Source organism: Pan troglodytes, chromosome 12 (genome assembly GCF_028858775.2).
Source record: "Pan troglodytes isolate AG18354 chromosome 12, NHGRI_mPanTro3-v2.0_pri, whole genome shotgun sequence".
Classification (NCBI taxonomy): domain Eukaryota; kingdom Metazoa; phylum Chordata; class Mammalia; order Primates; family Hominidae; genus Pan; species Pan troglodytes.
The window spans coordinates 37690388-37749292 of record NC_072410.2 but is presented as its reverse complement, the minus strand read 5'-3'; the positions used below and the strand labels follow the sequence as shown (position 1 = coordinate 37749292).

The following is a 58905-nucleotide window of genomic DNA, read 5'->3' as shown; positions in this document are numbered from 1 at the left end:
CTGAATACTGTAGGTAATTATAACAGAATAATAACTGTATGTAAACATAGAAAAGATACAATAAAAATGTATGATCTTATGAGACTGCCGTGGCTATGCAGTCTATTGTTGATTTAAGTGTTGTGCATGACTATACCTAGCGTGACAACTACTCAGTCATAGAACAGGTTTGCAACTTAGTTTCACTGAAAATTTTTTTGTGGTGCTCACTTTTTTTTCCCTCATAAAATTGCTTGTTTCTTCCTGATTGTTGTAGGTCTTGAGGATATTAAACCTTTTTAATTATAGGATTTTTTTTCCATTTTCATTTGGCTTATACGTAGTGTCTTGGTTCCCCAAAAGATACTCGTTTTTATTATAGACATATCCTCTGCCTTTCCTTTTTGCTTTCTGGATTTCATCATATCTAAAAAGGCAATTACCATGCCCATGATTCTTTTGTTTGCTTTTAAGACCGAAAAGGTGAAAAAGCAATTGAGGACTTGAAGAAGGCATATATTTCTTACCCCTCACTCCCCATGGTCTCCTCTTAGGAGGAAGGCATCATATTAGGAAATGGATCACAGAGTAAGACACAGATCTCAGGAAGGGAGGAGACCTTTCTGAAGGAGGCAAGGAGCATGAGGTACCTTGTAAAATTGTTGAGTGGTGTCTGTTCAGTTATTGTGCCTCATCTATAAGGGTTGAAAGGCCTTGGGGTTGAGGGAGCACTTAACAGTGCCTTGCATACTAATTTGATATTGACTTACAGCAAAAAATACATTTTCTTTTTTTTTTTTTGAGATGGAATCTCACTTTGTCACCCAGGCTGGAGTGCAGCGGTGCAATCCTGGCTCACTGCAACGTCCGCCTCCTGGATTCAAGCGTTCTCATGCCTCGGCCTCCCGAGTAGCTGGGATTACAGGTGTGCATCACCACACCCAGCTATTGTTTTTTGTATTTTTAGTAGAGACAGGGTTTCTCCATGTTGGCCAGGCTGGTCTTGAACTCCTGACCTCAAGTGATCTGCCCGCCTCGGACTCCCAAAGTGCTGGGATTACAGGCGTAAGCCCCCGCGCCCAGCCAAAAAGTACATTTTACTTATTTATTTATTTATTTTTGAGACGGAGTTTCGCTCTTGTTGCCCAAGCTGGAGTGCAGTGGTGTGATTTTGGCTCACTGCAACCTCTGCCTCCCAGGTTCAAGCACTTCTCCTGCCTCAGCCTCCCAAGTAGCTGGGATTACAGGTGCACGCCACCACGCCCGGCTGATTTTTTTTGTATTTTTAGTAGAAACAGGGTTTCACCATGTTAGCCAGGCTGGTCTCAAACTCCTGACCTCAGGTGATCCGCCTGCTTTGGCCTCCCAAAGTGCTGGGATTATAGGCATGAGCCACCATGGCCAGCCTATAATACATATTTATAGCACCCAGAAAACACATACATAATGGAAACAAACACTTTATAAAATAATACCTGATTTGCAGTATAGTCTGATAATTTCTAGTTCTTTTCTGTTTTTAAGAAGTTCTGGTTAAGATCCACTAAATTAGTAATTCTCAACCCTGTCAGAGCCAACGCCTTATTTATTTATTTATTTACTTACTTACTTATTTGAGACAGAGTCTCGCTCTGTCACCCAGGCTGGAGTGCAGTGATACATGATCCCGGCTCACTGCAACCTCTGCCTCTTGGGTTCAAGCTGTTTTCCTGCCTCAGCCTCCCAAGTAGCTGGGATTACAGGCGTGTACCACCCCGCCCAGTTAATTTTTTTTTTTTGTATTTTTAGTAGAGACAGGTTTTCACCATGTTGGCCAGGCTGGTCTTGAACTCCTGACCTCGAAGTGATCCACCCAACTCGGACTCCCAAAATGCTGGGATTACAGCTGTGACCCACTGTGCCGGGCCTCTTATCTATCTATCTATCTGTCTGTCTATCTATCTATCTACCTATCTGTCCACCCACCCACCCACCCATCCATCCATCCACCCACCCACCCATCCATCCACCCATCCATCCATCCATCCATCCATCCATCCATCCATCCATCCATCCAAGACGTAGTCTTGCTCTGTCACCCAGGCTGGAGTAATCCCAAAGTGCTGGGATTACAGGCATGAGCCACTGCACCTGGCCTCTTATTTATTTATTTATATATCTGAGACAGAGTCTTGCTCTGTCGCCCAGGCTGGAGTGCAGTGGCGTGATCTCTGCTCACTGCCACCTCAGCCTCCCGGGTTGAAGCAATTCTTCTGCCTCAGCCTCCCAAGTAGCTGGGATTACAGGTGCCCGCCAACACACCCGGCTAATTTTTGTATTTTTTTAGTAGAGACATGGTTTCACCATGTTGGCCAGGCTGGTCTTGAACTCCTGAATTCGTGATCTGCCTGCCTCGGCCTCTCAAAGTGTTGGGATTACAGGCGTGAGCCACCACACCCGGCCTCATTTATTTTTTATAACAAATAATTTAATGCCTATTGATTATCCTGAAATAAGGTTAATAGGTGAGTCTTTAACTACATTAGAATCTGACGTTACAGTGAAATAACTGAGTACCTATACCTACTTACAATAAATAAGTTGGACTTAAAAGAAATAACATCAGAAGAACTTTCATTTTCCTATACTATTTATAGATATGGGTAGATACCAGAATGAAAACTGTTAGAATGAGTAAAAGCAGAATTATTTGCATATAAGAGAAAGGGGGAAATAATTTTGTTTGATGTAGGGATAACATCAGACAAATTACATACTTTCCACATGGAAAAATAAAAATAGTATCACATAGTCACTAGTGAGTTTGACCTAATTATAGTGTCAAAATAATTCCCAGTTAGAGGCCCTGACGGGAGACAAGGAAGTGAGGAAATCTCACAGAAAACCTGGTGGCATTTACATTCAGCCCCTAGTACTTAAATGTCCCCTGGAGAAAATACTCCTTAATAGGCAATGAGTAATAAAGGATAGATTAGAAAAAGAAACAGGAATAGATGTGTGGTAGACTTCAGGGGACATTAAAAAAAAAAAATAGCAACCTCAAAATAAATAAGTTCAATATTTAATTTTTACAACATAGATTTCTACCTATTGTGTCACAAAAAATTAAATATAACTAAGACGATATTGATTTTTTTTGAGATGGAGTCACCCAGGCTGGAGTGCAGTGGCACAGTCTCGGCTCACTGCAAGCTCCGCTTCCCAGGTTCACGCCATTCTCCTGCCTCAGCCTCCCGAGTAGCTGGGACTACAGGTGCCCGCTACCACGCCCAGCTAATGTCTTTGTGTTTTTAGTAGAGATGGGGTTTCACCGTGTTAGCCAGGATGGTCTCGATCTCCTGACCTCGTGATCCGCCCATCTCAACCTCCCAAAGTGCTGGGATTACAGCCGTAAGCCACTGCGCCCGGCTATGAAATATATTGTTTAATGTCAATAAAATCTAGCAAGAACCCTGTGTTTCATAAGCCGCTTGTAATTTGATAATGTTTGGAAATAAATCTCTTCAGTCTCTATTTCATATTTGGAAGTTATAGCTCCGAAAGCAGTCTGATCAGGTACAGTGTACTGGAAAGTCAGCTACAAACAGCTTTGTCATCCAATTTTCTGAAATGTTAAACAGTCTTTGGTAAAGTCCTAAATGAAGCAAAACAATATTAATTTGTGCAATAGTGACATACTAGAAAGTAAGTGTTTACTAAAACTGTGAATAATATTCTGTGTTAAGGTAAAAAATTGAATTAGGTATTATGCTTAGATAATTTTACTTTTTTTTTTTTTTTTTAAGAGTCAGGGTCTTGCTTTGTTGCCCAGGCTGGAGTGTAGTGGCACGATCATAGCTCACTGCAGCTTTGCACTCCTGGGCTCAAGCAATCCTCCCACCTCAGCATCCTGAGTAGGTAGGGCTACAGATAAGTGCCGCCATGCCCAGCTAAAGTTTTGGGTTTGTTTTGTTTTGTTTTGTGGGTTTTCTTTTTTTTTCTTTTTTTGTAGGGATGGGGACTCACTATTGCCCAGCCTGGTCTTAAACTCCTGGTCTCAAGTGATCTTCCTGCTCCACTTCCCAAAGTGCTGGAATTACAGGTGTGAGCCACTACTCCCAGCCTTACATAATTTTATTTTAATTAATTAATTAATTAATTAATTTTTTCATTTTTTTGAGACAGGGTCTCTGTCTGTCACCCAGGCTGGAGTGCAGTGGCGTGATCTTGGCTCACTGAAACCTCTGCCTCCCAGGTTCAAGTGATTGTTCCACCTCAGCCTCCTGAGTAGCTGTGACTACAGGCGTATACCACCATGCCCAGCTAATTTTTGCATTTTTTGGTAGAGACAGGGTCTCACCATGTTGGCCAGGCTGGTCTCGAACTCCTGACCTCAAGTGAGCTGCCTGCCCTAGCCTCCCAAAGTGCTGGGATTACAGGTGTGAGTGACTGCACCCGGCCCCCAGCCTTACATAATTTTAAAGTTTTGGGTTTTTAGTTTCCTTCTTGAATGTCTGGTAGGAGGTTTAGAAAATCCTGCTGGGATGCTGAACAATTCTTTATTGCATTTTCTGTGCATTGCAAAATGCCTAGCATCTTTGGCACTTTTCCTCAATAAATGCCAGTAGAGCCCCTAATCATTGTGATGACCAAAAAATAGCCCCCATACAGTTCCAGAATGTCCTGTGTGGGTGATAGTGACTAAATTTATTTTACTGAGTTACAACCTGTAGTTTGAAAAACACACGATCACATGTTGCCTAGCAACATAGATACATTCTGAGATCCATTGTTAGACAATTTCATAATCGTGTGAATATCATAGTGTACTAACACAAACCCCTACTGTACACCTAGGCTATATGGATAGCTTGTTGTTTATCTAAGCTAGAAACCTGCATAATATGTTGCTGTACTCAATACTGTAGGCAGTTATAACACAATGATATTTGTGGTTCTAAACATACCTAAACATAAAAAAGGTATCAGTAAAAATAAACTTGTGGGACCACCATCATATATGCAGTCCTTCATTGACCTAACCATGGTAGGCTTTGGCATCCTCCTCAAAACAGGTAGAAGAATTGATTATATTAATAACATTATTGCAAATACAAAATTGTTACTTTCCTAGTATTGATGGATCTACTTCAGTTAGCTTTGTTCTTTACATTCTGGTTTTCAGTCTCCAGTATAAATATTAATGGCACTACTAAATTCATTTAACCTCCAGTTTAGATGGTACCAGTGTCCTGTGAAATATGCAGAAACCCTTTCAAAAGCATTTCAGTTTGTCTTTTAATCTTTGACCATAACGCATGCATTGACAGAGCATTCACTGTACCATCAGAGAATCATCCTTTGAACCACCTGCCTCCTTGTTAGCTTACTTTTTAAAAATAAACTATTATTTTGGGATAATTTTTGATTTACAGAAAAGTTGCAAAGGTAGTATAGAGACTTCCCATATATTCCTTACCTGGTTTTTCCTAATGTTAATAGTTTGCATTACATTGGTACATTTGGCAAAACTAAGAAACCAACACTGGTACATTATTACTAATAAAGCTCCTGACTTTATTGGGGTCTTAACTGTGTTTTTTTTTTCACTAATATCCCTTTTCTGTGTGGGATCCAGGATACCAGGTTGCATTTAGTGTCTCCTGGTTTTGACCTTAGTAGCTACAGAGAACTGAGTGTACTGCCTCTTTGTGATAGCTCTGTATGGAGCTGTGGCATCCCCTCAGTGTTGCCTGTTCCCAGCTCTTTTGCTAAACAGCCCATTTTGTCCTTTAGTAATTTCTCTTGGTGTAGTTTCTAGATACTTTGCCATTCTGTCTATATACTATATATACTAACTATATAACTATATATACTACTGTACTTGTTTCCCATTTTAAAACAAGACACACAGAACTGAATGTAGTTCTTCACATATGGTCTGGCAGAGTAAAATGTTGTAGATATATCACAGTTATGAATCTTGTATGGTTATTAATGCAATCTAAGCTTGCTTGTTTATTTGCTGGCATTTTTAGCAACTGCATCTCATCTTGGGCTAATATTGACGCTAAGGTTTTGCTTAGTTAATTAATCCAGGATTTCTTATCACATGAATTGTTTTATCCAAAGGCAAAACTTTGTACGAAGTCCTTTTAAAATTCATCTTGTTGGCCGGGCGTGGTGGCTCACGCCTGTAATCCCAGCACTTTGGGAGGCCAAGGTGGGCAGATCACGAGGTCAGGAGATCGAGACCATCCTGGCTAACACGGTGAAACCCCATCTCTACTAAAAAAAAGAAAAAAAAAATTAGCCAGGCGTGGTGGCAGGCACCTGTAGTCCTAGCTACTCGGGAGGCTGAGGCAGGAGAATGGTGCAAACCCCGGAGGCATAGCTTGCAGTGAGCCGAGATCGTGCCACTGCACTCCAGCCTGGGCGACAGAGTGAGACTCCGTCTCAAAAAAAAAAAAAATCTTGTTTTACATACCCGTTTGCCTCGCTTCAATCTCTGTTCTGTCATCTAGTATTTTAACTGTTTGTTTTATGCACAAGCTTATAAATGTTTGCTGTCATTTTATTTTTTTTATTTTTAATTTTTTGTTTGTTTGTTTTAAATAGAAACCGGGTCTCCCGATGTTACCCAGGTGGATCTCAAACTCCTGGGCTCTAGGAATCCTCCTGCCTAGGATTACAGGCATGAGCTACCACACCTGGCCTACTGTCATTTTCTAAGTCACTAATAAAAACATATATAAAATAGGGTCAAGTACAGGACCTTACAGGCCCAAGATAACTGGGCAAATGAAAGAAGATATAGCAAGCATGTAATTGTGTGAGGAAGCTAAAAAGGGTTGGCATAGTAAGGCCCTGATTCTGCCTTACAGTAGTCACCCTTTATCTGAGGGGGACATTTTTCCAAGACCACCCAGTGGATGCCTGAACCTGTGGATAGTACTGAACCCTATGTATCCTGTTATTCATCTGATAACCAGCTGCTAAGTGACTAGTGGGCAGGTATACAGCACAGATACGCCAAGCAAAGGATGATTCACCTCCGAGTGGGACAGTGCACGATGTCATCACACTATTCAAAACAGTAGGTAGTTTAAAACTTATGAATTGTTTGTCTCTGGAATTTTCCATTTAATATTTTCAGACCACTGTTGACCACGGATAACTGAAACCTCAGAAAGCAAAACTTTGGGGTGGGGCGTGGTGACTCACACCTGTAATCCCAGCACTTTGGGAGGCCGAGGCGGGCAGATCACGATGTCAGGAGATTGAGACTATCCTGGCTAACATGGTGAAAACCTGTCTCTACTAAAAGTACAAAAAATTAGCCAGGCATGGTGGCGGGCACCTTGTAGTCCCAGCTACTCCAGAGGCTGAGGCAGGAGAATGGCGTGAACCCAGGAGGCGGAGTTTGCAGTGAGCCGAGATCGCGCCACTGCACTCCAGCCTGGGCGACAGAGCAAGACTCCATCTCAAAAAAAAAGAAAAAAAAGAAAGAAAAACTTTGGGTTGGGAGGACTGCAGTATATTCTGACCTGTGGGTGGTGCCTAAGCTAGAACTCTTGCAGAGTGTGAGAACAACTGAATTTTTTGGAGGGGGGCAGGTGGGCACAGGGTCTGTCTTAACTGAGAATGAAGCCAGTTGTGATTCATAGGATTGTTCGCTTACCTTTTATATTACCAGTCATGCCTCAGTCTTCTATCTTGAGATTTTCATGAGTCTTGCTTGAACTAGGCCTTTTTATGAATGACACTGAAAATTTTGGAGGACTGTAGGCCTATTTATTTATTTATTTATTTTGAGATGGAGTTTCACTCTTGTCGCCCAGGCTGGAGTGCAATGGCACAATTTCAGCTCACTGCAACCTCCGCCTCCCGGGTTCAAGTGATTCTCCTGCCTCAGCCTCTCAAGTAGCTGGGATTCAGCTCACTCCAACCTCCGCCTCCCAGGTTCAAGCGATTCTTCTGCCTCAGCCTCCCAAGTAGCTGGGATTACGGGCACCTGCCACCGTGCCCAGCTAATTTCTGTATTTTTAGTAGAGACAGGGTTTCACCACGTTGGCCAGGCTGGTCTTGAACTCCTGACCTCACGAGATCCACCCGCCTCAGCCTCCCAAAGTGCTGGGATTACAGGCATGAGCCGCCGTGCCTGCCCTAAATTTTTATTTTTAATTGACACATCATAATTATACGTATTTCTAGGGTACGTACATGGTGATATTTTGCTTTTTTATTTTTTATTTTATTTTTTTTTTTTTGAGACGGAGTCTCACACTGTCTCCCAGGCTGGAGTGCAGTGGCGCGATCTCAGCTCACTGCAAGCTCCGCCTATTGGGTTCATGCCATTCTCCTCCCTCAGCCTCCCAAGTAGCTGGGACTACAGGCGCCCACCACTACGCCCAACTAATTTTTTGTATTTTTAATAGAGACAGGGTTTCACCGTGTTAGCCAGGATGGTCTCGAACACCTGACCTCAGATGATCCACCTGCCTCAGCCTCCCAAAGTGCTGGGATTACAGGCATGAGCCACTGTGCCTGGCCTTTTTTAATTTTTAATTGACATGTGATAATTATACATATTTCTAGGGTACATGGTGATACTTTGCTTTTTTATTTTTTTATTTTTATTTTTTAATAAAGTAGAGATGAGGTCTCACTATGTTTCCCAGGATGTTCTCAAACCCTGGCCTTAAATGGTCTTCCCATCTTGGCCTCACAAAATGCTGGGATTATAGGCATAAGCCACCACACCCAGCCCATAGTGATATTTCAGTAAATACATATAGTGTGTAATGACCAGATCTGGGTAATTAGCATATCTATCACCTCAAACATTTATCACTCATTTGTGTTAAGAGCATTCAAAATCCTCTCTTCTAGCTATTTGAAAATATACAATAAATTATTGTTAACTAAGCATACTTCTTTTATTTACCAAGCATGTATTTGAATGACATACTTCCTCTTCAATAATGCCTGGTCACATATCAGTTCCTATTTTTCTATTTTTTTTTCCCCTCCTACTGGTCTTTTTCTTAATATTTAAGAGCCCATTGTTATATTTGTTACCGATATTTCTCCCTACTTGTTGTCATTTGAGTTTGTTTATGGAACCTTTTGCCAATATTAAAGTGTTATACTTATTTATGATCAAATTTACAGTGTGCTCCACCCTCCCCTATTTATAGTTTTGCTTTCCTTATATTGCTTAGAAAGGCCTTACCCACTAAATATTCTCATTTTCTTTTTTTTTTTTTTTTTTTTTTTGAGATGGAGTCTCGCACTCTCACCCAGGCTAGAGTGCAGTGGCGCCATCTTGGCTCACTGCAAGCTCTGCCTCCCAGGTTCACGCCATTCTCCTGCCTCAGCCTCCCGAGTAGCTGGGACTACAGGCGCCCGCCACCATGCCCGGCTAAGTTTTTGTATTTTTAGTAGAGACGGGGTTTCACCGTATTAGCCAGGATGGTCTCGATCTTCTGACCTTGTGATCCGCCGCCTCGGTCTCCCAAAGTGCTGGGATTACAGGCGTGAGCCACCGCGCCCGGCCCTCATTTTCTTTTAAGAAGTTTATGTCTTTTTAAAAAAATCTAAATAATATTTGCCATTTTAAAGACATATGGCCAGCCAGTTCTTTTCTTTGAGAATGGAATTTTTATGTATGTGTGTGAAATGTGTCATAACATTTAGAAGAGTGTACAAAAGTATGTATCTAGTAAAAAGAGAATAAAACAAACGTCCACACATCCACTACTCATATTAAGAAATAGAACATCTCGGCCAGGCGTGGTGCGCATGCCTGTAATCCCAGCACTTAGGGAGGCCAAGGCAGGTGGATCATCTGAGGTCGGGAGTTTGAGACCAGGCTGACCAACATGGAGAAACCCCATCTCCACTAAAAATACAAAATTAGCCAGGCACATGCCTGTAATCCCAGCCACTCAGGAAGGCTGAGGCAGGAGAATCGCTTGGACCCGGGAGCCAGAGGTTGCAGTGAGTCGAGATCGCACCACTGCACTCCACCCTGGGCAACAAGAGCGAAACTCAGTCTCAAAAAAAAAAAAAAAAAAAAAAAAAGAAATAGAACATCTCATCCACATGTCCATATCCACTAACTGTATCTTTGTTTTGATAATCCTCTTCCCTTTCTCTGCAGGTTTACTCCCAGTATATCCATTTGTATCTGAGCCACATATTGTTAGTTATGAAACATGGAATAGCAAGCCCAGGTCTCACCATGTGAGGAAAGAGCAGTTTGCACTATTAGGTGGAAGCCCTTAGAAGAGAAGCTGAACAGAGTCTGCCTTCGGCTTCCCCGAGTTTCCAAGAGTCTGGAGAAATCATTGGGCAAGGTCACAAATGCACCTTGGAAACTCAGGACCCAACATATATGGAGCGTTTAGCAGGGTTATTGTATGGACCAGCTTGGATTTCCAGCACAGGGATAGTCAGAGGACTGCCCTTCACTTGGCCCACCTCCAGCTCCCAGGAACAGGTCAGAGGGGGACGCTCTCATGGGGTGAAATGAGATCAGCTGAACCTTTTTCCTTAAGGGGAGATCAGGAACTTCCATATCACTTGGGCAAGACCAGCCAAGTCCAGATAAGATACGGGGACTGGGCCCCAGGTACCACTGTGTCCTCAGGTTACAAAGAAAATGTATGATATTGTATGATTTTATGTATGTATGTGTAATTAATTCTTGTTATAGGTGCTAATTGTGTTTTTCTTGTTGTTGTTGTTGTTTTTGAGACAGAGTCTCGTCGCCCAGGCTGGAGTGCAATGGCGTGATCTCACTGCAACCTCCACCTCCTGGGTTCAAGCGATTCTCCTGCCTCAGCCTCCCAAGTAGCTGGGATTACAGGCACTGCCACCACGCCTGGCTAATTTTTTTGTATTTTGAGTAGAGACGGGGTTTCACCATGTTGACCAGGCTGGCTTTGAACTCCTGACCCAAGTGATCCACCCATCTTGACCTCCCAAAGTGCTGGGATTACAGGCGTGAGCCACTGTGCCCAGCCGCTAGTTGTGTTCTATAAAATTTACATGAACACCAAGTTAGCAATTACTGAACCTCTGTTCCTAGAGGAAATTCAGGGTGAGGTTCCTCTGAGCCTCTGGTTATAACATTTTTATCGATGGATCAGTACATAACCTTGTTTTATGTGTATTTCTGCTAAAATATATCACATATTATATATGATAGATATTATATATCATATTATGTGATATATATGATATATATCATATATATGAGATATATGTTATATGATATAGATCTCATATATCATATATCTTATATATATTTAGCAGCATTTCAGCACTACACTTGGGAACCATTTAAATAGCGAAACTACCAAGAAACAGCACAAAAAGGTGAAAACATGCGACTAAATAGACCATGAAAACGACACTTGTTTACAAAATGAGAGCTGAAACAAGGAGGCAGAGCATTGCTTTGTTGGACCTGAGCTGGAAACATGCGTATCAAGCCACTCAACTTTCATGCTGCTCTGTGCCTGTTTCAGTCGCTCACTGGAAAGACTGAAAGCACTGCAAGTATTGACATGTACTTTTTTTTTTTTTTTTTTTTTTTTGGAGACAGGGTCTTGCTTTGTCTACCAGGCTGGAGTGCAGTGGCTCAATCTCACCTCACTGCAACCTCTGCCTCCTGGGCTCAGGCAGTCCTCCCCCGCTCAGTCTCTCAAATAGCTGGCAATTTTTTTGTAGATAGGAGGTCTTACTATATCGCCCTGGTTGGTCTCAAACTCTTGGGCTCTAGCAGTCTTCCCACCTTGGCCTCCCAAAGTACTGAGATTATAAGTGTGAGCCACCATGCCCAGCCTTGATGTGTACTTTTGTATGTATATGTTATGGTTTGGCTCTGTATCCCCACCCAAATCCCATCTCAAATTGTAATCCTCATATGTCAGTGGGAGGTGATTGAATCATGGGGGCAGACTTCCCCCTTGCTGTTCTTGAGATAGTAAGTTCTCATGAGATCTGGTTGTTTGAAAGTGTGTGGCACTTCCCCTTTCGTGCTGTCTGTCTCCTGCTCCACCATTGTGAAGTAGATGTCTGCTTCCCCTTCACCTTCTGCCATGATTGTAAGTTTCCTGAGGCCTCCCAGTCATGCGTCCTGTTAAACCTGCAGAACTGTGAGTCAGTCAAACCTCTCTTCTTCATAAATTACCCAGTCTCAGGTAGTTCTTTATACTAGTGTGAAAATGGACTAATACAGGAAATTGGTGCCAAGAAAGTGGGGCATTGCTGTACAGATGCCCTTTCAGTGAGGTCGTGCTGTACAGGGGCTCTTTCAGCCTGGCAATTCCTATTCTCTGTTCTGGAAAGTTTTCTTGAATTACTCTGTTGGTTATTTCCTCCCTTCCATTTTTCTTACTTTGAGGATATTGACGCTTCTAGAGTAGGGTTCCAGTTTTCTTCCATGTTCTGATTTCTGTCTCTTTCTCTCTTCCCCCCTCTTCTTTCTTTTTTCTGTTTCTGGAAATGATATACTTACTTAATCCCTCTGTTTTCAATAAAATATGCACTTTATTCCGTTTTCAACGATGCCTTGAGTTCCTAGGGGTCAGAGACCCTCTTTAATGAATAAACTTCTACTTTCCACTTGAAGTGCAGCATAATGTTGAAGAAGCAACTTAGAAATTTAACTGCTTCTTAAAGACCTTTTATCCATCTTCTATCCTTCAGCAGTTCTTCACCCTAACTAGGGTTCCAGCAGTGTTGCTGCCAGTCCCAGACATTTTGTTGAATTTGCTTTGTAAATTGGATTCTTAGCTTTCCCCTTTGCCCATACTGGGATTCAGTTCTTTCCAGTCTCCTAATTCAGTTACCTAATTCTGCTTTTCAGCATCCAAAATTGTGTTCCTGTTGTTTCTTTTTATTCTCTTTATCCTTTTGAAATTGTCTTTTATTTCAATTTCATTACAAAATTTTAAGAGTTTCAGAAAGCAACAAAATGAGATCTTACCTTAAGACTGTTCTTGGCCGGGCGTGGTGGCTCACCCCTGTAATCCCAGCACTTTGGGAGGCTGAGGTGGGATCACTTTAGGCCAGGAGTTCAAGACCAGCCTGGGCAACGTAGTGAAACCCTGTCTCTGCTAAAAACACAAAAATTAGCTGGGTGTAGTGGTGCACACCTGTAACCCTAGCTACTTGGGTGGCTGAGGCATGAGAATTGCTTGAACCAGGGCATCAGAGGCTGCAGTTAGCCTAGATTGCCTCACTGTACTCCAGCCTGGGTGACCAAATTGAGACTGTCTTCAATAAAAAAGACTGTTCTAGACCTTATTTTCACAAAATTATGGCTCAGTCTCTCAAATGCCATTGTCCGGTGCACCACTGTCCAGTGCAGTAGCCACCAGCCACATGAGCACTTGAAATGTGGCCAGTGCAATTGAGGAACTGAATTTTTAGTTTAATTTTAGCAGATTACATTTAGTGACATGTGCCTAGTGGCTACCATATTGGACAGCATACTTCTAGTACCAGTGAAGTAAGGAGCTGGAATATAATTTCTAGTCAGTCTCTACCACAAGGAAGATTTTTTTTCTGCTTCCTTTTTCTGATTTATTTATTCCTTTATATCAGTATGGAGTCGTGGATTCCTGTGTTATTCAGTGAGTTATAATCTATTACTTTTTTTTTTTTTTTTTTTTTTGAGACGGAATCTCACTGTGTCATCAAGCTGGAGTGCAGTGGCATAATCTCAGCTCACTGCAACCTCCACCTCCCGGGTTCAAGCAATTCTTCTTCCTCAGCCTCCCGAGTAGCTGGGACTATAGGCCCACGCCACCACGCCCAGCCAATTTTTATATTTTTAGTAGAGGTGGGGTTTCACCATGTTGGCCATGATGGTCTCGATCTCTTGACCTTGTGATGTGCCTGCCTCACTTCCCAAAGTGCTTGGATTACAGGCGTGAGCCACCGTGCCCGGCCAGTCTATTACTTTTATTATTTATCTTGATGCTCAAATTGTCCCAGGTTTGGCTGGTGAAACCCCTTTAAGGTTTCTTCTGTGTACTTTTGATATGTCCCCATCATTCTTCATTAGTCATTTCTAGATGATTCATTTTAGAACTGGGTATATTACAGGCTCATGTATTTGCCCTGCCCAACCCATAGAATCCTTCATTTCTGTGAGGAGCCCTGGTTCCTCTTAGTGGAGGATGCTGTTTAGACTTACTTGGTGCTTGCTTGGTGTACTTATTGTATCACTGCTTCTAGGCCCTGTCACCTGACAAGGCATTTTAATTGCTAATGGCTATTATTGGACAGTACAGATGTAAAACCATCATTGCAAAAAAGGAAAAACTTGAGTTACTAGAATTTAGGGGTTCAAAGGCCCACCTGCACATCTCCACACAGTTGGTATTTGGCCTTCTGAGCAGGATGCAACTAGCTGGTGATGAGAGTGCCCGAAGACGCTAGTATTGGAGCTCTGGATGGAAGAAGACCTGCTGCCAGAAAGATGCTGACCTCTTCCCATTTTTTTCTGTCCCTCTGAAGCCTCCCATTGGCAGAGTGTAAACCAGAAGCAAGCTGCTAAGGGATTCTGAATAAATGAGTTGGCAGATCCTAGACCATGGTTTCTCAGCCTTGGCATCGTAGACATTTTGGGCCAGGGGGCTGTCCTGTGTTTTGTAGGATGTTTAGTAACATTCTTAGCCTCCATGAAATTGATGCCATTAGCCCTCCCTGTCCCGCTAATAGTTAGAACTGAGAGTGTCTCCATACATTGCTAAGTGACCCCTAGGGGGCAACATGGCCACTGGTTGAGACCCATTTCCTAGACCCAGCAGAGGGGGCTTGGAGCTGAGAAACAGTAGTAATAACTAACCATCGACCAACTTTACTTCAAGTGTTCTTGAAATGTAGAGGAAGGGCAAAGGGATTATGTTTATGGGCCTGTGATGGTCCTGTAATGTAGAGAGATGATGCTTTTTCTTTTTCTTTTTCATTGACAAGGAAAGCAAAGATCAGGTAAGCAATCTCTATAGCCAGGCAAGAGTCAACTCCTGATAAAGTTGATATTTGTTTACATGCTCTTAAAGTGTGTTGTTGAATTTTCTGGGTTGGAGTTATTGCCATACTATTTTTTCATGAGTGAACTGTTTTTTGTGTGTTGCATTTCAGTCATTCTTGATGCATTGTTAATGAATATTAAAGCCAGTGTTTAAAAACTTTTAAATTTTGTATAATTATACTGTATTTGTATACCTTGGTTTGAGATTCACATCAAACTGTGTAAGCACTATCCATTTTCCTCATTTTATGTTTATGCTTAGTCCCTTCCTTCTTTCTTTTCCGTATTACCGTATATCACTCTCAGTGACACAAAGACATCCTTTCTCAGAGAAAGTCTCCCAAAGATCAGTTCATCCTAACCAACTGTTTACTGTACCTTTCAGCTTGCATGTCTTATCACTTCAAACCAAACATGTCTAAAATCAGACTCACATGCCTCCTAAACCAGACATAAACCACACCTCTTTTCCCCCAGTGCTAGAGTATTCTCTATACTTTGTATTAATTATTCCTACTCCTATACAGAGCTTTATGTTTGTTGTAGGTCCCTTTATTTTAAAATCCGTGAAGAAACTGGAGCAGACATAAAGAAATGTAATTTAACAGTTGACGGTAGGATTTTGGAGGACTTGCTAACATTTTAAATTGGTTAGCCTACAAAACAGGGGAAAGTGACTTAGTTCATGTTCGTGGTGAGTTTTTGAGACTGGATTTAGGATAACTGCTCTATATGTGGAGAACATTAGAAAAAGGGACCTGAAGTTATATTTCAGTGTCTTAGAGAGGATTTCAGGAACTGCTTGGTATGAAGAGTTGTGTCAGGGTGAGTCTGTTGTACTTCCCCAGCTAGAACAAGTCATCTTTCATCATTTTCATATGTTTGGCTTTGTTTCTGTAGGTCTCTATCCCTTAGTCTTCATACTGTTTTAAATGCTTATTTACTTATCCTTATTCCCCATTTAGGCTCTAAGCACTAAGTGGGTACTGCAAGTGCTCAAAAATTTTGGTTGCTAGAAATAGTAGTGTTAAGTCAATGAGAAATGGTCTTAAAATATAGACCCAGGGCAGATCTTTTCCCACCTCAGTACAGTGAGCTGTCATGTGCCTTACTTGACTGGGAATCTATCACAAATACATGTGCAGACATTTCTAGTTTAGATAACATTAAAAAAACATTTAGCGAACAGTATGTATTCTGCTCCCTCCTTATACATCTTGTGGTACATTAAGGATTTCCAGTTTTCCTTTCCCTCAAACAGTTGCAGAAAGTCAGTATAAGAGTGTTTAGACCGGGTGCAGTGGCTCATGCTTGTAATCCCAGCACTTTGGGAGGCTGAGGTGGGCAGATCACGAGGCCGGTAGTTCCAGACCAGCCTGGCCAGCATGGTGAAACCCCGTCTCTACTAAAAGTACAAAAATTAGCCAGGCATGGTGGCACGCGCTTGTAATCCCAGCTACTCGGGAGGCTGAGGTAGGAGAATCACTTGACCGTGGGAGGCAGAAGTGTCAGTGAGCCGAGATCGCACCACTGTACTCCAGCCTGGGCGACAGAGCGAGACTCTGTCTCAAAAAAAAAAAAAAAAAAGAATGTTTAAACAGTAGACCAAAAAATCCCAGGCAGGGGTGGGGGAGGGGAGACATTAAATGTGTTTCCCCCCTTTCATTGTTTGAAATGACATTATTCTCTTAACATGTAGTGTGTCTTTTTCAGGCCAGAGGTCACCTGTTGCTGTGCATATATTATTAGCCAAGTATATGATGGGAAGGCTTTCTAAACAGCTCTTAGACCCTGTTTTCAGTGCTCAGTGGTACACAGTCTTTGCATTGCCTGTAAGTTGTGCCTGTAATTTTCAAAAAGTTGAGAAAACACTACTCTAGAGTAATAACTTAAAATAGTGACTTTAAGTAGAGTTTTGTTTGGTGATAAACCTCTGAAAATAAATATCTGTAAGCACCTGCTTCAAGAGTAATTCCTCAGTCTCAGGATTTCATTCCAGAGAAGTTGTGTAATTAGTAGAATCTTCTTAAAAAATAAGAAGTCAAGGGAAAAACAATAAACAAGGTGTTAAATATATATCTCCATATCATAATAAATAAAGTTCTGAAGGCATCTACTTCTGGGGAAAAAAGGATTATTATCAAAAGATATGCTTCAGTAGGCAACCCTTTATCTTAATCACTGGTTTGCCATGTAATGGCTCTTTGCCTTTGGAGCAAATTACTTAGTGCCTGTGTGCCTCAGTTTATCCATCTGTAAAATAATCAACAGTTCAGTGACTAGGTCTTTAGCAGATTAAAAATCATTACCTTCCCTTAAAAGGGCTTTTCTTTTTTTGGTCAAGTTGGAGCCTAAACCAAGCTCTCTCTGCCTTGCTGCCACAGACCTGTCTGCAGAATTTTCAAAACAGAGCAGTTTCTATCTAGTGTGCATTGTTTAAAGCAACTAAACTGAATTGCACATGTATATGGAAATACTGGCGCACACGTGCGTGCGTGCGTGTGTGTGTGTGTGTGTTTTTAAATAGAGATGAGGTCTTGCTATGTTGCCCAGGCTGGTCTCAAACTCCTGGGCTCAAGCAGTCCTCCTGCCTCAGCCTCCCAAAGTGTTTCCCTCAGCCTCCCAAAGCCACTTGTTTCCCACTAACCACCCTATTACATGTTAAAACTTGCAACCTAGTTCTCCTGGGCTATTGTTGCCACCTGGTGGCTTACTCCTAGAGGTATTTGGTACAGCATTTTAATCTACTTTTTTCTCCTGTAGAAAACAAGTACTTGTTCAGGGCCTTCTTTTTCCCCCCTCTACTTTCATTATTCAGTAATTCTTCTGTCAAGAAGTCTTATACCCAGGAGGTGGAGGTTGCAGTGAGCCGAGATCGCGCCACTGCACTCCAGCCTGGGCGACAGAGTGAGACTCCATCTCAAAAAAAAAAAAAGTCTGTTATAGACACACATTAATCCCCCTCTTCCCTTCTCTCTTTTTGAGCTCTTACCTAATTACTTTAGGAAAACGTCCCCTTCTTTTCATTTGTTTAATTCATTCAACAGATATTATTGAATTCCCACATTGTCCCAGGCACTCTTTATCCACCTCCTCTTCCTTCATTTTATGAGTCAGAAAACAGCTCTAATCATGGCTGAGTATAATAGTAGATTGAGTAATATAGAAGCTCCTCTATTTCCAGATAAGAGGCTCTGAAAGGCTGTTCCTAAGCTCACTCATGAGCAAGTCCATTGTTGCTAAGATAAGTTTCTGTTTTCAGAACAGGGATGCATTTCTATGAACAAATAAAAGAGTGTAGATCAGTTCTTTAAAATGAGGCAAACCAATCAGTTATTCCAAAGTGGACCAAGTTCCTCTATACTGAAAACTTTTAGAAATGAATTAAACTTCCCTCTTTCACAAAGTTCATAAAGAACTCTTTAAATACAATATTTCACCCATTTTTCTATTCACTTTGTTGGGCAGATTTGAACCAGCTTTAAATCATCTGTAGCCACAAAAGAAGTTTTATCACACTTTCCACCTACCTCATGACTTTGTGAAGATTGACAAAGTAATATATGTAAGTCATTAGGTACATAATTAAAAGTGAAGGAACTTGCTATTAAAGCACTAGAGGGACCTCTGTGTGGCAAGAATTTTTATTCACTGCTGTGTCCTCAGCAAATATTTTTGTTCACTGCTTATCTTGGCATATAATAAATAATAAATAATGAAAGGATGGGTGGATGCTCCTTGTTGTTACATATCCAGGACTCACAGAATTCCACCTGGAAAAAAAAAAGTAGAAAAGCCGATTTCCAGTACAGAAAGGGTTGTTTTAAATGTTTTAAATGCTGAATGAATGTATCAGTTTCAAGTAAGACTACTGCGTGAAGACTACACATATTGCAAAACCTACTTACTAAGCTTCCCGGTTCTCTTTCTTCTGGATCTTGCTCCTGGATCATGCTCTCCCCCTATTTCATTTCTCTTTCTCTGCTGTGGAATCTCTTTAGCCATTGGTTTTCTCTTGAAGAGTATGTTTGTACGGGTCTCGATACCCCATTTCTCTCTCCTCTTGAGTCTGTCCCTTAAACACAGGGCATAGGTTTTTTAAAATATGCGTATATAGAGTTATATGTATATTTAATAGATCTTTTTATTCTCTTCCTATTTCTAAAAATAACTAAGGAAAGCTCTCTAAAAAAAAAAAAACAGACAAACCCTAGAGTTTCTTTTTATTTTGGCAAGGGATGATTTATATTTCCTCTGTGATTCTTAAGTAGAAGGTGAAACAGCTCTCCACTCCTGATCTAGGCTCCCAGTTTATGAAGCATTATAAACTTTGTCTTAGATTTCCTTTCTCCAGCAGTTTCACATCTGGAAGTATCCTTTGACCATTTTCTTTAAGCAAAATAATTCTGGTTACTTCTGCTTTTCATTGAGTTACTTATACTATAGTTTATCTTTTTTTTTTTTTTTTTTTTTTTTTTGAGACAGAGTCCTGCTTTTTCACTCAGGCTGGAGCACATTGGCACAATTTTGGCTCACTGCAACCTCCACCTCCTGGATTCAAGTGATTCTGCCTCAGCCTCCCGAGTAACTGGGATTACAGGCACCCGCCACCACACCCAGCTAATTTTTGTATCTTTAGTAGAGACGAGGTTTCACAATGTTGGCCAGGCTGGTCTCGAACTCCTGACCTTAGGTGATCCACCCATCTCAGGCGTGAGCCACTGTGCCCAGCCTAGTTCATCTTTTTTACTTGCTTTTGTGTTCATCTAAGATCCTCTTCTAAGGGTTGCACAATTTTTCAACTGCTTAAATACAGAGTCTCTTCTTGGAGATTGTCTATCATTTAATAGTATTGTTCTCTGTGTAGTTCTCAGTATCAAAATTATATAGCCTATATGATACACACCCTTTTTAAAAAAAAAAGTCACACTTGGAGAGATGCAAGGGCCTTGAAGAGATAATACACAGACATTTCACAGAATAGAAAAGAGGCCCTCCCTCCCTCCACCCCACCCCCCCAAATCACATGATAGCTAGAAGTCAAAATCGGCTGTCAATGGCAAGTGCTATATAATCCCAGGCCTTCAAATTCCAAATGAGGTTGACTTCCTGTTGTATTCTTTTTTCCCTGTGTTTCTTGAAAGTAACTTGCCCTTTGTTGACCTTTTCTTTCCCATCAACTCTCTATTCCCTAGCTAAAAACTAGTTTTATTAAAAAGTAAAAGGTATACCAACCTGAGATTTTCTCCTTTAAAAAGCTGTAAACGAATATTAAAAACCGCTTTTATTTTTTTTTTTTAATAAGAAAGAAAAGACTATGTATTATTTCAGTGGCTTTTTAAAAATGTGTTCCCGCTAGAGGGCATCCTTTTCTCCTTAAAATTTTAGTTCATAGCTTTCATTTGTTTTACAGAACTGCTAAATACAAGATATATGCTGATAATATGAATGTGTTCAGATATAACGTTTTCAGATAGGTGGTTGTCAGATATACACCATTTTTTTCATTTAGGTTTTATCTGTGACAGTGTTGAAAAAGGGGTTAAACTGTATGTCCTAGCATTTTCATTTATCTTGCTAGGTGAACTTGATTGGATGGGGGATTACAAATATAACACCATAACCTTATGATGTAGCTTGTTCAAGTTAGCATTTTACAAACTAGTGATTTCTGAACTTCTTTATGACACAGTATGACTAAGCTAGATTTTTATTTTTATTTTTATTTTTATTTTTTTTTGAGACGGAGTCCCGCTCTGTCACCAGACTGGAGTGCAGTGCGCAATCTCGGCTCACTGCAACTTCTGCCTCCCAGGTTCAAGCGATTCTCTTTCCTCAGCCTCCCGAGTACATGGGATTGCAGGCACAGGCCAGCACGCCAGGCTAATTTTTGTATATTTAGTGAGATGGGGTTTCGCCATGTTGGCCAGGCTGGTCTCGAACTCCTGACCTCAGGTGATCTGCCGCCTCAGCCTCCCAAAGCCCTGGGATTACAGGCATGAGCCACTGCACCCAGCCATGACTAAGCTAGATAATTCAGTGATGGGTTGCACATGTTATTATTTGGTTAACTCAGTTTTTGCAGAATAGTATAAGGTAAATGAAACCTAAATATTTTTTAATGTAATGGATGTCAGTGCTATCTAGACAACTAGTGGTTATTCAGCTTTGCCTCTCAAGGCATTATTTTACAATATTTGAACTCTTGTTTCTGTTATAATACTTTTCAGAACTTTGATTTTTTTTTTTTTTTTTTTTTTTTTTTTTTTTTTTGAGACAGAGTCTCGCTCTGTCGCCCAGGCTGGAGTGCAGTGGCGTGATCTTGGCTCACTGCAACCTCGACCTCCCAGCTAATTCTTGTATTTTTAGTAGAGATGGGATTTCACCATGTTGACCAGGCTGGTCTTGAACTCCTGACCACAGGTGATCTGCCCACCTCGGCCTCCCAAAGTGCTGGGATTACAGGCGTGCGCCACCGCGCCCAGCCAGAACTTTGATTTTTTAATATCTTAAATAGAGTGTACTGATATCTCATCAGAAGCAACTTCATTCTTCCTGTGAAGGAATTGATAGTTTTACATATGCCATGTATCTGTTCTGTTTCAGATTTCTCTGACTTCCTGATATCAGGTAAAATCACTATTGTTAACCAAGGGACTGCAGCAAAGAGCTAACTTATTTCCTCCCATAGGAACTTTAGATTACCTGTAGTTGACAGTAGTGGAGCAGGTTTTGTTAGTCTGTGTCATAAAATGACACAGATTCTGACACATATACTTAGGAGGGCCTCTGTATTGAGTGAGAGTCATTCTAAAGGGGACAATGGGCTACTGTTGAGAAACTGAAAAAGCCTGTGCTTCTGTACTTTTATTTAGAGACTTAGGTAGTATGGAATGTTCTATAAAATTAAATATTAACTTCAAAAAGTTTATGACAACAGAAGGAATTAAGGGACAGAGCTTTCGTAAACTAAACAATGAGAAAGGATGATAGCAGGCTATATGGAAAAACTATGTTATAAAACATTTTTACTTCCCTCGACTTCTTATTCATAGTATGCTAATCACCAAAAAACCCTCTGTAGCATGCCTGCCACATAGATTATTATTAATAAAGTGAATCTTATGTTGTAAGAAACCCTGCTGCAAACTTACCTGTTTGACTTAAATATATATGTGTGTGTGTATATATATGTATATATGTGTGTGTGTGTATACATATATACGTGTATATATGTGTATATATATACACGTATATATGTGTGTGTATATATACATACGTATGTATATATGTATCTGTATTTGAAATACTGACCTTGAATCATAAAAGGCCTTTCGGTGTTCGAGAAGCTAAAATATATATATTACAGAAATGATTTTATCAAAAATAGATGGTAAATTTAAAAAAAACCCTGTTTCCTTTTTAAAGGGCTTACAGTTACGGAACTCTAGCTGGGTTTAAGTGAAGCCTGAGGCTACCACCCCCTATCCCTTATGTGAACCATTTAGGTAGCTTTGAATTAAATCACAAGAGTAGAGCGAGCAAGGGATAAGTATCAGCATCTTTTTACTGAAAGATAGAGTGTCAGTATCACCATGCACAGTTGCCTTAAGCTTTGTTCATCTATACTTGCCAGTAGGCATCCCCACCTCAGAAAGAAAAGGCAGGCCTGCAGAATAATGTCAGGCTACACACCAAAAAGTTCAGAGCTGGGTTTACCTTCCTGGCACCTAAATTCACACTACAATTGTTTGTCAATATTATTATACTATCATGTTAAACTTTCATTTGTGAACCTAAATAGATATCATAGGTATCTCCCCCCATTGATTAATTCAGTGTTATGCTTAAAGCATCGTCATGCGTGGAAGCTATTTTATTTTTTGTTTTTATTTGAGATAGGGTCTCACTCTGGCACCCAGGCTGGAGCGCAGTGGCACAATCTCCGCTCATTGCAGTCTCAACCTCCTAGACTCAAGTGATCCTCCCACCTCAACCTGAGAAGTAGGGACTACAGGCGCTCACCACCACACCTGGCTAATTTTTGTATGTTTTTTGTAGAAACTGGGTTTCTCCATGTTTCCCAGGCTGGTCTCAAACTCCTGCACTCAAACAGTCTGTCCCCCTTAGTCTCCTAAAGTGTTCGTATTGATTACAGGCCTGAGCCACTGCGCCTGGCCTGGAAGCTATTTTGAATAAGAAAATTTTTAAGTATTCCATCTCTTTGCTCAAGTATCTTTTTTAGTAATACTTTCTTTGCCCACGCTGTCCTTCACTGCTTTATGTTTCTCCATAGCACTTACTTCCACCTTGCTCTACAACTTTTTTTCTTTTATTGGAGTCAGGGTTTGCTCTGTCTCCAGGCTAGAGTGCAGTTGCATGATCATAGCTCACAGCAGCCTCGACCTCCTGGGCTGAAGCAATTCTCCCACTTCAGCCTCCTGAGTAGCTGGGACTACAGGCATGCACCACCACACTTAGCCAACTTTTATTTTTATGCTTGTCTTCACGCACTAAATGTTAGTTTCTTGGGGGCAGGGCTTTGTTTTGTTCATTGCTGTATCCTCAGCACCTAAAACATATTACATATTAGATAATCAATAGTTGTTGAATTTGCTGAAAAATTGCTGCCATGATGCCATCATTTGGTTGTCTTAAGTTGATCGGGGAGTCTCACTGCAGCTTTTGAGATCTCAAGGATCTCGAATGATATTTTGAAAACTAATTTAAAAGGTTGTGTATATTATTGAGATCAAATTGTATTCTGGGAAAGTGATAAAATAATCTTACTGCAGCCGGGTGCGGTGGCTCACACCTGTAATCCCAGCACTTTGGGAGGCCAAGGCGGGCGGATCACGAGGTCAGGAGATCGAGAACATCCTGGCCAATGTGGTGAAACCCTGTCTCTACTAAAAGTACAAAAATTAGCCGGGTGTGGTGGTGGGCACCTGTAGTCCCAGCTGCTCGGGAGGCTGAGGCAGGACAATGGCATGAAACCAGGAGACAGAGCTTGCAGTGAGCCAAGATTGCGCCACTGCACTCCAGCCTGGGCAACAGAGCGAGACTGTCGCAAAAAAAAAAAAAAAAATCTTACTGCATCTGAATGAGATAATACTACCACTTTAAAATTTAGGACTTTCATGTCTTTTTTTTTTTCTCATTTGATTCTCGTAGCAAACTTCATAGATGAAGAAAAATTGAGCAGAGAACATTGATTTGTCTAAGTGCTTATTGTTAATGGCTAAGTAATAACAGGGAATCCCGTGGTGTTTTGTTTTGTTGAGAAGAAATCTTGCTCTTGTTCCCCAGGCTGAAGTGCAATGGTGCGAACTCGGCTCACTGCAACCTCCGCCTCCCAGGTTCAAGCAGTTCTCCTGCCTCAGCCTTCGGAGTAGCTGGGATTACAGGTGCCTGCCACCACGCCTGGCTAATTTTTGTATTTTTAGTAGAGATGGGGTTTCACCATGTTGGTCAGGCTGGTCTTGAACTCCTGACCTCAGGTGATCCACCTGCCTCGGCCTCCCAAAGTGCTGGGATTACAGGTGTGAGCCACCACGCCCGGCCTGTTTTTTTTGTTGTTGTTTTTTGTTTTAATAAAAACATATTCATTCAACAAACAATGAGAATCTACAACCTAGGCTGGTCTCGGTGGCTCATGCCTGTAATCTCAGTGCTTTGGGAGGCTGACACAGGCAGATTGCTTGAGTCCAAAAGTTTGAGACCAGTCTGGGCAACTTGGCGAAATCCCATCTCTACAAAAAAAATACAAAAATTATGCGGGCATGGTGGCGCACACCGGTAGTCCCGGCTACTCAGGAGGCTGAGGTAGAAGGATTGCTTAAATCCAGGAGGTCGAGGCTGTAGTGAGCCGAGATTGTGCAACTGCTCTCCAGCCAGGGTGACAGTGAGACCTTGTCTCAAAAATCTACAATCTGCCAAAACTGTGTTGGTTTTCCAGTTTTCCACCTGACAGTCCACTGACAGCCCAAAGGTTGTTGTAAACAATTCCAGCTTTGCTTTCTGTTTTTTTGTTTGTTTGTTTTTGTTTGGAAGGAAGGAAGGGACTTTTAAAAATAAAATATTGGTTGGATATATGAGAATTTTCATAAAATAAATGCAAAAGAGAAGAATGGTACTACAGATCCTCTTGGCCAGATGTAAAAACGTTACATTTCAAGATCCGTAAAAGCTTCACATACTCATCTCTTCATCCCCTTAACCCCCAGAGGGAGCCACTGACCAAAATTTTATCATTCCCTCATTTTCCTTTTATAGTTTTACTACATGTTTGATTTCCTAAACTAGATACTGGTTTTCAACTTTATACTGTATGTATTCTTTTTTTTCTTTCTTTCTTTTTTTTTTTTGAGACTGAGTCTTGCTCTGTTGCCCAGGCTAGAGTGCAGTGGCTGATCTCAGCTCACTGCAAGCTCCGCCTCCTGGGTTCATGCCATTCTCCTGCCTCAGTCTCCCCAGAGGCTGGAACTACAGGCGGCCGCCATCACGCCCGGCTAATTTTTTGTATTTTTAGTAGAGACGGGGTTTCACCGTGTTAGCCAGGATGGTCTCGATCTCCTGACCTCATGAGCCGCCCGCCTCGGCCTCCCAAAGTGCTGGGATTACAGGCGTGAGCCACCGCGCCCGGCCAATACTGTATGTATTCTTTGGGATTTCCTTTCACTCATCTGAGGCAGATGTTCTTACCGTTGCTGTGATTCATTCTTTTTCCAATTCATTCTGTGCATATTGAACTGTTGAGCCTTTGAATCTGAGTAGCCTTTTTTTTTTTTTTTTTTTTTTGAGACGGAGTCTCGCACTTTCTCGCCCAGGCTGGAGTGCGGTGGCGCGATCTCAGCTCACTGCAAGCTCCGCCTCCTGGGTTCACGCCATTCTCCTGCCTCAGCTTCCTGAGTAGCTGGGACTACAGGCGTCCGCCACCACGCCCGGCTAATTTTTTTTTTTGTATTTTTAGTAGAGACGGGGTTTCACCGTGTTAGCCAGGATGGTGTCGATCTCCTGACCTTGTGATCTGCCCGCCTCGGCCTCCCAAAGTGCTGGGATTACAGGCTTGAGCCACCGCGCCCAGCCCCTGAATAGCCTTTTTAAAATTCAGTTACAAAAACTGTCGTCAACATTCTTCAACATTCTCTAGGTGCACACAGACAAAAGATTCCCCCCGGGATTTTATTTAAGAGTGAAATTACGGTATCATAGGAGGTATATGTGTTTAACTTGACTAAAAATATGAACAAATTTTTCAAAGTGGTTGTGCTGATTTACACTCCTACCAGCAGTGTATAAGCACTTCTGCTGCCCTTTATCTTCACTAACACTTGATATCATGAAACTTGTAGTTTCTTACCGGTTTGGTAAATGTAAAATGCTAGCTCACGGATGTTAATCATGCACTTCTTTGATGACTAATGAGATTGAGCATCTTTTCATATGTTTACTGGCCATTTATGTTTGTTGTTCTTTGAGTGCCCTTTGACAGGTTTCTCCATTTTTCTACTAAGCATTCATCATTTACTTACTGATATGTAAGAGTTCATAATGCATTCTGAATACCAAACTTTTGTCTGTCATGTATGTTGTACATATCGCCAGTTTCTGAACCTTATATTTTCAATCAATGTAGGCTGTGAAAAGACGAAGAAAAAGGCCGAGCGTGGTGGCTCACGCCTGTTGTAATTCCAGCACTTTGGGAGGCCCAGGCGGGCCGATCACCTGGAGTTCGAGACCAGCCTGGCCAGCGTGGTGAAACCCCGTCTCTACTAAAAATACAAAAATTAGCCGGGCATAGTGCCTGGCGCCTATGATCCCAACTCCTTGGGAGGCTGAGGCAGGAGAATTGCTTGAACCCAGGAGGCGGAGGTTGCAGTGAGCCAAGATCTCGCCATTGCACTCCAGCCCCGGCGACAGAGTGAGACTCCATCTCAAAAAAATAAAACAAAAACAAAAGACGAAGAAAAAGTCTTAACGTAGTTGGACTTATCTCTTACTTTTTGATTTGGAGAGAGAGAGAGAGAGAGGTGTGTGTGTGTGTGTGTGTGTGTGTGTGTGTGTGAAAGAGAAAGATTTAAGAAATTGTTTTCTACTTTAGACTCATAAAATATTCTATATTGTCTTCTAGAGATATTTTTCATTGTTCTTTTGAATCCATCTTTAAACCATGTGGAATTGATTTTTTGTGTGTATAGGATATGGGGAGAGATCCAATTCTGTTTTCCCCACATGCAGATAATCACCTGTTCAGCACCATTTCTTGTCCATTCCCTTCTTTTCTCAGTGCTCTTTAGTGACCTTGCTGTCGTAAAACAGATTTCAACATCTGTTTCTGGGCTTTCCATTCTATTCCATGGGCCAGTTTGTCTCTACCCTGGTGCCATTCCATCTTATTATAGTTATTATAGGTTTATTATTTGTTATGGTGTTACTTATTATTTATTAGTTTCGCTCTTCATATATAAAACAAGTCCCTCTATCTCGTTTTTCTTGGGAGCATCTTGACTCTCCTTGGCCCTTTTTGTAATTTGCATCAACATTTGAGTCAGCTTACCATGCCCCCCCAAAAAAAATTCTTTTTAAATTTTCGTTATTAATTGTATTGAATCCACAAATCTGTTGACATTTTATTATGAACCTTCCAGTCCATGAAGTTGGTATTTGTATTTTTTAAAGTCCCTTAGTGTCTTTGAATACATTTTTACTAATTTGCTTCATAAAGGGCTGCCTATCTTTGGTTAGATTTATTCAGAGGCACTTTTTTAAAATGCTGTTGCAAATGGCGTATTTTTTTTATTGCAGTAAAATATACATAGCATAAAATTTATTTTAACCCCTTTTAGGTGTACAGTTCAGTAGCATTAAGTATATTCACATTCTTGGAACCATCACCACTGTCCATCTCCAGAATTCTTCCATTATCCTAAACTCGAAAACTCTCTACCCACTAAACCGTAACTCCCCGTTCTCCCTTTCCTCAAGCTTCTGGCAACCACTGTTCTACTTTCCTTCTCTTTGAATTTGGCACATCTCGATGGAATCACAAATGACATTTTTTTGGTTTTTTGAGATAGGAGTCCCGCTCTGTCACCCAGGCTGGAGTGCAGTGGCGCAATCTCAGCTCACTGCAACCTCTGCCTCCTGGGTTCAAGTGATTCTCTTCCCTCAGCCACCCGAGTAGCTGAGATTACAGGCACACACCACCATGCCTCACTAATTTTTTTGTAATAAATGACATATTTTTAATAATATGTTTTTCTGTCTGTTTTGCAGTGAAGAAATACAATCAGTACTTTATTTAGGAGGTCTCTATCTAACAGCTTTGCTTACTACTTCTAATAACTTAGCTGTATTTGGGTTTTCAGCATAAACAAGCATATCACATGTGAATAAAACTGTGAAACCCACCTACAGAATTTTAAATTTTAACTTTTTTAAAAAATATTTTTTAAAGACAGAGTCTCACTCTGTCGCCTAGGCTGGAGTGCAGTGGCATGATCTCGGCTCACTGCAACCTCCGTCTCCTGAGTTCAAGCCATTCTTCTGCTTCAGCCTCCCAAGTAGCTGAGATTACAGGCGCCCACCACCACGCCTGGCTAATTTTTGTGTTTTTAGTAGAGATGGGGTTTCACCAGGTTGGCCAGGGTGGTCTTGAACTCCTGACCTCAGGTGATCTGCCCACCTCAGTCTCCCAAAGTGCTGAGATTACAGGCGTGAGCCACTGTGCCTGGCATATTTTAACTTTTTTTTTTTAAACAAATAGAAATGAGATCTCTCTGTGTTGCCTTGGCTGGTCTTGAACTCCTGGCCTCAAGCAGCCCTCTTGTCTTAGCCTCCCAAAGTGTTGGGATTACAGGTGTGAGCTATGGCACCCAGCCTTGTTCAAGCTTCTTTCTTTCCTTTATTATTATTATTATTATTTTTATTTTTTCCAGACAGGGTCTTGTTCTGGTCCCAAGCTGGAGTGCAGTAGTTTGATCATGGTCACTGCAGCTTCGAGCTCCTGGGCTCAAGCATTCCTCCCACCTCAACCTTCCAAGTAGCTAGGGCTACAGGCACAGGCCACAATGCCCAGCTAATTTTTAAATTTTTTTGTAGACAGGATCTCTCTATGTTACCCAGGCTGGTCTTGAACTCCTGGCCTCAAGCCATCCCCCTGCCTTGCCTTGCCAAAGTGCTTGGGATTATAGGTGTTGCCAACACACCCAGTTATTTCTTTTAACAGGTCAAGAATTATTTGATGTCCAATTCTGATATGAACTCATGACTGATTCTGCTGCTCCTGCTAGTTCTTTCTGATGGTGCTTTGTTTTTTTGTGTGTATTTTATGGTTTAAATTATGAACTTATTCTTTGGATGTTTATATATGCCAGATGCTTGGTATCAATTCTAATTTAAGACCACTTAAAATTCTTGACCCAGGGTCTTTGGAACCATTTGATAGAATTTGGGCTATAAACCCACGAGGACTGGTTTGTGGTTATGGCTTTTTGTGTTATTTTGTGCCCCTAGGGCAGGGGGCTTTCACTGGGGTAATTTTTGTAATCCCATAGGGAGGATTTCTAGCCTACCCATGCATTGAGAGTATATTAGGGTCTTGGCTTTATGAGGAATCTTCTGTTAATTATCCCACCTTCACTAGGCCTTTGTCCAGTAATGCTGTGGAACTTAAGCTTAGATTTTTACCTGCTTGGGCAAATACCCTCATGGTGAAAAGCCTTCTTTAGGCTTCCAGTCACCAGTTCCTCTTCGTCTTGGTTTTTACCTTCTTGCTGGCTTATCAAGGCTTTTTTTTTTTTTTTTTTTTTGAGACAAAGCCTCACTGTGTTGCGAGGCTGGAGTGCAGTGGCGCGATCTCAGCTCACTGCAACCCTACCTCCTGGGTTTAAGCAATTCTCGTGCCTCAGCCTCCCAAGTAATTGGGATTACAGGTGCCAGCCACCACGCCCAGCTAATTTTTGCATTTTTAGTAGAGATGGGGTTTCAACATGTTGACCAGGCTGGTCTTGGACTACTGACCTCAAGTGATCCACCCGCCTCGACCCCGGCAAAGTGCTCAGATTACAGGCGCGAGCCACTGCACCCAGCCTGTATCAGTCATTTTAAATTATTTTCATGTGGAGTATAAATCAGAGTAATGTCCAGCACATGGCTAAAAATTCCCGTATCATTTTACTAAGTCATTTCTAGTCATTTTGGAAAGGATATACGGGGTTAAATGAGCACCTGAAACATTCATAAAAATGAAATCAAGAGTGGCCTTTACAACTGGTAACTAAAGATATTTCTTTTTTTTATAGGTGTCAGCTGTGATGCATGTTTAAAAGGAAATTTTCGAGGTCGCAGATATAAGTGTTTAATTTGCTACGATTACGATCTTTGTGCATCTTGTTATGAAAGTGGTGCAACAACAACAAGGCATACAACTGACCACCCAATGCAGTGCATATTAACAAGGGTAGATTTTGGTAAGTAATTAAAAATTTAATGAATTACATCATTTAGAATTTTATGTACGTTGAAGAAGTAAAGGCAAAGTGTTCTAAAACTCCCCAGCAGCATACCATAAGCCCCAAATTCATTAAACATGAAATAAATCTTACTTTTTTTTGAGACGGAGTTTTGCTCTTGTTGCCCAGGCTGGAGTGCAATGGCGCGATCTTGGCTCACTGCAACCTCCACCTCCCTGGTTCAAGCAATTCCCCTGCCTCAGCCACCCGAGTAGCTGGGATTACAGGTGCACACCACCACGTCTGGCTAATTTTTTTGTATTTTTAGTAGAGACAGGGTTTCACCACGTTGGCCAGACTGGTCTCGAACTCCTGACCTCAGTCAATCCGCCCGACTGAGCCGCCCAAAGTGCTGGGATTACAGGCGTGAGCCACTGTGCCTGGCTTTTTTTTTTTTTTTTTTTTTTTTTTTTTTGAGGAGTCTTACCCTGTCGCCTAGGCTGGAGTGCAATGTCGTGATCTCAGCTAGCTGCAACCTCCACCCCCCAGGTTCAAGCGATTCTCCTGCCTCAGCCTCCCAAGGAGCTGGGATTACAGGTGTGCACCACCATGCCCGGCTGATTTTTTGTATCTTTAGTAGAGATAGGGTTTCACCATATTAACCAGGCTGGTCGTGAACTCCTAACCTAATGATCCACCTGCCTCGGCCTCCAAAGTGCTGGGATTACAGGCGTAAGCCACCGCGCCCGGCCTTACTTTTTACATACTAAGTAATTCTGTCTGTTCATCTTAATCATAGTTTACTTGTTTAAAAAAACCATTCAGAAATATACACAACTGACAAGGAATGAAATAGAAGAGTGCTTCAGTAAAGAAGAAATATGCTCTGTCTTTTGTTCGTGCTCTTAACACACAAATAATAGCTTTATTTTATTTTATTTTTTATTTTTTTAAGACAGAGTCTCACTCTGTCGCCCACGCTGGAATGCAGTGGCCAGATTTCGGCTCACTGCAACATCTGCCTCCTGGCTTCAAGCAATTCTCGTGCCTCAGCCTCTTGAGTAGCTGAGATTACAGGTGTGTGCCACCTTGCCCAGCTAATTTTTTTGTATTTTTAGTAGAGATGAAGTTTCACCATGTTGGCCAGGCTGGTCTTGAACTCCTGACCTCAAGTTATCCACCTGCCTTGGCCTCCCAAAGTGCTGGGATTACAGACGTGAGCCACCATGCCCAGCAATAATAGCTTTTGTAGTGACCAGAAAACAGATTGTTGGCTGGGTATCGTGGCTCACGCCTGTAATCCCAGCCCTTTGGGAGGCTTAAGATGGTCAGATCACTTGAGCCCAGGAGTTTGAGATGAGCCTGGGCAACATGGCAAAAACCCTGTCTCTGCATCCACCCCCCGAAAAATACAATAAATTAGCTGGATGTGGTGGCGCACATGCATCTGTAGCCCTAGCTACTTGGGAGGCTGAGATGGGAGGATCACTTGAGCCCAGGAGGTCGAGTCTGCAGTGAACCCTGATTGTGCCACTACATTCCGGCCTGGCCAACAAAGCAAGACGCTATCTCAAAAAAAAAAAGGCAGATTGTTTCTACAGTTGATTAGAAGACATTGTAAGAAAATATATAAATGTTTCATGCTATAATTTTTTTTTTTTTTTTTTTTTTGAGACAGAGTTTCACTCTTGTCGCCTAGGCTGGAGTGCAATGGCGCCATCTCAGCTCACTGCAACCTCCACCTCCTGGGTTCAAGCGATTCTCCTGCCTCAGCCTCCCGAATAGCTGGGATTACAGGTGCCCGCCACCATGCCCAGAAAATTTTTTTTGTATTTTTAGTAAAGACAGGGTTTCACCATGTTGGCCAGGCTGGTCTTGAACTCCTGATCTTAGGTGATCCACTTGCGGGCCTCCCAGAGTGCTGAGATTACAGACATGAGCCACCACACCTGGCTTCGTGCTATAATTTCTTACCTAGCCCACACTTTTTGTCCTTTTTATTTCAGCCATCCTAGTAGGTGTAAAGTAGTATCTCAGGTGGTTTTGATTTATATTTCTCTGAAATATAAATTATGTTGAGCATCCTTTCTTGTGCTTATGGGCCATTTGTATATCTACTTTGAAGAAATACCTAGATCCTTTGCCCATTTTTTAATTGGATAATATGTCTTTGTTATTGAATTGTAATAGTTTTTTATTCCGTATATAAGTTTTTTTATCTGATAGATGATTTGCAAAAATTTTCTCCCATTCTGTGGGTTGTGTTTGCACTTTCTTGGTGGTGTGCTTTGAAGCACAAAACTTCTAATTCTGATAATGTCCCGTTTATGTATTTTTTTCATTTGTTGTGCATTTGATGCTGTATCTAGAAAATCACTGCCTAATTCAAAGTCACGAAGATTTAAACTTGTGTGTTCTTCTAAGAGTTTTATAGTTTTAGCTCTTACATTTAGATATTTGACCCATTTAGAATTAATTTTTATATATGGAATGAGGTAAAGGGCCAACTTTATTCTTTTGCATGTGAATATTCAGTTGTCCCAGTATCTTTTGTTGGAAAGACTGTTCTTTACCCAATGCATTGTCTTGGCACTCTTGTTAAAAATAGGTTGACTATAAATGAGGGTTTATTTCTAGACTCTCAGTCTATTCACATTGATCTATATGCCTGGTGTTTTTGTTTGTTTTTTGACACAGAGTCTCACTCTCACCCAGGCTGGAGTGCAGTGGTGCGATCTTGGCTCACTGCAGCCTCCGCCTCCCAGGCTCAAGCAATCCTCCACCCTCAGCCTTCCAAGTAATTGGGATCACAGGTGGAAGCCACCACGCCTAGCTGATTTTTAAATTTTTTGTGGAGATGGGATTTTTCCACGTTGCCCAAACTGGTATCAAACTTCTGAGCTCAAAGTGATCTGCCTGCCTCAGCCTTCCAAAGTGCTGAGATTGCAGGCGTGAGCCACCGTGCCAAGCCTACATGTCTGTCTTTATGCCAGTACTACACTGTCTTGATTTCTGTAGCTTCATAGTAAGCTTTGAAATCAAGAAGAGTGAGTCTTCCAACTTTGTTCTTTTTCAAGATTATTTTGGGTATTCTGTGTCCGTTTCATTTCTGTATTTTAGATTCAGCTTGTCAGTTTCTGCAAAGAAGCCAACTAGGATTTTGAATGGAATTATGTCGAATCTGTAGATTAGTTTGGAGAGTATTGCCATCTTAATAATATTAAATCTGCTGATCCATGAACATGGGATATGCTTCCATTTTTGTAGGTCTTTAATTTCTTTTGACAAACTTTTGTAGTTATCACAGTATGAATTTTGCACTTCCATTGAATTTATTCCTAAGAATAGATGGTCCCCAGTTTATGATGGTTCAGCTTATGATTTTTTTATCTTATAGTGGTACAAAAGCAATATCTGTTCAGTAGAAACAGAACTTTAAGGACATGCAACCATGCTGTTTTTCATTTTCAGTGCGGTCTTCAATAAATTACATAAAATAGGCTTTGTTTTAGGTGATTTTGCCCGACTGTAGGCTTACATAAGTGTTCTGAGCACGTTTAATGTAGACTAGGCTAAGCCATGATGTTTGGTAGGTTACGTGTATTAAATGTATTTTCAACTTAAAATAGGTTTATCAAGTTTATTAGGATATAACCCCATTGTAAGTCAAGGAGCATCTGTATTCTTTTTACTGTCTTAAATGGAATTTTTATCTTACTTATTTGTCTATCTATTTTGAAAGGCTCTCACTGTCACCTAGGCTGGAGTGCAGTGGTGCCATCATGGCTCATTGCAGTCTCAATCTCAGGCTCAAGTGATCTTCCCATCTCAGCCTTCCGAGTAGCCCGGACCACATGCACATGCCACCACAGCTGACTGAATTTTTAATTTTTTGTAGAGGTGGGCTCAACTCCTGGGCTCCAGTGGTCCCCGCCTCCACCTCCAAAAGCGCTGGGATTATAGGCATGAGCCACCATGCTCGGCTGTTTTTTAAATTTTATTTTTGAATTGTTCATTGCAACCATATAGACAAACAATTGATTTTTTTTTTCATATAGATCTCATATCCTACAGTGTTACTGAACTTGTTTATTCATTCCAAGAGTGGTTTGTTTGTTTGTTGGTTGGTTGGTTTTCTTTGAGATGGAGTCTCCCTCTGTTGCGCAGGCTGGAGTGCAGTGGTGCAGTCTCGGCTCACTGCAACTTCCGCCTCCTGGCTTCAAGCGATTCTCCTGCCTCAGCCTCCCAAGTAGCTGAGATCACAGGCATGCACCACGATGTCTGGCTAATTTTTTTATTTTTATTTTTATTTTATTTTATTTTGAGACAGAGTTTCGCTCTTGTCACCCAGGCTGGAGTGCAATGGTGCGATCTCGGCTCACTGCAACCTCTGCCTCCTGGGTTCAAGTGATTCTCCTGCCTCAGCCTCCTGAGTAGCTGAGACTACAGGCGTGCACCACCACGCCCAGCTAATTTTTGTATTTTTGGTAGAGACGGGGTTTCACCATGTTGGCCAGGCTAGTCTCGAGCTCCTGACCTTAGGTGATCCGCCCACCTTGGTCTCCCAAAGTGCTGGGATTACAGATGTGAGCTACCACGCTCAGCCTAATTTTTGTATTTTTAGTAGAGATGGGGTTTTCCTAGTTGGCCAGGCTGGTCTTGAACTCCTGACCTCAAGTGATTCACCCACTTCGCTTTCCCTCCCAAAGTGCTAGGATTATAGGTGTGAGCCACCTCACCCGGCGCCAAGAGTTTTTTAGTGGATTCCTTAAGTCTTTGTGTACGCAAGGTCATGTCATCTGCAAATAAAAGTCATTTTACTTCTTCCTTTCTGTCTGGATGCCTTTCATTTACTCTGGATAGATCCTCCAGTAAAATACTAAATAGGAGTGGCAAGAGTAGACACACTTGTCTTGTTCTGATCTTAGGGGAAAGCATCCAGTCTTTCACCAGTAAATGATGTTTGCTCAGTTTTTGGTAGATGCCCTTTATCAGATGAGGAAGTTCTATTCTTTTTAATATATTTATCCCCAGCTACTCCAAATCCACCTGACAAGTCTTGTGCACCTAATAAATGGTCAATATATACATAATACATAAAACTTTTATGATCATTTAAATCTCCCTAAAAATGAATATGAACAAATCTATCACGTAATGAACACTTTCTTCCATTTTCTTTTCTCACAAAAGCGCTCTTAAATTTGGTGTTTGTTTTATGCTAAATAATTAAATAATTCTTTGTAGTGGCGTAACACACTGAATATACTTTAATTTTATTTTATGTTTCTGTCTGTCTGTTTTATCTTAGTATAAGAAAATCCTTGAAATTAGATAATTTCTAAAGGAAAGGGGTCTATTTAGCTCACAATTCTTGAGGCTAAAGGGGCCAAGATTGTTCAGCTTCATCTGGTCGACTTCAGGTGAGGGCCTCAGCTGTGTCATAACATGGCAGAGAAGCAGATGGGGAAGTGGGCATGTGTAAAGAGACCAAACAGTTGTAAGTGACAGACAGCCTCACTTTAAAACAACTCACTCTCAAGGGAGCTAATTCAGTCCTGAGAGAGTGAGAATTCACTCCTGAGAAAGGCGTTAATACCTCTTAACAACCCTATCACCTCCTAAAGACACCACCTTCCAACACCACCACATTGGAGATGAAGCCACAGCATGAGCTTTGGTGGGGACAAACCATATTCAAACCATAGCAATTACCTACTGGAAAAAAAAGACATTCCTTCAGATACACTTACGAGGTGAACAAATTATTCCCACAGACTAACTGGTTAGTTTTCCAGTAACCCAGTTGGGCAAAATATTTTGTGACAGGCCAGGTGTGGTGGCTCATGCCTGTAGTCCCAGCACTTTGGGAGGCTGAGGTGGGAGGATGACTTGAGCCTAGGAGTTCAAAACCAGCCTAGGCAACATAGTGGGACCCCATCTTTCCAAAAAAAAAAAAAAAAAATTTTTTTTTTTAATTAGCCGGATGTGATGGCACACACCTGTAGTTCAGTTATGTTGGAGGCTGAGGCAGGAGGATCATTTGAGCCCAGATACTGAGTCTGCAGTGAGCTGTGATCATGCCACTGTGCTCCAGCCTGTGCGACAGAGTAAGACCTTGTCTCAAAAAAAATTTCTTAATGTTGTTGGTAGTATCTTAAGTTAGCATTTACAAAAAATGAATGTTCAGGGTCCTTCCTGCTCTAAAAGCAGCATGTTCTATAGACAACTAGCTACATCTGGGAGTTCTCATATTGATCATGGTTGTCTGTTCTTTCCCTCTGAGCACATCTGTCCTTATTACATGGTAGACCCTGCTGATTTTTACTGTCAATGTCAGTGTTGCCCCAGTATATACAGATAAGGAAAAAATAAATTACAATAAAATTAGAGCCAGATGTGAAATGACCAATGTTTCAAATAAATGAAGGAGGATGGAGTTGTTTGTCTCGTTCTCTCTTAAGGCTATATATGTAGTAGCTATCTGGGGAAGGAATTTTGGAGGAATAACATGGAGTCCTCATGGGAATAAGGATATTACAAATGTAAACAGGTACCTAAGCACTCCTTGATCACGTGAGGTTGTTGAATATTTTAGGCACACTTTCTTTTGGAGTGCAGTGGCATGATCTCGGCTCACTGCAACCTCTGCCTTCCAAGTTCAAGCGATTCTCCTGGCTCAGCCTCCGGAGCAGCTGAGATTACAGGCATCTGCCACCATGCCTGGCTAATTTTTGTATTTTTAGTAGACACGAGGTTTTACCATGTTCACCAGGCTGGTCTCGAACTCCTGACCTCAAGTGATCCACCCGCCTTGTCCTCCCAACATGCTGGGATTGCCGGCATGAACCACTGCTCCTGGCCCACACTTTCTTTTTTACATTACTGTATCGTACGATTACATTTTTACATGTTTAAAAACTAATATTCCTCAATGCAATTCTATCTTATTTTTCAGATTTATACTATGGTGGGGAAGCTTTCTCTGTAGAGCAGCCACAGTCTTTTACTTGTCCCTATTGTGGAAAAATGGGCTATACGGAGACATCTCTTCAAGAACATGTTACTTCTGAACATGCAGAAACATCAACAGAAGTGGTAAGTGAAGCGGCAACCTTATGACTAAAATGATGTTGTAAAGTATATTATTTCTAACATTAATAAAGCTAGGTCACTGTCATCTGCTTCCTGCTCAGTGTAATGATACCGTTTGCATAGTTATTAAAATCATCTTTTAACAGCAAATTTTATACATCATGGGAGGCTGCATTTTTGCAGAATAATACCTCTAACTGTCCACACTGGGTTTCTTAACCTGTAGCCAAACCCACAGCATGGAGTCTTGACCAAATTCAGGAGCCCTTTATTCAATGCATTGTGAAAGGTTAAAAGGATGGCAACCTGCAGTGCATCTCTTATTATAGTATCCTTGCTATCTGCTTAACTTTTCTTCTACAAGGAACTTCACAAGGAAATTTAAAAACCTTTGGTAGTATCATAATAATCCATTGTCACATCTCATTGTAGCATATCGCTGATCTTACCTGGTTTTCATCAGATCACATCTCTTGCTTCCTAGGTCAAGCTCTGGGGTCCCTAGAAGTTCTTCCTATCCTGATCTTTCCAGTGGCTAAAGGCCATGGACCCAGAATAATACACAAAGAAAGTCTTACCTTGAAAGCTTGTTGGATTTTTTACTTGACATCTGAGTCAGCATGCATCCACCTTCAAGAAATGATAAAGTACACCTAAGAGTCTCTCCCCCACCTCTTTACCATTGATAATAATAGGTAAAGTGAAGGCTTTATATGGAACTATAGATACTGAATTGGGAGAATTTTGGCACAGTAATTGCATATTGCATCAACTAATAAGCCCCTAAATGTACTCAAAACAAATTAATTGAAACCCAGAGTAATAAAGTAGCATGCTCAAGGACATAACAGCTTAGTAAGGGGCAGGGGTAGGGGCAGGTGTTTGGACTCAGCTAGAGTCCCTCTGGGTTCCAGAGTCTCTACTTAACTCTGCTACAGCTATGCATATAATATAGGGTTACTTTTATTCCCACCGACACTGCTAGTTTGATGTTTGAAGTTGTTATAACATGTATAGTTCAAACAGTAGGTAAATTTATTTTTTATAGACATCAAGCCAAATTTTACTGTCTTAACAGCTCAGAAATGCTCTGATCTTTTACCTAGGAGAGCCTCAGACTACTGTTGTCACATTTTATTACTATTCTTAGTTTATTCTTTTTATTCTGTAAAGTGACTTTGCTTCCTTTTGGTACAGTCCTACATAACAGTATGAAGAATCCTGACTCAGTTGCATCTTCATGCTGGTTGATGTGGAAAACTTGCAGTCATTTTTCTTTGATTTAATTTCTGTTAAGTTTGGGTCCTTTACCTAAATACCATAACACAAACATGGAGTTCTTATTGTAAATTAGGCATCCTTAAAATCATTATCAGACTGTGCACAGTGACTCATGCCTGTAATCCCAACACTGGGAGGCTAAGGTGAGAGCATTGCTTGAGCCCAGAAGTTTGAGATTGGCCTGGACAACAAAGTGGGGCCTTGTCTCCACAAAATTTAAAAATTAGCTGGACGTGGTGGCACATACCTGTGGTCCCAGCTACTTGGGAAGTTGAGGTGGGAGAATTGCTTGAGCTCAGGAGGTTGAGGCTGAAGTGAGCCATGATTGTGCCACTGCATTGCACTGCAGCCTGGGTAACAGAACAAGACCCTGTCTCCAAAAAAAAATTATGTATTATTATATATAATATGTAAATATATTATTAATAAATATATAATATCTAAATCTATTGATAAATATATATCTAAATATATTATTAATAAATATATAATATCTAAATATATTATTGATAAATATATAATATCTAAATATATATTGATAAATATATAATATCTAAATATATATTGATAAATATATAATATCTAAATATATATTGATAAATATATAATATATAGATATATTATTGATAAATATATAATATATTATACATAACATTAATTGATAATATTTATTATTATATTTTGTTATTATTATCAGCCAATAGTCCCTAGTATAGTATTTTCATCACCCCTCAGGGGCAAGGCAACTCCTCAGTTTTCCATAACCTTGCCTCTGGTTGGTTTGCCCCATGCCCCCCCTTCCCGCCCCTGAAAGTAAATACTCAAAATTTGTTGTTTACACTCTGGCATACCTGATACACAGTTTGAAAATTAAATACCCACCACCTACAAATGCTATCATGGTCTGTTTCTTGTGAGTTGTGTTTATGCCTTCATTAAGTTGCCAGGCTTTTGGTACATAGCCCAAGGCAGTTGTCACTCTATTTTTATATTGGTTTTTGTGGAATATTTTAAGGATTTATCTCTTCTCATTAGCCCTTAATCTTTGCATGAGTACTATATCTACATATGTTCCCACCCATACACCTAGACGTTTCAGAGTGAAAAATGGCAAGCAGATAAGAATCTTTAATATAAAAGTACAGGATTTCTTCAGGTCATGTGGGTCAAGTCCTAGAGGCAGGGCTGGCATTCAGCAGGTACAGCCAAGTGTAGCATGCTGACTAGTGTCCATTCTGAAGGATTGGTGCCTATACCATACCAGTTGTTAAGTGTTTTGAATGCCTCTCTGCATATATGTGAAACATACTATCAGCTCCAGTGTGCTACGGTTATATGTAAATGTCCAGGTGATATTACTGTGTGTCCCCTCTCACCCCTCAATGTTTTGCATTTTTTAATTAGGGAATTCAAGAGTGATTTACATCATTTTGGTTTAGGGGATTATATCTACACAGCAACTTGCTATATATCTCCTTTTCTATTCCTCCTAACATATTCCTTTCTAAATGCTCTGTTTGCTATCTTGCTTTGCCCCACGTTACCTGCATGTGTCCTCTAGACCAGGGTTCCCCAACCCCTGGGCCACGGACGGGACCAGACTAATACCCGTCCATGACCTGTTTGGAACCGAGCCACAGAGCAGAAGGTGAGCAGTGGGCCAGCGGGCATTACTGCCTGAACTCCACTCCCTGTCAGATCAGCAACATCATTAGATTCTCACAGGAGCGCAATCCCTTTTGTGAACTGCCTTCTGATTTCTTTGGAATTATTTTTCAGTGTAGCTAAATTATATTAATACTATTTCAAGTTTTGTGAATTCCCAAGATGTCATCATGCGCATAAATTTTTGTACAAGAACCATGTTTAAAAGTAAAACATAATTGCTTTTTAGGACTTTCTAAATTACTTGTAAATGCTGCTCTTTAGAAGCCAGTGACAAATCTAACTTCAGCATTATGATGGGAGAATGGCATCGAGAGGGAAAATAATTTAATATGAAGTAATTCACAATTATAAGTTAATTTCACTTATAATTGAACACTTACCAAAACTGTTCACTGCAGCAACAGAAAATTAGACTGTAATCTAGTTGAACAGTATGCTCACTCAACTCTTGAAAGGACCTTTATTTATATTGGCAAAATGGATGGCCAAGGTGCAGGTAGCTACAAGCTAGACGGTTCTACAAGGCCCAAAAGGAGTTTCTTGACCATATAGCATAGATCATCCACTAGTCCTTTATGTATATTCTCCAAGCAAAACTTGAATTTCAGTCTTGTATTCATTATATCTGCAGATTTTGTAGGATCAACTAATACTTTTAATTGGGCAGGAGATCCAAAAGCCTGAAGTTGTCATTGGCCATGGCATTTAGTTAACTCAGTAGAATGTCTTTCTTCTTCTTCTTCTTCTTCTTTTTTTGTATAAGCACTAAAGTATAATACGTGTCAACAGGTTTTGTGTGATGGCTTTAAATTTAGATGACTCTTTTTGGGTCATTACTCTTCTGTGGAAAAACAGTGTTTTAAACCCCATTCCCCCATTGTATTGCAGGTGATCAGAAAATCCCTTGGCATAATAAGCCTGGGTGTTTCTGTAGCTGAGTTCTAAGAGCTGCTCAAAAGCAGAGACGTGAATTGTACCCCAGTTTGAAGAAATAATGAAAAATACCAATTTAAAAAAAATATTTTGGTAGAGACTTCGTCTCACCGTGTGGCCCAGGCTGGTCTCAAACTCTTGTCTGCAAGTGATCCCCCTGCCTCATTCTCCCAGTGTTGGGGTTACAGGCATAAGCCACTGTGCCCTGCCCCAATTTTGGCCCCAGTTTTTAAAAAGAGATGAAATTCATATGAACTTTAATGTTGGCAGGAACTATGCTCATTTCTTGATAATGTTTTAACCTAAAGTGTTAAGTTAGTTCTGATTTGGTACTCAGTAAGTGCTTAACGGATTAGTCCATGGTAACAAAATTATATAATATAACAAATTTAGCCAGTCAGAACTTTAACTTTACCAACTTACCTGGATTTCATAGCATAGATCCTTGAACTAGAAATAGGAATGTGGTTATAAAGAATAGTTTTTCAAGGTGTGAATAGTACCCATCGAGAGAATGCTGTCTGATGTAGTTGTATTAGTTCAAGAGAGAGGCCAGAGGAAATCCAAACTTGCTTTAGAATGGTTGATAATTGTATGGGGAAGAATGTGTGGAGCTGTTGTTTTTTAAAAAAAAATCAGGCATGCTGACTTTAGGTGCTTTCATAGAGGAAAAGTTCTGTATATTCAGCAGTGACTCGGTGTTTATATGTGGAGTAATGACTTCAGAAGGTATATTTTAAAGACATTGGCAACAAACTGTACTATAATGTGCCCTAACTGGTTGCTGGCTGGTAGTCATGCCCTGGAACCATGTGGAAAAATGGAGACTCTGTACATTCTTGGGATGGGACGTCATCTCAATTGGTAAAGGCTTCCAAAGGGGCTGCAGATAAAAAGCAAGATTGATGGTGACCCTCAGTGGCAAGGTGAAGGAGAAGAGGAAACTCGAGCAATAGCAGAGACGACACTGAGAATAGCAAGGACATTTGTGAATACAAATTTTTTTTCCTTTTTTTTGGAGACGGGGATTTTGCTCTTGTTGCCCAGGCTCGAGTGCGATGGTGCGATCTCTGCTCACCGCAACCTCCGCCTCCCAAGTTCAAGCAATTCTCCTGCCTCAGCCTCCCGAGTAGCTGGGATTACAGGCATGTGCCACCACGCCTGGCTAATTTTTTTTGTATTTTTAGTAGAGACGGGGTTTCACCATGTTGGCCAGACTGGTCTCAAACTCCTAACCTCAGGCAATCCATCTGCCTTGGCCTCCCAAAGTGCTGCGAGTGTAGGCATGAGCCACTGCACCCGGCCCAGATGATTTATATTCTTAGCCAAATTAAAGAAATACTGACTTAAGCCAGTTAAGTAAATCTTAATTGACAAGTTGTTATAATTTTAAGCTTGTGTGTTATATGGAATTTTTCCATACGAATAATAGATATTACTCTATCATGTAGCAGTGGAAGTATGATAAATATTAATGTTGACAAGCTGTCATAATTTTAGGGTCAGTACCCTAAAGTTACCCTTTGTGTCGAGTTTTCCTGTCCTGTAAGAGATATTAGGCACCATGATGTAGAAATAAAGACACACTCAAAACTAAGCAGTATTTGTGCCCATGAGTGGCACAGTGGCTTGCTTTGTCTCTCCTCCCACTCCCCACCACCTCTTTTCCATTTCTCCTGCCCCGCTTTGCTCTCCTTTTTCTTTCTTCCTCTTGTTCCCTTCATTTCCTCTCAGAAAACACAGTCTTGAGAACAAGCATTTTTGTCTTAAAGCATGAGTTAGCTTGCTAAATATAAAATGTAAAACCTAAAAGATGACCAGGCCTCTGTGATCGCATCAACATCTGAGCTTAGTTTTCCTTTCCAAGTCCTCATTTGAGTTAACTTTATGTGACCCAAGTGTGGCAACATCTTCCACTTGGTTCTAAATCTAGCCTCTTGATGTTCTTTTTTCTTTTCTTTTTTTTTTGAGATGGAGTCTCTGTCGCTCAGGCTGGAGTGCAGTGGTGCGATCTTGGCTCACTGCAACCTCCGCTTCCCGGGTTCAAGTGATTCTCCTGCCTCAGCCTCCTGAGTAGCTGGGATTACAGGCGTGTGCCACCATGCCCAGGTCATTTTTGTATTTTTTAGTAGAGATGGGGTTTCACCATGTTGGTCAGGCTGGTCTCGAACTCCTGACCTTGTGATCCACCCACCTCAGCCTTCCAAAGTGCTGGGATTACAGGCATGAGCCACCGTGCCTGGCCTAGCCTCTTGATTTTTCTATGCCAGCTGTCAACCTGGGTGATCCTCCCACCACAGTAATTTCTTATCCTCAGTAATTCTTTATCCCTAGTAGTTATGGAAGTTTGGTTGGTTGGTTGGTTGGTTTTATATTATTTCTCTATGAATGAAGCAGTTCTGAATACCTTCATCCTGCCATCTTAGCAGAGTTACTGCAATGAAATAAAAAAGATTTTGAGTATAGAACCAAAGTCAATACACGATAAGGAAGGATCTTGACTTTATTTTACATCCTTGTCTCGAAGGTGCTTTTCTACTTGTTAAATTATCTATCTTATTAGGACATTCTTAGTACGTTTGATGTCTCTGCTTCCCATTCTGTTTTCCTTCTAGGAATCTATATCCTTGTGGAGACTTTTCTCATCTACCAACATTTTTATGTCCCCTCAAGTACTGAAGCCTTTGCAGCTATCATTGGACAGCTCAAGTTGTTTATAGATTTTACCTGAAGGCCAATCTAAAGGAAAGTATCTTAGAAGAAAGATGCCTTTTCCTTTTGGTGGTTATTTTCTCTTTAAATAAAAATCTTATACAGCCTTATAATATTGTAATAAAACTATAACCCAGCACTTGTTAACTTTTTCAGAATCATGAGCCTCTAAGGTAGCTTGTTTTATTTTTAAATAACTGGAACTTGTTTTCTGTTTCTCCAAACATTGCTGGTCTTTTTTTTTTTTTTTTTTAAAGCAAGTCTGGCCAGAGTTTAAAACCAAAGACAAATCACACTGTCCTGCATCTCTCAAAGAGTTTACAGTTTAGCTAGGTAAGACCAGAAGCACGTGAAAAGTAAAATATGTATATCAGACATAACCAGGTAATGTCAGAGTACAGGAATGGTACAGATAGTAGAAGTTAAATTCCTAGTAAAGAGAGAGTGGATGGATAATCTGTAAACTTTGACACATACAGCTACTTTTCTGACAGAGGAAAGAATCTGACCACCTTCCTGGCATCTTCTAAGAAAGGCATAGGCAGGTCTATCTACTTCTTTTTCTCTTTTGCCTCATCACATTCCATTGTGACCTGTCTAGTTCTTCTGCACACTGTCATGTTTAAATGTTATTTCTCATGAACATATTTAGGTTTTCCTGAGGATATTTCTCAGAGTCCTGAGTCACATAATCAGGACAGCTGATGAGGCATAAGAGAGACTGATATCAAATCAGAGTTGAACTCTCAAGGGACTTCTGCTTTCTAGTTGTTAGAAGATGGAAAGTTATGTTTGTTTGGGCTCCAGGAATCAGAGCAGTTTGTTTTCCCTCCGTACCCCAGGATTGTCCTTCCAAGTCTCACCTTTTCCATCTCCCCTCATCTCCAGCGCTACCACCTACTCCCACTGTGCTGTCAGCAGACAATAAGGTTGACCAATTGCCTAGATTTTGCCTAAGTGAAAGAATTTCGGCACATGTATTGGCAAGATGAATCACATATCCTGTCTTTAACCTTCTTATTTATGGATAAAGACACAAGTCTACAACTTGAACTGTGCACTTCCTGGGGCTCCCTTTGGTCATGCCCCTTGCTTCAGACCTTTCTTCTTGGCCCTGTTCTTTAAGATTGAAGTTGTTCATACTTCAAGGCTTGGCTACCATTGTTAGAACATTATCTGTCCATTTGAATTTCGGAAGAGTAAGGGCCTTTCCTCTTTAAAACGTTCCTCATTCTTTCTAGCCTTCCCCTCTCCTTCCCTCTGTTTCACCAATTCTGTTAACTATAGAAACCACCTTCCCAACCTGTCACACCCGCTCCCCGAACTGTGACTGTGTACACACCATTTTATTCCTACTTTCTCCTATCTCTTGCCAAAAGGCCCATGGAAAGTTGTTCTTCTACTCTTTGAGCCTGACCTGGTTACAAGCTTCTGGCCTACCACCCATTTCTTCAGGAAATAAGGTTTAAAAATGGGCTTCCATACCATATTCCCCTTGGAAGTCACATTCATAAATTTATAGACCACATTTGCATATTATCAGTAATCATAATTTGTCTTACATTCAACATGTCTGTTGAATGTTTGCACAGTTGCATTTAATCAGACCTCTGCTGTCTTATTTGGGAATTGGCTCTCAAGTATAGCTTGCTTTGGAGAAGTGTGCCATAGGCTTCTATCTGTCTTTACCATTCAAGACTGGACTTACACGTAAATGTGCACTAAATAGCACATTTTAAAGTTTTTTTAATGGAAACTATTTTGCTAGACCATACAAATGAATCAGGCAGGCTGTTAGAAGGCCCTGCCAGAGATCAAGTTTGGTGTGTCTGAAACTGTTGTGTTTGACCCTGAGGGACCTTGTGTGAACAGTTCTTGCTTAGGCTTCTACTGCTTTTCACTGATTTAGGATCTGCTGTGTTTTCTGTTGGTTAAAACTTGATAATAGTAAAACTTACAGCAGAATACTCTTCCAGAAAGATGTCTTATTGACGTTCATTTATTAAGCTGCTTTCTTTACTTCCATTTCAGATTTGTCCAATATGTGCAGCGTTACCTGGAGGCGATCCTAATCATGTCACGGATGACTTTGCAGCTCATCTTACACTTGAACACAGAGCCCCTAGAGATTTAATATCCTTTTAAGAGATGACAAGGAAAAGAGTTGTTTGTACTGTTTGTCATTTTGATTTTTTGTTTTGGAGACAAGATCTCGCTGTGTCGACCTGGCTGGTCTCAAACTCCTGAGCTCAAGTGATCCTCCTGCTTCAGCCTCTTGAGTAGTTGGGACTATAGGCACACATGTGCCACTGCATCCAGCTTGTCATTTTGATTTTTTTTAAGGATAATATCCCCCAAAAGAGGAAAAGTAATGTCCAAATTATTTTTACTTATTTGAACTTTTCCTAAAAGTGACTCAATGCTGAGATGCAATTTATTTCTCTTTTTATATACTATCACCGTTGTATGAACCATTTTCATTAAGTGAAAGTTGACTTGTCCTTCATCTTTAGTTCATTACAATTAGATTTTTTTTAAGGCAGTTTGACCAAATTGTGTCTTCCAGGATGGCGTTTTCATACAAAAGAGGAAAATGTTAATCCAAATTAAAATTTAATTAGTTAAATATGAAGAGGCATTATTTGCTTTCCCTCTCTGTTCCTCTGCTGCCTTACCCTGTTGTGGGTGTGATGTGGTGAGATGGTGGGGACAGGTGTGCATCTTGGTGTTCCTTTCCTTTTTGGGGTCCCCTTCTCCAGAGAGAGCCATTTCCTGCCGAGTTCCTGAGTAGGATAGCATAAGGTCAGCTCTAGCTTTAAATTTCCTTTCCTGCTTTTCTTTTCTTTTCTTTTTTTTTTTTTTAAAGTCAGAGTCTTGCTCTGTCAGCCAGGCTGGAGTACAATGGCGCTATCTTCAGCTCATTGCAACCTCTGCCTCCTGGATTCAAGTAATCCTCCTGCCTCAGCCTCCCGAGTAGCTAAGGTGCCCGCCACCACACCCAGCTAATTTTTGTATTTTTAGTAGAGATGGGGTTTCACCATATTGGCCAGGCTGGTCTCTTGGCCATGCTGGTCTCCAACTCCTGACTGCCTGCCTCAGCCTCCCAAAGTGCTGGGATTACAGGCATGAACCACTGCACCTGGCCAATTTTTGTATTTTTTTAGTAGAGATGGGGTTTCACCATGTTGGCCAGGCTGGTCTCGAACTCCTGACCTCAGGTGATCTGCCCACCTCAGCTTCCCAAAGTGCTTGGATTCAGGCGTGAGCCACCACGCCCAGCCTCTTGCTTTTATTTCTGCATTCCCTTCCTTGTCTCTCAACAGTTTCTGGCAGTGTTCCCTGAGATTACTGGCCTACCAGAGCGATTAATTTTGTGGACTCAATGCTTCTGATTTCAGGTTATGAATTGTTCGTCTAAAACTGTCACCAGCTGGGTACAGTGGCTCATGCCTATACTCCCAGCACTTTAAAAGGCCAAGGTGGGAGGATCACTTGAGCCTCGAAGTTTGAAACCAACCTGGACAACATAGGAAGACCCCATCTCTACCAAAATAATGAGCTCAGCTGGTGGCACACACCTGTGGTCCCAGCTACTCAAGAGGCTGAGGTAGGAGGATCACTTGAGCCCATGAGCTCAAGGCTGCAGTAAGCTATGATTGCACCACTGCACTCCAGCCTGACAACAAAGTGAGACCCTGTCTCAAGATACATATATATATATAAAATCATAATATAAAATTATCAAATATATAAATATGATCATATCACTTTCTCTAGAACCCAAACCATCCTCATGAATATGATGGAACAGGGCAGGTACCGTGACACCTGAAGGCTTCTTGGAGCTACCCATCCGGTCCTTAAATAACTCCAGAACCATCAGCTGAAAAACTGAGAAGCCAGCAAAAAAATTAATCTGCATTATAAAGCTGGTCTGTTTGGTACTTTAAAGGAAAAATCTCTTCTATATGATCTGGCCTCCCCCACCTCTCATTTGCCTTTGTGGAAACGTAAGGTTGTCTTCATGAGTTTTGACAGCTATTTGCAACTCAGGACCTTTTTCAGTTTGACTCACACTCAACTGTGTAAGATGGTTGAGGCTGCTGGGAATTTGACTTCGTGATAAATGTCATGTTAATCTATCTGTGTGTCTTATACAAGAAATGCAAATCTGTTTTCTGCTTAGCAGCGGCATTGGAAAGAAGCTTGAAGACATTAAAACTAATAATCCAAAAGGAATCTTTGATCTGCTGAATATAAATTCAATATTGTTCCTTTTTCATTATAGGTGGTATTTGAGATTTCATGAGCTATATAGAGAGAAACTTTCTTACCTCACACACCCAATACACACACACACACTCACATGTTGCCTTACATTTGAGTGTCTTTTTAGGGTTAATAGCCCTCATAGAGTTGGGACGTTTGCACTTTAAGTTAAATGTGCTGTTTTTAAATGCTTACAATTCAGGAAATCTTTATATCTGTCTAGCAAGGACTCAGGTGATTTTTTTTTGTTTCTGTGAAATACTTTCGTTTTTTTCTTAACTTTTGGGTTATGATGAATCGAGTGGTGTTCGACATGTACGTAGAATGTTTCACCCTGGCCGGGGATTAGGAGGTCCTCGTGCTCGTAGATCAAACATGCACTTTACTAGCAGTTCTACTGGTGGACTTTCTTCTTCTCAGAGTTCATATTCTCCAAGCAATAGGGAAGCCATGGATCCTATAGCTGGTAAGTTAGTGTCACATTAATAAGGGAAATGGCAGGGGAACGAGGAGCTCCTTTTAAAACTTTTTGTGATGCCAGATGCGGTGGCTCACACCTTTAATCCCAGCACTCTGGGAGGCTGGAGCGGGTGGATCACTTGAAGCCAGGAATTCAAGACCAGCCTGGCCAACATGGCAAAACTCCATCTCTACTAAAAATACAAAAATTAGCCAGATGTGGTGGTGGGTGCCTGTAATCGCAGCTACTCTGGAGGCTGAGGCATGAGAATCGCTTGAGCCTGAAAGGTGGAGGTTCCAGGAAGCCGAGATCGCACCACTGCACTCCAGCCTGGGTGATGGAGTGAGACCCTGTCTCAAAAAAAAAAAAAAAAAAAAAAAACTTTTTGTGAGATTTGTGTTCTTAAGTCTCACCTCTCTGACCATAAGCCATGTTCCTTCACAAAATTCCCAAATACATTAAAAGTGTAAAATGCGTTAAAAGCAGACACTTAACATAAAGTAATTCATACTCTTCTGGCATTGCTTAAGTCCAGTAGTCCCCCCGTCATGTGGTTTTGCTTTCCTGGGTTTCAGTTACCCACAACCAACTACAGTCAAAAAATAGGTGAGTACGGGACAATAAGATACTTAGAGAGAGACCACATCACATAACTTTCATAGTATATTTTTAGATTTACTCTATTTTGTTGGGAATCTCATGTTCCTAATTTATAAATTAGGTGCCTAATTTATAAATTAAACTTTAGCACAACAGATAAGTATGTATAGGAAAAAACATAGTATGTATAGGGTTCTGTATTATCCAAATGCCCATTTCAGCCATTCACTGGGGGTCTTGGAACATATCTCCTGCAGGTAAAGGGAGACTACTGTTCTTAGAGACATAAGATGATAAGAGATGGTTTTATGTTGTATTTGTGGCCTCTATTGAAGCCCAAGGAAATCATAAAAGATTTCAACTTGAATACCTCCAAAATGTCATGGTTAAATCTCCATAAGTACACATAAAAAAATGGCCAAAGCACATTTGAAATTAAGGTTTTATAAGGTATAGCTAACATTTTTAAGAACATGTTATGTGTAAAATTCTGTCACAGATTTATGCCTATCTCAGATGTTGTGCAAGGCGCCTCATGGCTTCCAGGTACACATTCCACCACATGGACACATTTCAGAACTGTTATCTATAGCTAATTGAAAAGACTAAAGAATTAAGCTCTTCTCATGGAAGAAAGGAAAGTAGGACTTAATGTCCTGACCTTCATTTGAGAACTATATTGTTGTAGAACATACTGAAAGGTACATGTTTAATAGCTTGGGAAAAATCTTAAAAAAAAAACAAAAAAAAAAAAAACAGTTTTTGAACCTGGCCATGTCACTGAGTCTAGTACATGACAAACCTGGGAAGTTGGTAGCAGAACACAGGGTCAAAATAAAATACAATAAATCACTGTAGCCTGATAATCTGCAAGACACACCAAGCAGACAAGTGGTAAGACAGTGGGAAGTGTGCACGCATTTAAAGCAACAATTCTGAAATGTGTCCATGTAGTGAAGTGTGCACCTACCTGGAAGCCATGAGCACCCTCCAGAACACCTGAAACATTGATAAGTGTAAATCTGTAATAGAAACTGAGAACATCAGAGCTAAATGACAACTTAGGAACACAAAGGAGGAGACAGCAGACACTGGGGGAGGGTAGGAAGAGAGAGAGGAGCAGAAAGATAACTGTTGGGTACTGGGCTTAATTGGGTGCTGGGTGATGTAATAATATGTATGACAAACCCCCGTGGCAGGTGTTTAACTGTGTAACGGACCTTCACATGTACCCCCAAACCTAAAATAAAAATTTAAAAAAGAAAAACAACCTAAGAACAATTTTATACCTATCATGTTATTTAAAAGTTAGATATACCATATAAAATTTTAATTCCAAATGTGCTTTGGACATTTGGGTGTGCAACAACAAAAACAAGCCTAATAAACTGAGTTTGGGGGATTTAAAAAATATTTCTTCATCCAAAGGGAATATTTACCTGCTATTTTGGTGGCAGGCACTAAAAATTAAAGTAGTTTCTGGGAGCAAAATTCAAAATTGAGAAATTTTCTTCATTTGATTTTTTTTTTCTGTCAGTGAAAATTAGTTTATTTTAGTGATAGACTGTATATTCCATGAAAGAGGGGTATAAGAGTGCTATAAAAAGCCTGGGATAAAGCAACAGGGAGCAAGAAAACAAACTGTTAATGAGTTTTAATGATAAAGAGTTTTTGCTGGCCTGAAAGTGTCTGCAAGGCAGTCATCGATTCCCTATAAGCGAGGTGGACCCTCCACTTGGAAGAAGGCATTTCACTGTACCTTACTTAGATGAGGATGCGGGGACGAAAGTTTACACCTCTCTTAATGAGTACAGCCTTATGGACACAAGACAGTCTGGATCATAACAGGCCACTAAGTAGGCTGTACAGTCAGATGCAGCAGGTTCTCAGGAGCCAGTCAGCCTTGCTGAGCACTGGTAGTGGTATCTACTGCAGTGGTACTCTGAAACAGCAGTATCAGAAGGTACTAGAGGGAGAAAGCAGAGGCAGAGTGTGTGCAAGGGCCACCATCAGAAATGATCCAGGCCTTTAGGACCTGGAATCCTAATAATTCATTCAGTCATTCAGTAAATGTTTGAATTCCTGCTATATCAGGCCCTGTTCTGATAGCTGGGAATATAGTCAACAGTAGACCTCATCCCTGCTTCCGTGGAACACATATTGAGAGAGCTTATATTATAATTGGGCCCACAGATAAACCACTTCATTAAATACTAAGAGAAAGCTTCACTAAATTAGTCTATTATGCAAATAATTTTAAAGACAATTTAAGTTTTACTTCAAACATAATTCAGTCTGGGTTAATATTCGTATGCATTTGCATTCTCTGTACACAGTAACTCCTGCCTTCAGGAGGCATTCTAGAAGGTATTCAGCTCTTAACTGAAACTGTGTGCTGTGGTGGTTACCTACCTGTTCACAATGCTTTTGATGTTGTTGCAGTAAAAGAGTGATCTGTAGCGTTTTGTTTTCCTCAGTATTAAGCAGACATTAATTGTCTTCATTTCCATTGGCAGAGCTTTTATCTCAGTTATCAGGAGTGAGACGTTCTGCAGGAGGACAGCTTAATTCCTCTGGCCCTTCCGCTTCTCAGTTACAACAACTGCAGATGCAGCTGCAGCTAGAACGGCAGCATGCCCAGGCAGCACGGCAACAACTGGAGACCGCACGCAACGCAACCCGGCGTACTAACACAAGCAGTGTCACCACTACAATCACACAATCCACAGCAACAACCAACATAGCTAATACAGAAAGCAGTCAGCAGACTCTCCAGAATTCCCAGTTTCTTTTAACAAGGTAGCTCATTTGTTAATAGAATTTTGTTTGGGAAGTAATATTTTATTGCCACTACAGTCTGGAATTATCTTTTCTCTTTTGTGCATTATATTTCTTTAAAATTTTGTGTTTGATTAAAACTCTCAGATCTCTGATTAAAACGCATATTCAGTATTTCCCCAAGAATGTGAAACATAGTAATTATTTTAGATAAATTAAGAATACTGGGCCAGACCCAGTGGCTCACACCTGTAATCCCAGCACTTTGGGAGGCCAAGGCAAGCAGATCGCCAGAGCCCAGGAGTTCCAAACCACCCTGGGTAACATGATGAAATCTTATCTCTACAAAAATGAGCCAGGTGTGATGGTGCGCACCTGTAGTCCCCGCTACTCAGGAGGCTGAGGTGGGAGGATCGCTTGAGCCCTGGAGACAGAGGTTGCAGTAGCCAAGATTGCACCATGCACTCCAGTCTGGGTGACAAGAGTGAGACCTTGTCTCTAAAATAAAATAACTGGTCTTGTTCTCAAGGTATATATCATCATATAATATGAATTGTTTTGCCATAGTACCCATAAAACTTAAACACTATATCATTATATATATATGGTTCATATTAGGTGTATTTATCATAATTAACATTGCTTGTTATTGCCAGTTTTAATCTGCTTTGAAATATTAAAAGTATAAGAAGGATTTCATAATACAGTGGCAGTTTTCTCCTGTGAATTTCTAAAAAAGCTAGATTTAAATTTTTATGGTTGGCACACAAAAGTAACTGTTAAAAAAATGGCTTCCTATGGTATAAATAATATTTAGTAAAACAGTAAACTACTCTACTGGATGGAGTTCTTGTTTGCTTCTGAAACATTTAGCAACTGCATGTATTTGTCTGCCAAAACTTCACAGGCATTTTATGTGACTTTTAGGAATATAAAGAATTTTAAAAAGAGGAATGATGAGTGGAGACTTGGCCTCAACAGATAATGAACCTGGACTAATTGGGCTTTTAAGGGAGCAGAGAGGAATATAAAGGAAGAACTGTAAAATGAAGAATAACGTTTGTGTAATACATCATTATTTCCAAAATGCAGTGTGTATGACAATTCATTGGGATGTTAGAGGAAAATATTATAATTTCTACTTATATTTCTTTTATTTCATACTCTGTTAATACAGTGGTGCATGTGTATAGTTATAAATAACATATTGTGGGTGCAGAATAAAAAATGCTTGAAAATCCCTGGGCTAGAGCCCCAGCTTTGCCAGTTACAAGTTTTGGACCTCAGGCAAGTCATTTCACTCCTCCAAACCTCAATTTTATCATCAGTATCCCAGAAGTTTTGCCTTTAGAGGGATAATTATTTTGAGGATTAAATGGAATACTGGTATGTGTATGGTCTGGCTCAGTATCTGGCCTATAGTAAAGGTCCAATTAATGGTACTCGTTATCATCATTTGTTATGAAACCAAGAAAAACATTTTAAATGGGTAATTTACCTTTGAATTATCTCTGCAAGTCAGTAATTGTGCCTGGTTATTACCAGATAATGCTGCTTTAATGTAAGAAAACCACAGAGCCACAGATGGAGCTACCTGCTGCCATGTATGTAGCCTTCCCCATAGGGACTGACCAGCAGCAGGTCTATAACATACCAGATCTAAGTCCCTACCTCAAAAAGGAGATCTACTAGCGTGCATTTCTACTGAGAGTTCACAGAACTGTGGGTGGAATGTCTTGCCAGTGCCCTTTGGAAAAGACATCTTCCTACCCACCCTTGCCCTATCCTTTTTTTTTTTTTAAGACCCAAACTACTCAGCTTGATCTGTAATTTTTTTCTGTGCATTTATTCCACACCCAACTCTCAGAGCATGGTATGAGTGACCTCTGAGTGCTGTCTGTGGATTCTGGTTGTAGCTTCTTGAAATCCCCCTTCTATCATCTGATACTGTACATTCTATGGTACCATGCAGTTTGCAAACCACTTTCCACATCTTTTATTGTATTATATTCATATGATTTATTTAAGGCAATATTTCCCCAGAAATACTCTCTTAACTTCATATATTCAAAGGAATATATGTAATTACTTATGTCCTTCCACCCCCAATTAATAAGGTTGCAGAAAGCAAAGTAAGAAAAATTAAGAGATTATTTACTGTTGGGCTTCTCAGAACTTCAAATATATTAACATGCATTGTGAATTTTCAAGGCAAGGAGAACGGCTGCAGTGTATGCAGGGGAGATCCTGCTCTCTGGTCACACAGTTCTTACGTGATATATATAGGGCCCAAGCCTTATTTTTGGTCTTTTCTTTGACCAGGGGCAGTTCCTATTCATGTTGCCCTGCAACTGATGGTAAGGTCACAGTTTCTTTGAAGTCCAAGATAGTTGACCTTTTAGAAAGTGATTATTGGAGTGTGTAAGTCAGATCGGTCTTTTTTTTGAGACAGAATTTCGCTCTTGTTGCCCAAGCTGGAGTGCAATGGCATGATCTCGGCTCACTGCAACCACCGCCTCCCAGGTTTAAGCGATTCTACTTCAGCCTCCCGAGTAGCTGGGATTACAGGCACGCACCCCCACACCTGGCTAATTTTTTGTATTTTTAGTAGAAATGGGGTTTCACCACATTAGCCAAACTCCTGACCTCAGGTGATCCGCCCGCCTTGGCCTCCCAAAGTGCTGGGATTACAGGCATGAGCCACCGTGCCTGGCCAGATCTAATCTTTTGACAGTGGGACCAGTTCATTTTGCTAACCCCAACTTGAAGATCCTCACAAGCCTTGCAGTTTTATTTATATCCTGTGTTATATTTCATCAAGAAATCTGTCTAGTCTCTGTGCAGATGAGCCAGGTTTCCCAGCATAGCCCAGATCTCATAAGTACATGCATCAGGGGAGCAAGTCAGGCAGGTAGACCTTGTGTCTGCCCTGCTACACTGTAGGTCCTTGGTAGAAGAAATGTAGGAGTTTGTATGTATGTGTTTTCTTGCCCTCTCTAGCTTCTGCATATACCAGGAAGAATTAAATAGAGTAATAAAGAAAAGTCAGAGGAAATTTTAGGATATTTTTTAGTTGAATATTCTGTTCACTGCAGATTTTGTTTTTGTGTTTTATTTTCCTCTTTTTATTTACCCCCAGATGAAATTCTGGTTAGATACTTTCCCAAGCATCTAATCTGTAAGAAATCCTGTTTTCCTTAGAAAATTTTCACCTAGCTTTCTCTGGAGTGGAAAAAGTCTAAATGTATTTTTTTTTCTCATTGAGTCTAATTAAAGCATAGATTTGCACCTCCAGGTAACAGTATTGCAACAAGTGTGGGGAATTCGTCTCAACACAATTAAGGATAAATTACAGCCAAGTATTCCAGCAATATCTCATTCTGAATTTTGCCACCTGTAAAACTTCACAGTGGAGAGCACTGTAGAAATTGGCCATGCCATTGTTCATTGACTTTTTAACAATAAGGTCTTTTCTTTTTAACTTACACAGGTTGAATGATCCTAAAATGTCTGAAACGGAGCGCCAGTCCATGGAAAGCGAGCGTGCAGACCGCAGCCTGTTTGTCCAAGAGCTCCTTCTGTCCACTTTAGTGCGTGAAGAGAGCTCATCCTCAGATGAGGATGATCGGGGGGAGATGGCAGATTTTGGTGCTATGGGCTGTGTAGATATTATGCCTTTAGATGTTGCTTTAGAAAACCTAAATTTAAAAGAGAGTAATAAAGGAAATGAGCCTCCACCACCTCCTCTTTGATGACATCCCAATTCGCAGACAATGTCCTCTGTGCTGTATTTGCCAATGAAAGTGGACAACAACTATCTTGGGTTTGTTTGGTGATTGTAATTTCAGGTCTGTCACTCTTGTTACATTGTGTACATTCAAAAGGAAGAGAGAAAATATATATGATAATCATTTCCACTTAACTAATTTTTACTTCTAGCAGGTAAATGTAGGTAGCAGTGCAGGGGTGATCTCTGCTTCCTGTACCTTGACATGCAAAAGGCTCTCCTAATACTCCACATTCAAACTGAAGAGGAAAATTGAAATCTCTAATGAAGCTGCTGTGTGTATTTATGAATATTAATGAATAAAAACTGCTTGGATGGTTTACCTTAACTACTGCATGAGGTTTTTTGCAGCGTGCATGAGTTTTAGTGACCTTGTTATTTAAGAAGTTAAATACAAGGAGTAAAACTTAAAAAAAAAAATACAAAGCCCAAAGCTTTCCCAAACATTATTCAATGGTTACACGACGAAGTAGCTTTTGAATAATGTCTGCCTGAATCACCTTTCTTTGTGTGCCTCCTACGCACAAAGCCAGCTCTGCAGTGGAATCTGGGGATTATAGCTGGGTGTGGCACTCCGCCCTGTGTGACTGTCCTGTCGCCCTGTTAGTCATCTTGCCTGTGTGGAGCTCAGCCTGTCTCTTTAACTCATCTGTAGAAGACACACCAGTAAAGCTACTGTTGGAATCTGCTGCAGGGGACTTTGTGTGCCCTAAAAACAAATCCTGTTCATGTTTGTTTAAAGTTTTTACTTTTTGTGGTTGTTTAAAATTTTTTCAATTGTTAAATATGTTTTATTCAGGTGTAGATGAATTTCATTTATTGACTGTTCAACAGAGTTAACCTGAATTATGTTGTCTTTGTTTTTAAAAATCTCACATTCTCAATCATATTTTGCATTATTTATGTATTTGCTTTGTAGTTTGCTGAGACAGATCAGTATCGGGAGCTTTGAGGATTTGCCTTCCCAGATTTGTCAATATATTACAACCAAATTCTTAATGCTAATTTTAGCACCTTTTATTTATTGGGTTTTTTCTGGCATAAAAAGTAAAGCCTTTTAATTGAATCATGCCACCTATATGCCTATATTATTAATCCTATGTGTAAAAAAAATGTACAGCTTTTTTTGGGTTTGTTTTGGGGTTTGGAAGGGCCGGGTTATTTTTTATTTCCTGTTTCAGTTTTTGTGCATAGACTTTCACAATAGCTCCAAGGCAGGGACAGCGGGTTTGGGGGTTGGGAGGGCAGTTTTTGGAATGTAAATTTAGGACTTTTAAAAAGGTGCGCACAGCTTCTGATAAATTTATAACTAGACTTAACCTAATCATGTCTCGTTCCAGTTCTCTTTTCTCTGAGCCCTTTTCAAAGTCTCCTCTCTTTCTCCTGTCATCCTTTTCCTTTCCTGTCCGTGTATCTCCGTTTCTTCAACATGACAAGCATACAGACTTGAACACCCCTCCGGTGTTCTTCCAAGAACTGTGAAGTCCATGTTCATCCAAATGTAACCAAAAAAGAAGTCACCCTACATGTCTGAAAAACTGTTGCTTCTCCTCTGAAACTTCAAACTCCAACGATTTCCAAATACAATAGCTTTGTTTTCTTTAGTTCTGTAATGGATAATGTTTAAAGGAAAACTTTACACCAGGCTTCTGGTTACACTAGAAGTCAAGCCCATTAGGGATTTTCATTTTTTTTCAATTGGTTGTTGAGAAGTTTCAAAAATCAGTTTTCAAGCTGTGGTCTTTCAAACACATCTGCACATAAGTCACACATTTCAATAAAGCATTTTCAAGACTGTTGACCACTTGAATTTCTTTGGTGTTGGTGGATTAACCTAACCATTGCTCTGAGATTTTATATCTCTAATCCAGTATTTTTTTTCTTTTTATGCTAAACATGGGAGATCCTGGTTTTGTGTGAATGCATTATTTTGGATGTGAGAAATAAATGCCAATTATGTACTTTCCCTTTTCTGCACAAATTCTGGGAAAATGTAAAAGCCTTCATTTTTTAACATGGTTTTAGGGAACAACTGTAAGTCCATTCAGAGCAGTTTAATTTAGATGATCACTTTTAACACTGCAGAAGACCTAAGGAGTCATAAGATTCCATCTCATGTAGAATACTGTATATTAATTATTTTTTACCAGATATTTTACAAATACCTCACCTCATCCTGTATGTAATCAATAATGTATTATTTTAGGGTAGAACGACACAGAATATCAATATAAAAATATATTCAAGCCCTTGAAATTCTTGTGTCCTTTTTCTTTAGTTTCTGAATGAAAATCTTATTACTGGATGTACTATTGAATAAAAATTAATTGCAAAGACTTTGATGGACAGGAGACAAAATCAAAATATACCACTGTTTATTTTGGCAGCACTTTCAAATTTCTAAGGACCAGATCCTGAATTTTGAGAATTTTTTGTTTCATTGAGTTTTGAGTGTCTAGGATATAAGTTTATAAATGTTCTACAGTGCTTGTCTTTACTTCCTGTTTAGAAATCATTTAAGTCTTTCCCCTCAAGGTGCTCTGGAAGAAGTTTAATTTCAGCTCTGAACAAGTAGAAATAACTGTGCTTCCTTGTGTGGCTGCAATCATAAGACAGAATTTCTGTGGTTGGCTACCGTGAAATCTTTGTATTTATATTGCATTGTTTTGTTTAAAAAAAAAAATCCACAGAGGTAGAACCTAGGTTTGCTACTAACAAAGTAGTGGATTCTTATAATTAGGCTCAGGTAAAGTAAGAGAAAACTTCTCTCCCTGTGGCCCCCAGAGAAATGAAGTAGGATAGCAGATTACACTATTAGAAATAATAGACGTAACAAAAAAAATCCAGCCCATTA

At 40.5% G+C, this 58905-nt stretch overlaps 1 protein-coding gene across 1 annotated transcript; it reads left to right on the top strand.

Annotated features, from left to right (window-relative positions):
- The first annotated feature begins 10070 nt into the window (after positions 1–10070).
- On the top strand, positions 10071–57850 carry KCMF1 (potassium channel modulatory factor 1). Its single transcript, XM_009442745.5, has 7 exons — positions 10071–10462; positions 30319–30486; positions 37427–37566; positions 46189–46290; positions 48718–48892; positions 52003–52285; positions 55755–57850. Exons 1-7 carry the CDS (start codon positions 10327–10329, stop codon positions 56014–56016), a joined length of 1266 nt encoding a protein of 421 aa, XP_009441020.1. The 5' UTR covers positions 10071–10326; the 3' UTR covers positions 56017–57850.
- Positions 57851–58905: the final 1055 nt, after the last annotated feature.

What these genes read in the sequence shown, in the direction of transcription:
- KCMF1 (XM_009442745.5), top strand. Translation starts at nt 10,327, where the DNA reads ATGCACCTTGGAAACTCAGGACCCAACATATATGGAGCGTTTAGCAGG. An exon ending in AGCCATGGATCCTATAGCTG is followed by an intron (nt 48,893 to 52,002) that starts GTAAGTTAGTGT and finishes TTCCATTGGCAG; the next exon opens with AGCTTTTATCTCAGTTATCA. An exon ending in TCCCAGTTTCTTTTAACAAG is followed by an intron (nt 52,286 to 55,754) that starts GTAGCTCATTTG and finishes TAACTTACACAG; the next exon opens with GTTGAATGATCCTAAAATGT.